The sequence below is a fragment of the Phytophthora infestans genome, genomic scaffold, assembly GCF_000142945.1.
Source record: "Phytophthora infestans T30-4 supercont1.25 genomic scaffold, whole genome shotgun sequence".
NCBI classification, from domain to species: Eukaryota; Oomycota; class Peronosporomycetes; order Peronosporales; family Peronosporaceae; genus Phytophthora; species Phytophthora infestans.
The window spans coordinates 132,897-201,617 of NW_003303734.1; the positions used below are offsets into that span (position 1 = coordinate 132,897).

Here is a 68,721-nt window from a genome sequence, read left to right on the forward strand (position 1 = left end):
GGATCCGGATCCACCTCTCTTCCGTCGACACATTTCCTCCCAGGACTCCATTGATCCGCGGATCTTGGTTCATTCAGCAGCGTCTTCGTCGATCCGACCTCCGACGACGCCTCTTCCCCTGGCTCGATCTTCACTTGAGCATCTTCTTGGGACTCACGGTGAAATCCCGAGTCACCAAAAGATCTCTTTGGGAAGAAAAAGCAAAATCGCCTATCGGGCAGTGGTGCTCGTTCCCAGCAGAACAAACGGTTCGTGGATAACACATGAATGTCTGCCGAGACTGTTTAGCTTGGTATGGCCCTTAATCCATTTTTGCATTGTAGTCTTGATGAAGAGCGAGAGTTGTTGGACAAAGAGGCACTCAAGATCCGACAAGCGCGACTCCAAAAGTACTATGAAACCTGCTACCAAGAGTACGGATCAGTATTTTTTAAAAATAAGTTTTATTTATTAACTGTTATGTTGCAATATGTAGATGGGAGCAAGAGCTGCGAGCTCGAGGTCTAGCGCTTGTACGTGATCGAGACTAGATTACTTAAGGGGGAAACCATCAACGAGAATTTGACTTTCAAGATGATATTTTATTATTAACCGTATCATCAGCTTCGCTGTCCTTGCATCATACGACACCTTCATCCTCCGGTACGCGTTCCTCAGCAATATCTGTAGACTTGCAATTTTCTTCAGATAAGCCTTCAGAGTCCACTGCAGACGGAATGACGACATAGTGTGATGGGACTGTTTCGGACGGGTATACTAGCAGCAAGTACAGCAGCAGCGTCATATATAACCCAGCCACGACGACCAGACCAATCCAAGCTGCCGTTGATAACTTTTCCGGGAGGTTCTTGAGGAGAATATCGTAGACGAGCGTGTAATTCACGCCACAAAGCAACGCCGTGCCCACGACAAGTAGAGCTCCAATCCACCTATTATTTACAAAAAGTGGCCCCATCAGCCTCGTGCTTGATGTAAATGCGAGCAACGGCAGAAGTGCGAAAGGCAACTGAACACTCTGGGGTACATTAAGGAGCTCGTTAAAGCGGTCGCTCTGGAATTGTCGATCTTGACTGATAAGCGCCACGAGAATCGCTGGGATCAATGCCACTCCTCGCGTAAGCGCCACACGCTTCCAAGCTGCAATCCGAAAAAAATCCCTCCATGACGAACTGACCAGCGTAAGTACCAGTCATGGTCGAAGCCTGACCTGACGCAAGTAAGCCAATGGCCCACACTACCTTCGCATACCCACCAAGTGCTTCACGTACTGCCTCGCCAGCCTGTGCTAGACCAATTTCTTGGCAATATCCAGCTGTCGGCCCCGACCCAAAGGATACCGTATCAAACCTATCTCCACGTCCATCCACGTAGCACGGTGTGCATGTTGTCACTGTATTGATAATGTCCGCGGTCATATCCTCATTAAACACACTCTCGCCACCAAAGACACAGATATTGCCCGTAAAAGCATCGTAAATCGTACTCCCCGAGCTCAACGCTGCCTTTGCTGGAATACACGACGTCTGGATATCTCTCCCATACAAACTCGAAATAGGATTACTACTGAGCGCATAACACTGGCGGCTGAAGAAGCTGCTGGCAAAGGCACAAACCACCGCCGCGTTGATTAAGAAGCTGACGAACAGCGCCATGCTGCTTCCAATCCGAAATATTAGTTGGCTTCCTTTACTTTTGTCGGAGATCTCGTATTAGTTGTCCTCTCTTGGACCAATGCTGAGTGAAGAAAAATATTATGTGGCATGATGATGGCCCCCAGCATCGCTACCGCCTGCATGGTGTTCTGTTTGTCATTCTGGACTCTACTATCCCATATATCTCTATTCGTCTGGATCACTCATGGTGAAGTCGCGAAGAAGCAGACGCACATGGTGGCGATGAGCAGCAAGAAGAACATCTCGAGATATCGAGTTTTAAAGTCTCCCGCTCGTTGTAGGGCCAGGAATGTGAAGGTATCGAGTCCTGTAAGCAGACAACCGAGCCATAGAGGTAACCCAAATAGAAGCTTGAAGGCTACAGCCGATCCCAGTACCTCCTGGATGTCGCTGCCGATGATGGCGAGCTCCGTCATGATCCAGAGTCCGAAAGAGACGAGTGGTGGATACTCGGAGCGACATAATTGAGCCAAGTGACGACCGGTACAGGCCCCCAATCTGGCAGCTAAGATCTGGTAGAGGCCTCCGAACATGGCGCTGAGTAGAACAACGTAGAGCAATTGGTAGCGTGTGTAGGCCACTTTGTAGATCTGCTTCGAGGTTTCCAGGGTCCAAGTAGGCCATACTCATGAGCCAACCGGGGCCAGTGTACGACCAGAAGACGGACCAGGAGAAGCGTGGGCGATGTGGGTTTGCAGAGGGGTCGGTAGAGCCAGGAGGTAGAGCCTCGAGCGCGTGCTCGGAGCTGGCCATCATGACACTAATTGGGTTATGGCAAAGACTGTGGTTGAAGCTGTGATCTTCTAAACAGGAATGTTATATTTCTATAAAGGTATAGTACTGATACAGTACATGTACAATACCTTTATGTCGTGATAAGATGTGGGTTTTTTATTAAACGGAAAAAGGTAACCTTCGCTTTAGTAATACGATAGCCATTGATTACACTAAATAGTCATATCGTGTCATGAACCAATCGACATAAGACAGCCGATGTCATTGGCCGAGTGCGGGTGCAAGTGTCCAACGCAATGAAAGCATAGGCTGGGTTCATTCAAGAGTATTTGCGAAAGGTGCTAAAAACACTTGGACGTACAACTCCCTGAAATTTATATCAGAGCTAGCATCCTGAAAATTTATTTAATAAAACCTGGTAATATATTAGCTCAGCGAATTATCAAAACAAAAAGGCTCAATTCAAAATAGGTGTTTCAAAATATATCATTTAGGGCGTCTCCATCGCGGGAGCAAAATGCTGCTGTGGCAGAAAACTAAAAATAAATTACCGCGGTCTCGCTCCACCGCGGGAGCAGAATAGCTCCAGCAGCAAATGAGCAGCTTTCGCGGGAGCAAGACGAGCCGATTTGCTCTGACTTTTGCTCCCCAGCAGCAAAAAGATTGTCCCAATGAAGTGTCGTAGATAAACTATGAAAATTTTCGGATTTCTGTGCACTTCGTCCAGACAATATTCGCGCCTCTCAAATATTTGCATTGCGGCACACGAAGACTATGACGTCCAAGCCTGGCACGCGTGGGCCAAACTGGATAAGTGGTGAAGATCAAGCACTCGCAATGCATCCGTAGGCAAGCATTCTCATCGCCACCGTGCACTTTTGCAGAGAAGACATACCCTTGTTCCCTAATGCGTCTTGTAGCTGGCGAAAATGATAATCTCTGGCGACAACAGCATTCATGATGCGAATGAAGAGCGATCGTCGCATTCGATACCGACGCCGGAAGTACTTTGCAGAGAAGCGTGGATTCTCTGCGAAGTACAGTTTCCACAGCTTGTTGTGAGCCTCGTCAAAGTCAGGCTGGATGTTCGCAGCTTTTCCTGGCACAGAGCCTCCCCGCTTGCGCTTTATTGGCGCTATCCGCTGCGCGAGAGTAAGAAGCATCAATACATATAGTATAACGTACAGAACAAGCGTTAACACTATAGTGGATAAGTAAGGGCGGACACGAGCTCACCTCGTCTTCCCCGTCACTAGCGCATCTCTCCAGCTCCTCATCACCCGACTCCATGGCGGATGGGGGGGGGGGCAGATTGAATCTTGAGCCGAAGAGGCGCCAATTTGCTTCTGCGCGGTGGAACTCAGCGTTTTTGCTACCGGCAGCAACTGGTCACATATAGGTTATATTACACGTTTGCTGCTAGATTTGCTGCCACGCGGTGGAGATGGCCTTAGGACCTAAAAAATTGATAAACTTATAAATTTCATTCGTGTTGTTTAAAGGCCGATGCTACAGTCCATGCGTCGACTCAGTTTATTTTCCATGTAATACTCCATGTAATGTCCATGTGTCGAAATAAATTACTTACCACTGTTTTTAAAATCCATAGTGAATGGAAGTTGTTAGACCTTCGCAAACGAAAGTCCTCTGACATCTCTCGTACATACCGGTATACAGAAGTCAGGAGGTCAACCATACGCATGAACATTAGGCGGGTCGATTCCAGTTTCAATAGAAATGAGATTGTATTAGTTGCATTATGGCTTGCTACCGTGAAGCACGAAGTGAAGGATGCGGAAGCGTAACAGCGTTAGACCAATCGGAGTTACGTCCAGCGACACACTCTTGTCTACATATAGCCAAAACCTCAACATTACGTAGAATCCGCAGTTGTATCCGTCTGTCTGGATCGGTCCATTGACGAACACAACTTTGAAGTCGTCGCTGAGCGTAGTAGCCAGATCCCACGACATGCGGTCCAGTACGTCCTTGTACGTCTTCAGATTCATTGAGTCGTAGTACAGGACATTGTTCTGCTTGCCATCCACGATCATTGCACACCAATGCATGTTCCCAAAATTTACAGGAATGAGCAGTACATCCGCTTCAGTGAGTAGTTCCTGAACCTTTGTCTTCATTTTTTCACTCATAGCTTTCTTCTTCTTTGACGCCGAGGCTGCCTCGACACCGACGATGCGAACGCCGGTGCCCGCCCTGTACAATCTCGCGCAAAAAGCCAAAATCAGCGCATCATTAGCCCATTGGGGCGGCTTGAGACGGTACAGCATCGCGTAGTGGTAATCGTTGCCGTCAATTGGGATGATATCTTGGGGATAGGCGCGAGCAATGGCCTCTGCCATGCTCTGAAGTGTCGATTGTTGTGCTGCTGGTATGGCGCTGGCTGCATCCTGTGTTAACCATTTGGTAAACGCCATTCCATCATCACGCGAACGCTTCACGTTTGCTAAGTATGCCATGGCCTCAATCTGTTCGCGTGAAAATGTTCCGATACCCGCGATGTAGACACACTCGATCTCCGGGTTTTGTCCGTTGCTGTCCATGATTTTTCCAGGTATTGTAGATGTTTCTTCGTCTTTTTGTGTAGTTTGACTCTGGGTGAGTACATCGATGGCTGTTTCATTGGTGTTGCTCACAGGCAGCACGGCAACGCACTTGTCCAACAGTTTGGGTGGAAGTAGGTAGAACGCGTTTTCATTCAGCACAGGCGCACTCTCTCTAGTGTACTTGGGTTTCTTGCTACCCGCGTTGTTGTACTTGGTTTGGAGTGGTAGAACACGACGTAGAGTGTCTTGAAGTGGAGGCTTCTCAAGTTGAAGACTGCGCGCAAGTTGTATTAATGTCACCTCTCCAAGACATCTTCTATGGGCTTCTGACTCGTTAAACAACGCTCGTTTCTTCTTGTCGTCTGCTTCTCTCTCCTTTCTGTTCAACCGGGGCCTACCAGACTTCGCAGCTTTGGGGTTCAGACGGATGCGCAATCCACTATCAGTATTTTTCTCTTCGTTGTCATCAGGAGTGGTCTCAAGCGCAAGCTGCTCCATTTCGGGCTTGGTTCCGGTTCGATTTCGGCTGGTTGTCACTGGAGAGGTCACTTCATCTGTTTCTGTTTCTTCTCTCGTGACTGGAACCTTCGTTTTTTCAACCTTTACACGTTTGCGCTGCCTAATGTTCCTCCATTGTTGCACGACGAAGTCTAAATGCTCACGGTACTCGTCGTCATCAGAGATATCGGCTAGCTCACTGCATATAGCCTGGAACGCGCTGACTGCCTCCTTTGTACTTAACATTAGCGTCAAGCACCTTGTGTTTCGCCTCCCCTGGTTTAAACTCATTAAGCACAAAAGGCCGCGGAGTCATCGGTTGTTCAGCAGGATGTAACCATCTAAATGAATGACATGTCAGACCCTCAGTACAACATCAATATTGGATATTACATGGACAACTCACGGCTTATACGTGGATAAATTGTGAGTTAACCCACCGTTCATCGATGCAACTCAGCGGTATTACGCTTCCTGGGGCGTTACTCCACTTCCGAAACGCGATCGCGTGTTGACAAGGCAGACGCATTGCAGAAGCAAACGAGCAAGTGCAGCTCCACGTTTTCAAATCCACAGCATGCGTCTTGTGTTTACCCGTCACCTCCACGAAGCCTGGATTTGACTTTAAGTCGAAATTGAACTTGTCGACCTTCGAACATGCCATTACGTACTCCTTCTCCACGTGTGTTGCTACGAAATGCGTCGTAAAGCGCAAAACTTGGCACATCTCCTCGTCGTAGTTGCGGTTGACACGTAACCCGATCCTAGTCTTGTCGAACACGTATTCACTGGAAGTCCTGGCATCAGCACCCACAAGGGCCTTCACGGTGTCCGTCATGGTCATGTTGGAGTTACCCCGTCCTTAAAATGCCCAAACCAATTCTCTAAATGGTTGTTCGTGTCGACGCGCAAATGTGCAAACCGTGAGGCGCTAGTACATGACCCACATCTCCGTACAAGTGTTCCCAGTTTTCATCCCATGGAGTTGTAAAATGCCCATATATCCCAGTCCCTAGTGCAAAGTGCCTTCATGGAGGTCCAATTGGTCTCGTAGATCTCTGAAACTTAAGGCATATACCATGTTGTGGACTAATGCGTCGATGGCGTCGTGATCGTCCGACGAAAGTTTACCATATTCTGGCTTCCTGGACGCTGTGCGGAGATATTTGATGACGTGAAAGACGCAAATCAACACGCGCGACTTAGGGAAGTACCGACGCAACACGCGGATCTCATTCAGATCTTTGTCGACCATTATAACTTGAACCTTGTCGCCAATCTTATCGTCAATCCGAAATAGATGATCCAGCGCTCGGGACATCTGCCAATCGGCGTTTCGTTCGAGCAAAGACTGTTGTACAGGCTGCCCACGCCCATTGTCGTCTATCATCATGAAGGTACAAAGCTGGTAGTTGTAGCTAATACACATTACATGGACAAGAATCGCACAATACATGGGCATGACATTAAAATAAGCATGGACAATACATGGACAAATAATTACACAATACATGGGAGGACTTACCGATTCGTTTTGTGGGTACAGTCCACAAGCAAAAGCTCTGGAAACCTAGTAACCATGTCGCGCATATGTCTGGAAGTCATACTGATCACACCAGAGTGTCCCGCATCAGTTTCGTCCACCGTGACTACGTTACCGTCAATAGCTGCGAATTCCGCGAGAGTTGCGGCGCAAGCGTCGTCGTCATTCAACCCTCCTCTTATCTCTGCTTTAACACGTTGCACAATGTTGTCCACATCCTTCTTGACGAGGTCTGAAGAGGAGTCGGACGATCCACCCTGTATTTACAAATAGATAACGCACGGTTAGAAACACGTTCACAGAGACCACAAACAGCAAGATAACGCACCTCAGACGTCGCGGAAGCGGGTAGACTGAGCGACATGGCCGGCGATTGCAGCAACGGTTGATCTCGTGACGTAGGCTGCGGCGTGCAGGTAACGGAGCGGCGGCGGCAGCAATGCTCGAAGGGGGGCGAGTTTGGGTTTGAAAAGCAAATGAAAGGCTGGTGTGATTGGTACAACTACCGGTATACAGTATTGTACCGGTATTAACTACATAGATCACATCGTGGACAATACACGGATGAGAGTTGGACAATAATTGCACTTAACGACTGGGTTGTTTTTATAAATTACCGAATGAAAATATTTTACATCATGGACATTACATGGAGTATTACATGGAAAATAAGCGGATTTGACGCATGGACTGTAGCATTTCCGTTGTTTAAACCATCCACCACTGCTAAATACGGTAATATATATGCGCCATGGTGTTGCGAAAAATGAACGGCATCTCTGACGAATCCGAGAATGGCGGCGCTGCTATTGGACTCGCCACCGATCGCGAAAGGATCGGAATGGCAGATGGCAAAGAAGGCAAGATCACAACCATATCGCGCGAGAGGAGAGATGATACCGCTATGACTGGCGAAAGTGGAATGGCATTAACACTGACGGGAAAACACCACCCGTCCGAACTGACGAAGTAAATGAGCTCCTGACACTGATGTGTGGCATAACCGGAAAGCTCAGCCGACTTGAAGAGTCGCAAACCAAGTTGGAACGAAGGTCCGCGTCGAGTGACATCAAGGACACAACATAAAGATGTCCATGAGCCCGTCTGACTCAAGATTATTTGCATCAAGGCTCGGCCGGGGAGCAAAAATTCACATTGACTCGCTTGATGACTCTCCAGACACCACCCGCTGCCACGCCGCGGAGACCAGCACCGCCACCGAGCTACTTTGATTATCAACCTCGCGGTAAGAATATGCTGCTTTCCGACCGTCAGAGACTATTCCCGGGAGCACAAGCCGGACAGCGACCTGTACTTGGAATTGTGGTCCAACGACCAAAAGAGGCTGATTTGCGAGGATGAGGAGGTGGTATTTCAGCGCAGAAACAAGTAAGTATGATTGTGCAGTATCCAGATGCGCGACATAAATGCTCGCAATGTGTCCATTCGACGAAAAAGCGCTCTACGTCACGTAGAGCTCTTTTTGGTACTACGTGGGCCTACGGCCCGGGTTCTTCAAATGGGGACGTCGTTTCAAGATAGAAATTAACATTGCTCAATCTGCGTGTGGTTTTCTGTGGCTCGACGACGTCAGGAACGACCGGCTGGAGCGCTGCCTCTTAGCAATGACCAGGGCTCCCGATTATGGCATGGTCTTTTCAATTATTCCTTATGAAATCATAAAATTATTTATTTCTTCGATTACCTGGATGTTATTAATAATTTATTTGCTTAAGGAATCATCCGACATAATTTATGAGCAAAACTTCTTTATCATTATGTACCTCTCACAACCAACCATGACTTGTCACTACATGTACTGTACTTAAACTCTCTGCTACCAGCACTTCTCTAAGCCAGCTATACGACACAGCTTGCTCACGTCCTCACTTTTTAATTTGAGCAACTCGATCAAAGCCCCTCGCTATTAATAAGCTACTATGGTCCTTGCCACGCTCCCCCGCAACGCCACCTTCACGCCAGCCCAGGTTACTGTGTGCGTGTCTTGGGAGGGAGCCAAAGTCTAACGAGGGCCGATAAGGCAGTGCTGCAGCCCTTCCGCTGCGTGGAAGAAATAGAAGAACCTGCACACACTGCAGCAAAGCGAAGGAAAGTGGAGACGAAGGCTCATTCGTGGCGAGTCTACAAAAACGTCGCCGCTGAGCAGCAGTTCAGCCGCGGTACAACCTGCTGAGCTGCATTCCACCTACTTCTAACCTTGTTGAGAGGTTCTTTAGCGTCACCAGGACGACGTACGGGCAAGAGCGCCACAGCTTGCAGCCAATTACATTAGAAATGGTGCTGTTCTTACGCCAAAATGGTGAGTATTGGTCAGCTCAGACTGTCGACGAGGCCATTAACATGGTGTTGGTTTGCTTTACATTATGCTCTTATTTATTGTTTGTGCGCAGTACATGACATAATGTATGCGATGACACTAGCTGCCCAATGCCATTATTTATGATTAAAAAGGGTTCCCATTAAATAACAATGCCATAATCGGGAGCCCTGGCAATGACTGAGTGCTACTATCACTAGCCAGGCGAGCTGTGGTGGGCGTAGCTCCCGATCCTGCCGTACATCATGGAGCGAATGCTTGAACCGCTCAAGACGAACATTACTCCAGCCCAAGCGATGCGATTATTCACTGTGGCGAAGAACGTCTGGTGTAGCTGGTCCGAAAGTAGCATGTACCTCATTCGAGTTTTGATGTGTGCGGCTGAATTGCGGACTACCAGCTACTGAATAATACTGTTCAGTACGCCGTCGAGAAGTTTGTCGTCCTCATGGCGAAGGTGGACGCCAGCAGAGCGGTTTACCTCGCGCAGGCGGAAGTGCTGGTCCAGTTGGTGCAATCGTGGGAGCTCGACGCGCCACAACACAGGAAATGGGGCAGAGTGCTCGTCGCGGTCGTATCTGACGCACCGAGGGAAGAGAGAAGGCTGAGCCATGAGTGCGGCGCCGTCGGACATCTGCCGGCTAATTGCTCCGATCGCGAGCATAACTTTATGTTGACCGTGAACGAATCGACGAGTGCGTTGGAGGAGACTTGGATCCTAGCCAGTGGGTCCAGCAGGTACCCAGTAGTGGTTGGACGAGGAAGCTTATTGCGAGGACATGCTGGAGCAACCGACCAGAGTGGCGCTGGTTGAGATCAAGAAGGGCTCATTAGGGCTCCGTGTGAAGGTGTGTGGTGCAGGATATATACCTCTGGACTCCCCAACGAAGAAGTCCAGACGCCCCAACGAAGTTCCTTCACGCTGATTGGCTAACAAATTCATGACTCGGTGAGGTCATTTACAGTCAAGCAGGTGCTGCACTACGAGGATCTCGCACCTCGTCGGGATGCAGCGCGCCATCACGTGGTGAGTCTTTAAAGTTTATGTGCTAGTGAAGATGCCGAAGAGGTGCTGAAAACTAAAATGCTTTTGCTCGCACGCTACAGGTAAACTGATGCAAAACGAAATCTCGCGAGGTATGAAGCATAACTAAAGCGTGTAAGTTGTCATTTAGATTCTGCTAGCCACTCGGAGTGATCTTGCTAACTACTCGTGATAGATGCGTGCTAGAATTAAAGTTCTTCAGCTTCCTGTGTTAGATGAACAGCGCCGCGGCTGACTAACGGTGGAATCCCAAGCACATACACGCCCGGGGAGATGGAGTCTTCTCCCTCTTCTTCTTGCTCGGTGTACGTGCAAGTAGTTATATTGTGCCCATCTAGCCCACACCGACTGCAATGATATGTGGGCCGCTGCTGTGGCTGTGCTGCAGATAGCTGAGACTTATAAAACACCTGTATAAAAGGCGTGTCGTCATGCTCGTTTAATTGAGACGGTCGCATCTCGTTCGGTGTATCCAGCATTGCTTTAGATCGAGATGGACCAGACTCCTCGCCCCTGCTACGGATCCGTTTTTCGCCGTGCTGAATGTCTGCATTCCGCTTTTTGCGGGCCCCTCCAGCTTGACGATAAATTGGAGCTGGGAGAACAGTAGGTCCTGCGCTTAAAATATTGTCGACTGGTAAGTTGATGTTCATCTCGGCTAGAGCTGCGTGGATTGTTCTAACCAAATATGCCTGATGAAAATATTCGTAGGTGCGATATAAAGGCACTGCCCCAGAGTTTTGCCGCTCTAATTCGATCAAGACAGCTTGTACGTGACGGCAGGGTATGTGAAGCTGCTCCCACACTCTGCACGACTCGCACTTACCGAAACTCATATCTACTTTGTACATCTTTGTTGCAGATGCTACGTCTGATCGGTCAAATGGGTTGAAGACGTAAAGCTCCGACAGCTTCGCGTGAACGACGGTGAGCTCTGTAACGAGTTTCTCTTCCTTATTAAAAAGTGTCATCGCATGAGGTGTGAGACCGTGATTTGATTTGATCCATTTTCGTGCTATTGCAAACAGTTTGTTGAGGGTATCGAGAGCGCGTAAGCAGTATGCACGCAGTGACCGAAACACCAGATTATTACGAGTGCGATTCCATAACAGTCCGTTGTTGTCGCCTTCCACGCCGCTAGTAGACCGAACGCCAAACAACGGTGTAGCGGTGCCATATACAGGTGCGTTTGTCCAGTTTTGTTCTAGCCAATTGAGTTCATCAGCACTCAACGTACTGTTACCAATTACAGTCCAATTGATCGGATGTATGCTACGCAGGTACGACCAAACATGCTCCTCTTTCCGTTGCCCGCCTGAACCACTAACAACACCGGTAGGAAATGCTTTTTCTATGGCAGCAACGTTTTGCTCGAATGCTCGAACAGTGGTGGACTTTTGCAATTGCATGATGAGTTTGTTGACACTGTCTTTAGTAACCTGCACAGATTTAAACTTGTCGACAGTATTGAAGCGGATATGAACCGCGCAGAACTTTAGATTTACCCGCAGACCCACGCGAGCCAGAACAGCTTGTGCAGACAGTTGCTTACCTCGATCTACGAACGTAGGTCGATCATGCATAGCGATTCCAGCAGCAATACAGTTTGAGAAAAACCAGACGAAGTTGTCAATGGTTTCTTTGTGAATAAAAGCAGCTGCTACTGAAATATTCTTCTTGTTACCGTCTTTGCCAACTAAGGTAACACAAATTCCATTGTAGCGGGGGTGCTTGATGTGAGTGCCATCGCACTCCCAAACAGGAAGTAGTGAATCTTGAATGCGAACCACAAAGAAAGCTGCGAAAAAATCTACCAAAACTATCTAATTGGCAGCACACTCTCGATCCTGGATTTTGGGACGCGAACAATTCCATGTAAGCTGGTAGCGCTTGGAATTCATTAATATCATCACTCTCCATGTTCTTCAATGCGTCACTAATTACACGATGTAGCACGGAATGTTTCCTAGATACGTCCACACCTTCCACCTGCTTCAAATTATTAATAATTCGCGCTTTGGAGGTATTGTGACCCTCAACAATGCCAGCACGGAAAGCAGGCATGCGGGCAATTTGGTCTCCAGTCGGGTTGGCGGTACTGGGGCAGCACTGCATGTGGGTCAAATCCATCTTCGAAATATACCAGCTATTGTCCGGGACGTGGCTCAGCGAAGTCTCAGGTCTCTTACGGGTACTCTTCGGGTCCTTCCTAATGCGTTTGCGTGCGAGCGATACAAACCACTTACATTCTAGTGCCGTGCACGCCCATCGCCTGTAGTTGCCGTTGTTTTTCGCGAGGCGTACACTCTTGTTGGAATTAGATGCAAAAGCAGATACAAATTTCCCACCCACATCTGCAGACGGAAAAATGGCATGTAGAACAACCTCCGAATACCCATAATCACCGACTAAGTCAATTGGCATGCCGGCAGCTTGTTGTCAGGGAACGTTTTTGCTCGACTGCTTTCTTGCCAGAGTAGCACCTTCGTTCCACCCTAAAAATAACAGTGAAACCTATGGAAATCTAGCCAATCAGCGTGAAGGAACTTCGTTGGGGCGTCTGGGCTTCTTCGTTGGGAGTCCAGAGGTATATATCCTCGGCGCGGTGGGGCGGCGCCAGGAACCCGTGTCGGGTGCGATTATGGCGATGCTGTCGGAAGGAGTGGACGCACCGGCGGCACAGTCACAAGTCGTGTAGCACGGAACGTTAGTGAAGTTCCATCGGACCTTGGGGCACTTAAACTATGACGTGGTAGAAGGATTTACCGGGGATTTGAGCGCGGGAATCGTGCTCACGGACCACAAGCACGTATACTGTCTTACCTGAGCCGAGGGGAAGCAAACTAAGCAAAGACAACAAAGAATAGACCCGGGAGAGAAAGCGCCGATAGACTGCATAGCCGGGGTGCTATGGACCTTAAAGGTACAATGAAACCGAGGCAATAGTTTGGTTTCTTTGTTGACCTTTATTCACTCGCGATTGGCTGGATTAAGATCTAGCTCGCTGAGTTGCAGAGTACTAGATTGCGGTAGGGTTGAAGAAAACAACTTAGTTTCAGTAACAGCTGGGATGGGCATTCACCTTCTTTTGCAAAATACTACCGTTTGTACCATTTTGGTAAGGACAGGGTTAAAGCCTTAGTAGCTTAGTTAAATACGGTTTTGGGGTCAAAATGTGTATTTCTGAAAATGAAGCCCAGTGCGAACACGTCACTATCCGAACATTGGACGCACGACATCAACTACAATTAACTTACTAGGTGCTATCTCGCTCACATTCCTGCTGACGCATGATGCGACTACGCGGATCACAAGCGCTGTGAAGTCGGTAGGCGCATAGATGAAAGTACATCAAATGAAGAGCTGACGCATAGGTCGTCCATTGCGGGGACTCGGCGGCAGATTATTCAGTCGCACTTTCTGCACTCTTGAGTCGGCAAGGTGAGCCGTGAAGGCGAAGTATCGCACAACATTTTTGACGACTGGAAGGGTCAGGAGGGCCAACCGCATGGCATCCTGCAAGAATTCATCGTGCTGTAAAGTGATCAACGTCGCAGCAGCGGCAGTATGCTGCTGATGGTTATTAGGCACCAGCATTATATGCCCGAAGCGGCCTCCTGCCAGTGGAGGCTCGAGTCTGTAGATGACATCGTCTATAAAGGAGCGGGCCGTGATTAGTGGCGTTCGCAGCCATGGAGGCGCTTGCGCCGCGCTCAAGCCGTTTGTTGCAGCTACAAACGTGCTCACGTTGTCCTCTTGTTTATCCAACAGGAATGCCGGATCGTCGTCATCGATCTGGATTGACGACAAGTTTTCCTCAATCTACCACAATACAGCCGTCATCAATATCGTGAGCCTCGTACTGACAATCCAAAAGCATATCATACACACCACTCACCAAGGAAAAACTTTTTTCTATGAGCAGAAAGGCTATTTTATATTAAGGGGAATCAATTATACTCAAGGGGCTTCTTTGTATTATCGACAGATGCTTTCTATGAAATTAAATTATTTGCGCTCTATTGTTTTATATTGTCAGCTAGGAGCTGACAATGTTTGCAGTAATAAGGTCGTTACATGTGGTTTTGTATTGCTGACCATAATAAGCTGACGTTATTTTCAGTGAAAGAGCAGGTATTGCTCTGTGCGTTGGATTGACGACATTGACCAGACGGGAGTTTCTGTTACAGACGGGGTTTTCTGTTATAGAGGATATAGCGCTCTATGTAGTGCACTATCTATTGTAATCTGACGTTATTTTCGGTATTAGAGTAGGTAGCGCTCTATTCCAGGCGATAAACTAAGAAAATTTTAAATCTAGAAAAAATAAGCCTCGTACGGAGTTTTCTAAGCATTCCCACATAACTCAATTTTTAAGTTGTCTTTGATGCGCCCGCTCAAGCGTCTTGGGGTCTCTTTAGACTGTGCAGCACTCGCTATTGACCGGCCTAGGGCCGAGCTAGAAGCCGCAGAGCGCATGCTCGCCGTCAAGACGTCATGATATTCAGATGGGCTCCGTTCGGCATCCCGTGATCTTTTTTTGCCCTCGGAATCTGAGTCCGAATTCGATTGGAAGACGGAAGGGACATCGACTCCGGTCAAGGTCATAAGAAATGTTTGACAGCACTTCAATTTCGATATAGGAATTCGCCAGATCGGTGTGCGATTTACCCTAGTGTCAAGCAGCTGAAGAGTCGATCACAGAGACTACAAAGACGTGAAGCTTTTTCAATCACAAAATACGCCGACGTGATGGAGTGGGCCTCTCCGAGAATGTGCACAACGCTGGAGCAATTTCACCAGCACCTCGAGTATGATTTGGGCACGGATGCATTGTGGTTTGTCAGCAGTCATTCAACTTTCAGCACGAGCTACTTGTACTGTATTGCTTTACAGATCCTCTAGAGAATGGAGAGGTTTCTGTCGGGATTCTCATCACGTCCAGACGATTGTTCAGAACTGCTTCTAGGCAAGTACTGGCCAACGTTTGATCGACAGATCATCGAAAGAGCTTGGTGTGACGGATGATACTTATACGATTCATTTTAGCGGATGGACACAAGTTCCGTTCGGTGCATTACACGGTACTGAACAAGTATCAACAGAACTTCTACCCAATGGCGTTCATGTTCACTCGGACGGAAAGAGCCTCCACGTATGCATGGCTTTTTACTGTCTGCAGGGCCAAATGTGATTAAGTTTTTGGGAGAACTTTGAAGCTTAACTACGGATCAATGGATCGCTCTGCCGCTATTGCAAGAGCCTTTAGCCAAGTCTGGCCTGGCATTAAACATCTGAACTGCTGGCCACATTGGTATCGCAATGCCAGAGGCAAAAATGTTTTTTTTTGTCTACAAGTAGGCGCTACCAAGAAATCATTCAGCTGATACTAGATTACCTCAGCGAAGCGCTTGCTTAGCCAGTTCGAGGTTTTATTCGAGCTAGTGGTCAAGGAATGGGAGACGCTAGGTAAATCCGAGTACGCATGTGGCTTAGAGATGAATACCCTACAGACCCCTGGGATTTGTGGTTCTATACTGCAAGTGACACTGCTGGAGTGCTACCAAACCAAAATCCGATTGAATCCCATAATTGCACAATCAAGCCCACGGTAGTAAGTCATCTTCGAGCAGCGATGGGGTACGTTCTGGCTGGAACTTTGCCTAAAATCTTCGTCGAATGTGCGATGGACATCGGCTCTGAGCCTATCAGGCATAATGCGACTGGACCAGTAAGCGCACAAGATTTGCTGATGGCGGTGGCACTATGCGAAGAGCACAATCATTACCCTACGCACAGACAAAAGTCCACACGGGCAATTAACAGCATCCAAGGACGTTTTTTAACGCCGAGCAATACATCGTACGCAATGACGACCGACGGCCTCAACCCTAACGGCAATCGAACCAAAACCTACAAAGTCTTGCTCAGAGGTAAGATCAAGCAAAACGAGAAGGTGGAAAGCTTCCAGCTGCGCTATTTTTCGATTCACGTCGTGGATTTTTAGAGGATATTCCGTTCGACCACGATTAAGACAGCCCTTCCTGGAGCAACGACGAGATCCAAATAATTCGCCGTAAGCTCAAGTGCGACTGTAAGCAGCTTTACCAGACCGGCTGGCTCTGCGCTCACGATTTGGCAGGTCTATATCTCGTAGACTCCGTAGACCTACAGGTTATGCTACGAAACCAACCTGCTCGGAAGAGACCTGGACGGTCTCAGAAAAAGACAAGATGCTGGATCGTGACAGGCCTCGAAAGTCGCAGTATGCTATATACTTGCTAATCAAGTGGTCGCCACTAGTGCTGTCGACTGGAGCATTCTAATTGGCCGATCATATAACTAACGACGAAGGCAGTAAGCGATACTGGAGCATCGAATTTGAGGAATGAGTGGAGCTCAGCGCCTTTGGGTTGAAAAACTGACAAGAGCGATTAGCTACTCGTACCAGATGGGACACAACAGTGTACCCAGCTAGAATCGTACTACGTTACAGGCCAGCAGCTGCATGTATAATGCATATTTAGTCTAGAAACATCAAGCAGAAAACTATATAATCACCCAAAAAAACAGAAAACCGTGCATGGAAACACTCGCATTCCTGCCTACTGTAGCTGCATACAATTAAGCCCCTCAACATACAATAAATCCTCTGACTTATAAAAAAGCCAACATGTCATAAACAGAAGCCGAAATGACATGACATAGAAAATAGCCAAAAATATCATAAAAAAATTCGCCCCCCACTCACCAATGGAATTGCCGCACATAAGGAAAAGACGTCGCGCAGCCTCTCGTCGAATAAGTCAACCGACGTTGACGCGTGCGATGGCGGATCGGACTTCTTCATTCGCTTGCGCTTGTGCTCCTCTCCGCTGGTCGTCTGCCGTATTCTGGCAATGCACCGAGCAACGGGGACCTTCATACTACGCTTTGCTTTCTCCTGTCATTTTCTCAGATTGAAGTGTGGTTTCTTACATTCTCACATGATGTGTACCACATCATAAAGGTCATCACTCACGCATCTGGTACAAACAAAAAAAGCATGCCCAAATAGAAGGCCGTTTGAACCACCATCTGGTACCGGTACAAACAAATAATCTTTTTATTATCAAAAGTCGCATACGGTACTAGTCGAGATTAGAGTCTAATCATTTTACTTAATGTACAGTTCTTATTTTATATCACAGTGTAGTCGAGATCAGACTGTACTGTACGTCAACATCAGACTTCCGAAATTCCTTTCTCAAAGGGCTCACTGATTACTAAATGACAATAGAGGAGGCAGTGATTTGAAATACAGGAACATAGGAGGTACAGACATTAAAGTTCAATTTATCGGTACACCAAATTCATTCTACCATATACAGTACCTGTATCGACAGCATTAGACTCAGTAGCCTCACCTACTGCATGTAGCACAACATCTGAAGGCGTCAAGGCTCTCGTACTTTAATAGTTAGTTTATCACCAGAGATTCAAGCTCCGAATTGTACAAGTACTGTACGAAAACACATTTCACGATGTTCACATTTTATAGCACCACGTTTTTGGTGGTGCTGAAAAGGCAGCTACAGTACCTCCACTCACATGATGCAAGTCTCGTAGCTAGCCGGATAAGTGACATCCAGTTTCATCTTGTTCACTAAGGATACCACTTTTTAACATCAAGGTTTGTGATTGTAGCTTCACTAAGGATACCACTTTTTAACATCAGGGTTTGTGATTGTAGCTGTATCTGGTTGCTTACAAACACCAAGTGAAGGAATAATTTGCCAGAGTCCCAGAATCTGAAGAGCCGGTAGATCAGCGTTTCTGCAAGTGTGCCCTTTGAGAAACGATTATCGTGATCTTGAATTTCTGTGGTTTCATTTGCTAACACATATTTCTTGAGATTGTGCCCTTTGAGATAGGAATGTCAGTATACCGGTATTTATTATATATATGACTTGACACTACTGTACAGTAATTAGTCAGCATCTTCATCATCTGACTATACCCGTATTACAGGATTAATAAGTTGACTCGAGAGCAGACTACTTTACAGTAATGGGTCAACATTAGACTATTCCAGTATTTACAGTAATAAGAAGCTGACTCGAGATCAGATTAAAGCGGTATTTTAAGCATTAATAAGTCGAATCGAGATCAGACCAGATATAAGTAATACAGTATTACAGAGGAGGAGAAAACTACGAAGCACCGAACTTCGGAGCATCGGGACATAAAACAAACAATAGAGAAGTCACTAGCACATAAAATTTGCAAACACGACGTCGCCGAGCGACCGTTCATTCATCAAAGGCAAACATGGAGGGGGTGGTCTCCATGCGAGCGCATAAAGGCTTTTATAACTGAATAACAACGCTGTCGCCACCCGCCGTATCGTCTCAAGGGAAACGTTTCACTACAGAGGAGCTCAATGGATCCCTCGAGCGCGTAAATGGCTGCGGGATCTCCAAGAAAAATCTCGAAGACAGAAGTGGCTAGGCTCGTCACAGTCAGATCGTGATCTTGGTTGAAGATAGATATACCTGCTTTTCAATTAAAAGCGTTTATACGGCTTCATTACATAAGCGTAACACTTCTGCAACTTTTAAAATTTGTAGAAGTGTTACACTAATGTAAACTTCAATGCTTTCCAAACTGGAATGGTTCTGCAGCGTGTCTTAGGTTTACATAATAGCAACACCGCTGGAAAGTTCGCATTTTTACGAGCTATAACAGTGTTTAAAAGTAACTCTTATACAGAATTGGTTGAAAATATATATACCTGCTTATCAATTGAACGATTATGCGGTTTAATTACAGAAGCGTAACACTTCTACAACTTTTAAAAAAATGTAGAAGTGTTAAGTATACCGGCTGTGCTTAGCTGGATACAACTGTACCGGTATTAGTGATGGGACGTAAACAGTGTTAGCGTCAAGGTTTCGAGGTTCCCGCTCCCGTCCGAAAGTTCCCGCTAGCGTTTTCTGTGACGTAAAGTTGGCATCCAAAACGAATTCATTGATATAGGTCTTATCATGTTTTGCAAGATCAATGGTACTCTTGTGTCGCAGCTAACTTGTTATCGTGCTGCAGGTCTGGTTATCCTGTCGTCACCGGCATGCTGCATATAAGACAGTGGGCATGCTGAACTTCCGTGACGATGAACATCTTTTACAGCCTAAACTACTGGCCGCAGCCGGATGGCACTGTGGCCATACACAGCTCGACAAGAACTGCGACATCACGAGTCAGCCGATCCTGCCAGCTACCTGAAGTACTATCACACCGGTGACGACGAAGCCTGGGTCGACGGAAGAATGCCCAGCACTGACTTCCCCACGTGGGTCCTACATTTTTGCCAAACTGAAAAGCTTACTGACAGATGGAGCGGTCAAGACTCTGGGTACGGAGTACAGCGTAACGGAGCGTACGTCCGCTTCCGACTCCTACTCATTCGCCTTCCAGACACAAAGTACAACGACCGGCTCTATAGTTTGTTGCAGATGCACAACTCATCAGTGTGCGTGCTCATTGCGCGATAAGCCAGCGGATGCAACGGTGTGGATAAGCGCTTGGGGGTTGAGGCCTTCCTAAACGGCTTCGCCAAGACCGCGGGGCTCACCAAGACTTCAAAGTTTGGCTCCTGCGTGTCCACAAAACCTGACCGTATCACGTAGTACGTTTTGGATTCGTGTGAGACCTTGGGCGACGAGGATCCCGACAACAGATCGGCAAGAAGCTGTCCGATGCTTCTAGTGCCTGGACATGTCTGCTATCGGCCCTGTGGGCTGTATAGTGTGCAAAGCGCGAAAGACGCGGAAGCTCGTGTATCTACATCTAAACCAACGGGAGTGGATCAAAACGTGAAAGGGCTACGGATTGAAGTGACATATCATACACATTGCCACCGGTAGGCTCTTATCGCTATTATTCGCAAGAGCCGAACGGCCCAAAACGGCAAAATTACTAATCGTGATGTTCTGCTGTGCTGTTACGCAGTCTATAAACCTTAAAATTAGATTCCGCCTCATTTGATCCCTCCTCCACCGAGTTGCTATAAAGAAAAATCAGATCTCTGACGTTGGAGCCCGTTAGCCTGTTTCGCCGAGCTGTGATAACATTACCTGTCCACGAAAAGCAGCGTTCCGATGACACTGAAGTTGCAACAATGCCGAAGAAGTTCCTGGCAACTGGTGCCAGGAGCGGATAATCGCCGTAACTTTGTCTCCACACACTAGTCCGTTTTCCAGCTTCTTCTTCGTTTTTTTGTTTCTTTTCCGCCTTCTTCTTTTGCTTTTCGATCAATGCCATCTTATGCGCATTTTCAAGATATTTATTAACCTCCGCGTTCACCTGTTGTCGCACCGTTAATGCCTCATGTGTGCGAGGCTCTGCTGAACTTCGATTTCCTCCAAGTAGCTCATTCATAAACTCTTCTTCTTCGTCGCTCTCCTCATCCAGGCTCGTACTGGAGTCCACGTCGTCAATATCAGCCCCTGTCGAGTACATCGCCTCACTCACCAAAAACGCTTTCCCCTCTGCCATTTCGTCTGCGCTAAACGGATCTCCATGTGCGAACTACGGATCCAGCAAGCAGCAGTACTTTACATCGTTACGTAGCTCACAAAATCGCTTTCGGAGCAGAAACAGAAAGCGACGGCGAACGAGATACATTTTTTTCAGGACTGCCTTATAGTAAAGCTCGCCCTTATGAGCTGGGGAAACATTGGCGAACACATCTTGTTGGTCAGTCGCTCATCAATTAATCGCACACACGGAGGAACCATTGTTATCGTTGGGTAGGTTTCTCCTGATAGCACCTTCGCTACCAACTCAAAGATCACGAGAAGCCTGTCGTGACACTGCAGGTAACACCACATTTCTCCTGTAGGTCGAGTAATTTTTGCATCACTAAATTCCTCCCTCCCTTTCGCTGTCACTAAGAACTCGAGAAAAGCTTGATTTGTTGGCCGAAGCTCGAGAAGACGGCAAATCATATCGTGAGTACTATTCCAGCATGTGGCCTCATCTGAAATCGCAGCAAGAGGAGCCGGTACATCCTGTAATGATTTTTATTTGTTTTTTCCCTTGGTGCTTTTGTTTCAAGTAGTGAACAATCTTGCGAAAGCTTGGTACATGCTTTCTTGTGACGGCTACAGCTTGGCTCATATCGGCCAGAGCCTGAGAAGATGCACGCACACTAAGACAGCCGTTAACGAGACCCTTATCCAAAGAATCATCAGCTTCTACTATCACCGGCTCTGAAGGCAGTGCTTCAAATGCAGCAGCATTACCCACCGCTTCTTCTTACGAAGCTAGCAGATCGCTCTCCATGAAGGCAATAGCTTCCAGCTCAACAGCTGGCTTCTCAACCCAATGATCATTATTCTCATCTAGCTCAGCAATATCATCTTCCTCATCATCGACCACATCCGTCACTTCGATGCGTGTTTTGGCAAGATCCCCCGATACGACCAGGTGCAACGTGTGCGCCAGTCCATCACAGGCGGTTACTACATTCGATTCATTATCACGCACAAATTTGGCAACCCGAGAGAGATCAAGGCCCCATTTGTGCACAAGCTCACGAATGTTTTGCTACCAATTCTATCCCCACTGTGCTTGCCTCGAAAGCTAACCACCTCCAGCGTATAGCTCCGCAATTCAAAGTCGGCCGTTACAAAATGAATAGTAAGCGACATATAACTATCTGTTGTACATGACGTCCACAAATCCGTGGTGAACGAGTAAAACGCTGCGTGCTCGGCAATATCTTCTTTTACAAGTAACCTCATAGGTGTAGGATAATGCGTCCTAAGACACGTCCTAAAGTGTCCTATTTGTCCCAAATTTTACAGGGAGATTTTGGAGATGTGTCCTAAAAAGCGACTAATCCTTCGCTACAGAATATTATAATTTGTGTCCTCCATATTGTCCTAAAACTCAAATATTAACTTTCTTCTGGACCTTCTACTTAAAATTACATAAGCGCTACTTAATACACACATTAGCGTTACTTACTGTCCTAAGGCACACTACCAACCATTTATCAATCTCCACCACGGCAGCTAAGCACCATGGACCATCGCGGCTACTCCTTCTGCATCAAGCGCTCGTGTCCTGAAACAAGCACGGTTCACTACGTCTGCAAGCGGTTCCGCAAAGGATGCAAGGCTAAGATAACTGTCCGATCAGGTGCAGTTGTAGCAGACGGGGTTCTACATACGTGCGACGAGTCGGTGCCACAAGTCATTGATGTGCGCAGCGAAATGCGCCTAGAGCTACAGCGACGCAGCGTCAGCAACATGGCTACCCCTCCACCAGTTGTCTGGCAAGAGGTGTACGACGGGATCAAGCGCCGCCATGCTGCCGCTATATCCAGCGTATCGAGGATATCAAACACCTCCGCCAGAAAGCCCCTCAGCATGCCCCACCAGCGACACTGGAGATTCCTGAAGACTACAAAAGGTTTGAGTAGATGCAGATAGAACCTACTAATACAATATTCCCATGTGTAATTGCTCTTGTGAATTATAGATGAATAATTGAATTATATTGATAAGACAGTAGAAAACTAGTAACGCTGTCCTAATAGGACAGTGCATGTTGGGTTTGATGTTGTCCTAATAGGACAGTAGTCTGAGTTGCTGTGTGTCCTAATAGGACATAATAAGTGTCGAGTTGTTGAGTGTCCTATTAGGACACACGGAGCCTGGCTTGTTTCGTCCTAAAGCACATTGTGGTGTCCTAAATATTGGATCGTTTATGAACCGATTGCTATTTTTTATCCCAGGTTTTAGGACAATAGGACACTTCAGCGAAATGCGCCTAGAGCTACAGCGACGCAGCGTCAGCAACATGGCTACCCCTCCACCAGTTGTCTGGCAAGAGGTGTACGACGGGATCAAGCGCCGCCATGCTGCCGACGACGCCACGCTCACTATCATTCCATGCGCACCTGCCGTCTCTATAGTGAAGCAGACACGCAAGGAGTGTACGGGCGGTGATGTGTACGAGGCCATACTTTCTCAATCAGTACGCTGTGTAAGCGACAAGGACCCCGGGTCCTTTCTACAGTTTAGTGTGGCGTACCCCACACAGACGACCACCGGAATCCATCGCATGATCGGTTTTGGGCACCCTGATTTGGGTCTGATACTGCGGTATCCGAAGATTACCCTTTTCATAGACGGCACCTTTTCGGTGGTACCCAAACCTTTCAACCAATGCTTGATTGTGATGGCGTTTGAGCCTGCCGTCAATCTCTACGTACCCATTTGCTACGTTTTGGCTCAAGGTAAGTCGCAAGATATGTACTGGCGGGTGCTAAATGAGCTCATCATTTTGAGCAACAGACAGTTGGAGCCTGAAAACGTCACGTGTGACTTCGAAGTGGCGTTAATTAACGCAGTTTTGGAGCAGTTTCCCCGTGCCAACCTCGTAGGGTGCCTGTTTCACTGGAAACAGGCACTACGCCGAAAAATGGTCGATCTACGCATTCCAGACTGCCAAATAAAGAGCGCGCTCAGTCCCGGAAAACTTGACACGCTTGCTGTCATCCCTGTGGACCAAATTTCAAAAAAGGAAAGGACTATTTTATTTTGATCATACCTATTTACAACTTGAATCTGACCTTTTTTATGCTAATATTTTTTGGATCTCACTTTTTTGCACTTTATTAGGGTGTTAGATACGTTCGCAGTATTGTCGACGAAACTGGAGCAAAGACAAAGTGGAATGCATTCTGGAAGTATTTTTTGAAGACTTGGATGGAAAGGTATGACGTTACGACGTGGAATGTTCAGGAGATGATGCGTGTTGGGGTTGATGTGATCAACCGTACCAACAATCCATTGGAGAAGTACAATCGTGACTTTGCGTCCCGAATGGGTGTACATCCTGGCCTTTTAGCCTTTATTGAAGGCACCAAGCGTGAGGCTGCACGCTATATCCAGCGTATCGAGGATATCAAACACCTCCGCCAGAAAGCCCCTCAGCATGCCCCACCAGCGACACTGGAGATTCCTGAAGACTACAAAAGGTTTGAGTAGATGCAGATAGAACCTACTAATACAATATTCCCATGTGTAAATGCTCTTGTGAATTATAGATGAATAATTGAATTATATTGATAAGACAGTAGAAAACTAGTAACGCTGTCCTAATAGGACAGTGCATGTTGGGTTTGATGTTGTCCTAATAGGACAGTAGTCTGAGTTGCTGTGTGTCCTAATAGGACATAATAAGTGTCGAGTTGTTGAGTGTCCTATTAGGACACACGGAGCCTGGCTTGTTTCGTCCTAAAGCACATTGTGGTGTCCTAAATATTGGATCGTTTATGAACCGATTGCTATTTTTTATCCCAGGTTTTAGGACAATAGGACACTTCAGCGAAATGCGCCTAGAGCTACAGCGACGCAGCGTCAGCAACATGGCTACCCCTCCACCAGTTGTCTGGCAAGAGGTGTACGACGGGATCAAGCGCCGCCATGCTGCCGACGACGCCACGCTCACTATCATTCCATGCGCACCTGCCGTCTCTATAGTGAAGCAGACACGCAAGGAGTGTACGGGCGGTGATGTGTACGAGGCCATACTTTCTCAATCAGTACGCTGTGTAAGCGACAAGGACCCCGGGTCCTTTCTACAGTTTAGTGTGGCGTACCCCACACAGACGACCACCGGAATCCATCGCATGATCGGTTTTGGGCACCCTGATTTGGGTCTGATACTGCGGTATCCGAAGATTACCCTTTTCATAGACGGCACCTTTTCGGTGGTACCCAAACCTTTCAACCAATGCTTGATTGTGATGGCGTTTGAGCCTGCCGTCAATCTCTACGTACCCATTTGCTACGTTTTGGCTCAAGGTAAGTCGCAAGATATGTACTGGCGGGTGCTAAATGAGCTCATCATTTTGAGCAACAGACAGTTGGAGCCTGAAAACGTCACGTGTGACTTCGAAGTGGCGTTAATTAACGCAGTTTTGGAGCAGTTTCCCCGTGCCAACCTCGTAGGGTGCCTGTTTCACTGGAAACAGGCACTACGCCGAAAAATGGTCGATCTACGCATTCCAGACTGCCAAATAAAGAGCGCGCTCAGTCCCGGAAAACTTGACACGCTTGCTGTCATCCCTGTGGACCAAATTTCAAAAAAGGAAAGGACTATTTTATTTTGATCATACCTATTTACAACTTGAATCTGACCTTTTTTATGCTAATATTTTTTGGATCTCACTTTTTTGCACTTTATTAGGGTGTTAGATACGTTCGCAGTATTGTCGACGAAACTGGAGCAAAGACAAAGTGGAATGCATTCTGGAAGTATTTTTTGAAGACTTGGATGGAAAGGTATGACGTTACGACGTGGAATGTTCAGGAGATGATGCGTGTTGGGGTTGATGTGATCAACCGTACCAACAATCCATTGGAGAAGTACAATCGTGACTTTGCGTCCCGAATGGGTGTACATCCTGGCCTTTTAGCCTTTATTGAAGGCACCAAGCGTGAGGCTGCACGCTATATCCAGCGTATCGAGGATATCAAACACCTCCGCCAGAAAGCCCCTCAGCATGCCCCACCAGCGACACTGGAGATTCCTGAAGACTACAAAAGGTTTGAGTAGATGCAGATAGAACCTACTAATACAATATTCCCATGTGTAAATGCTCTTGTGAATTATAGATGAATAATTGAATTATATTGATAAGACAGTAGAAAACTAGTAACGCTGTCCTAATAGGACAGTGCATGTTGGGTTTGATGTTGTCCTAATAGGACAGTAGTCTGAGTTGCTGTGTGTCCTAATAGGACATAATAAGTGTCGAGTTGTTGAGTGTCCTATTAGGACACACGGAGCCTGGCTTGTTTCGTCCTAAAGCACATTGTGGTGTCCTAAATATTGGATCGTTTATGAACCGATTGCTAGTTTTTTATCCCAGGTTTTAGGACAATAGGACACTTTAGGACACCTAGTAGGACGCATTCTCTCCTACCACCTCATATATTGAGAGTGACCCTGCATACGCTCCGTAATTGTGCGACGGGAAGGTATCTCGTAAATACCGTTGATGGTTTGAATCAAGGTCTCAAAAAATCGAAGTTCTTTGTCTTCCGCGACGCTCAATGGACGCAGTCGCTTGGCAATCTAGTCAAAAAAGGCTCGTGTAGCCATTTCTTCTTCTGCTCGGTCGACCCGCTTTGTTCGTTTGGTAGGAGAGAAAATCACTGCACCAGATGTCCGCTTACTTGTACCAGCCAGCGCGTTATTAACCCTTCTTGCAGCCTCCGCTTGCCCTATCCTGACAAGCTCTTCTGGGTGATTTTGGTTCATGTGCTTTCGGACGCTAGCACTACTGCCAGCTCTAAAGTTAAACATGATTCTGCATTTCAGGCAATATGCCAGTTCTGCATCCTATAATGCTCACTTTGCTTTCCCAGCGGGCAACTGAGCACTTGGAGCCACGAGCATTATAAACGTCCAGTACTCTTCCTTGTGTACGCGAGGCAGCTTGAAAAGAGGAGGGGGAGGCGACGGAGAAGGCGGGGTTGACGGTGTGTTATCTTCCATGGTGACACACTCAGCAACACAGCGTACGGATAACACTTGACGACAGATTGAAGTCGTGTTCACCAGCACTGGAACGTAGAAATTCTCTCGTAGTAGGATGTCTTGACAGTACGCTCTCGAGCCCTAGATCAGATAGAGAAACTGCGATCGACGCGGCGGGGGAGATGAGATTCGCCCAGGACGGTGGACTCGACGAAAGCACTGTTCACAGTGTCGTACAGGCTGCTGAAATTGAGTACTGAAGTCAGAAGGAGTACTTGTACGCAATACTTCAAGTGGCGGCATCAAACACTCGCCTCGTGTCCGTCAGCCGCTGGCTTTTGTTTTAATCAAAACGAAGGGATTTGTTTAAATCACGTGATGATGTCTTGATAACGTTAACTTCACGTAAGGGGTATTTCGGACCGGACCTATTTACATTTTTTACGCCCCCATCACTAACCGGTATGCATCGGTCAAGACAAGACAAGACGTATACAGTATGCTGACATCAGCTACGTAATACAGTTCCCTACTGATTATCAGTAGTCGAGCATGTACTTTACTGACCTCTTAAATCTTATAAGACTAACAGAATGTCAGATTACTAAAACCAATAGTCGATACTGAAAAAACTATTAGTCTAAATAGTACTGTATAGTAATATATACTAAGCGCTAAAAGGAATAAGTCAGGCTTACTCACCCAATAGCGATCACGCGGGCCCAAAGGAAGTATTATCTCAAAAATCGTGAGAGGGGATTAGAAAATCAAAGGAAGTACAGTACTACATACCGTTTTCGCGCCCCTGGACCTTTAATAAATTTCCGAATGTGATGATCCTGAATCCAAATCAACAACCATTCGTATGCTAGAGTCTGATTTATTTGCAAATCCTATATGGTCCACCCCGGCGAAAACAGGGTGCAGAACTGTACGATAACGAACATCGGGAAAAAACAAGCACTTATTAAAAATGGTACCAAATCAGTGATCTAAAAAAATTTGAATTTGAAGTAAGTTAAAAAAATTTATAGTAAGTAATCTGATACATGATCTTGTTTATATAGTAAGATTTTCTGGAACTATATTGCCGACGATATAAAGCGATCATGTTTGCCTATGTAGCTTGAAGGAACTAAGCGGCTACGCCTTAGGCCTGTTAAATGAGGTTAAGCTACTGCGTGAAGGTACGTGGACACACTGGTAAAATGGTGTATATAGGAAGCCAAACCCATCCCTTGGAAACCGCGGTGGAGCGAGACCGCGGTAATTTATTTTTAGTTTTCTGCCACAGCAGCATTTTGCTCCCGCGATGGAGACGCCCTAAATGATATATTTTGAAACACCTATTTTGAATTGAGCCTTTTTGTTTTGATAATTCGCTGAGCTAATATATTACCAGGTTTTATTAAATAAATTTTCAGGATGCTAGCTCTGATATAAATTTCAGGGAGTTGTACGTCCAAGTGTTTTTAGCACCTTTCGCAAATACTCTTGAATGAACCCAGCCTATGCTTTCATTGCGTTGGACACTTGCACCCGCACTCGGCCAATGACATCGGCTGTCTTATGTCGATTGGTTCATGACACGATATGACTATTTAGTGTAATCAATGGCTATCGTATTACTAAAGCGAAGGTTACCTTTTTCCGTTTAATAAAAAAACCACATCTTATCACGACATAAAGGTATTGTACATCAGTACTATACCTTTATAGAAATAAAACATTCCTGTTTAGAAGATCAAAGCTTCAACCACAGTCTTTGCCATAACCCAATCAGAGTCATGATGGCCAGCTCCGAGCACGCGCTCGAGGCTCTACCTCCTGGCTCCACCGACCCCTCTGCAAACCCACATCGCCCACGCTTCTCCTGGTCCGTCTTCTGGTCGTACACTGGCCCCGGTTGGCTCATGAGCATGGCCTACTTGGACCCTGGAAACCTCGAAGCAGATCTACAAAGTGGGGCCTACACACGCTACCAATTGCTCTACGTTGTTCTACTCAGCGCCATGTTCGGAGGCCTCTACCAGATCTTAGCTGCCAGATTGGGGGCCTGTACCGGTCGTCACTTGGCTCAATTATGTCGCTCCGAGTATCCACCACTCGTCTCTTTCGGACTCTGGATCATGACGGAGCTCGCCATCATCGGCAGCGACATCCAGGAGGTACTGGGATCGGCTGTAGCCTTCAAGCTTCTATTTGGGTTACCTCTATGGCTCGGTTGTCTGCTTACAGGACTCGATACCTTCACCTTCCTGGCCCTACACCGAGCGGGAGACTTCAAAACTCGATATATCGAGATGTTCTTCTTGCTGCTCATCGCCACCATGTGCGTCTGCTTCTTCGCCGACTTCACCATGAGTGATCCAGACGGAATAGAGATTATAAATGGGATAGTAGAGCCCAGAATGGACAAACAGAACACCATGCAGGCGGTAGCGATGCTGGGGGCCATCATCATGCCACATAATATTTTTCTTCACTCAGCATTGGTCCAAGAGAGGACAATTAATACGAGATCTCCGACAAAAGTAAAGGAAGCCAACTACTATTTCGGATTGGAAGCAGCATGGCGCTGTTCGTCAGCTTCTTAATCAACGCGGCGGTGGTTTGTGCCTTTGCCAGCAGCTTCTTCAGCAGCCAGTGTTATGCGCTCAGTAGTAATCCTATTTCGAGTTTGTATGGGAGAGATATCCAGACGTCGTGTATTCCAGCAAAGGCAGCGTTGAGCTCGGGGAGTACGATTTACGATGCTTTCACGGGCAATGTCTGTGTGTTTGGTGGCGAGAGTGTGTTTAAAGGGGATATGACCGCGGATATTATCAATACAGTGACAAAATGCACACCGTGTTACGTGGATGGACGTGGAGATAGGTTTGATACGGTATCGTTTGGGCTGGGGCCGACAGCTGGATATTGCCAAGAGATTGGTCTAGCACAGGCTGGCGAGGCAGTACGTGAAGCACTTGGTGGGTATGCGAAGGTAGTGTGGGCCATTGGCTTACTTGCGTCAGGTCAGGCTTCGACCATGACTGGTACTTACGCTGGTCAGTTCGTCATGGAGGGATTTTTGGATATCCGGATTGCAGCTTGGAAGCGTGTGGCGCTTACGCGAGGAGTGGCATTGATCCCAGCGATTCTCGTGGCGCTTATCAGTCAAGATCGACAATTCCAGAGCGACCGCTTTAACGAGCTCCTTAATGTACTCCAGAGTGTTCAGTTGCTTTTCGCACTTCTGCCGTTGCTCGCATTTACCACAAGCACGAGGCTGATGGGGCTACTTTTTGTAAATAATAGGTGGATTGGAGCTCTACTCGTCGTGGGCACGGCGTTGCTTTGTGGCGTGAATTACACGCTCGTCTACGATATTCTCATCAAGAACCTCCCGGAAAAGTTATCAACGGCAGCTTGGATTGGTCTGGTCGTCGTGGCTGGGTTATATATGACGCTGCTGCTGTACTTGCTGCTAGTATACCCGTCCGAAACAGTCCCATCACACTATGTCGTCATTCCGTCTGCAGTGGACTCTGAAGGCTTATCTGAAGAAAATTGCAAGTCTACAGATATTGCTGAGGAACGCGTACCGGAGGATGAAGGTGTCGTATGATGCAAGGACAGCGAAGCTGATGATACGGTTAATAATAAAATATCATCTTGAAAGTCAAATTCTCGTTGATGGTTTCCCCCTTAAGTAATCTAGTCTCGATCACGTACAAGCGCTAGACCTCGAGCTCGCAGCTCTTGCTCCCATCTACATATTGCAACATAACAGTAAGCAAAATACATTTAAAAAATACTGATACGTACTCTTGGTAGCAGGTTTCATAGTACTTTTGGAGTCGCGCTTGTCGGATCTTGAGTACCTCTTTGTCCAACAACTCTCGCTCTTCATTAAGACTACAATGCAAAAAAGTATTAAAGGCCATATATTAAACTAAATAGCCTCGGCAGACATTCATGTATTATCCACGAACCGTTTGTTCTGCTGGGTACGAGCACCACTGCCCGATAGGCGATTTTGCTTTTCTTCCCAAAGAGCTCTACTCGCGTTAGTTTCGTTGTTATAGGTGTATTTCCGTGCCTGGTGTAGCTCTTCCTCGCGAGCGATAAAGCGTGTGACGTTCAGTCCCGACGGCTTCTTCACTGCATGGGGTCGGTCGATCGCTCGAGATGGAATTCCAGCAGGACGGTTGCGGTCCACGGGCATGACTCGTCTTCAATAGTTGCCTTCTAGATGCTAATTTTTAGTGCTGTGTCTGTCTACGCGGCATTGCCAAAAATAGCATCTAGAAGTTTCAGCTTTAAGTTACATTTTGGTGAAGCACTAAAGCTCTGGATTTTTATTGAGAACGATGCTCACCAGGTCATTCGCTACGTATTTGGATACCATTCACTTGTCTCCAGCTTGAGGCTAGTACTTGCTGCTGCTGAATGGGCAAGTGAACTTCATTGGTGTCTTACCGATTACACTTTTATTTGTCACCATCAAAAACGACCCTTATCAATAACGCGACACTGATGCGAAGTGGAGACCGAAGCTTTCAACAAGACAATGTGTTGAAGACAGTCAGAACCATGTGAGTAAAAATGATTATGTTGCTCGGGTGGTAGATCTACTTATTCACAGAACCAACGAAACTCTACTTGAAATGCTCTGCGAAATAGTAGTGAAGTTGCAATAAGAGCTTCTACAAGTTTCGTATTTGTGAAGTGCGTATAATATTAAAGTAGTACACAGCTTGTCTCTGTATCAACGCACCATGCTCTTCATTGGTGCCGTTAGTGATTCTACATTTACAGTGCTATTTCTTACTACAGTACATGTATTACTATTAAAGTACTACTGTGGTACTCGATTTTTTCGGCGCAAAGTCATCAAGTGTAGAGTAAAGCATGCAGGGTTAGTCGGTTCCGTAAATCTCATTCAAATTCTGCTCAGCGCATGGTATCGTCGATCACTGTTCATGTCTAAGTGTCATAGGGTGGAATAATACGTCCTTAAATGTTTCGTACTTAACGTTGTTTTTAGGACAAAAAGTAACAGCTAGGACGCCGTCCCGGCTAATCCGCTCGAATGCTGGGGGGGGGGGGTTGTGGAAGTTGTGGTAGCGCACCACAAGCGAAGCAATATCGAAAGGATTTTTGTGAAACTGTAGGATTGCCCACGCGACATCACGCTTTCTATAACCCATACTCTTCCAAACTGCGAATGCCTTGAAGAGCTCGTCGTCGTTGCTTACTGTTGCGAATTATACTGATCTACACTATGGCACTTGAAGTTTGTATTGTGTGTGACAATGGGTACAGTGAGGCGAGGGGGCTCAGTTGAGAATTTGCAGTTGAGAATTTGCTGCTAATATACCCAGTGGCTAAAGGTGGCTTTTGCCGCCCAGTGTGTGTCTGTTCTTCCTACTCTGCGTGTGCGTCGAGGAGGGATTTACAGTTCTCAACTGGTTATGAGCCCAACGGCCGCAACGTGGAAGACGACACTTAATTAGTCGTAATGAGCACTGCTAGTAAAGATGGAGAAGAGTAGAATAAGATGAAGACGGCAAAAGAGGATAAGATCATGCACCAGCCGTTTAATGGAGAGAGCTTTGAGGTTTGGATGATGAGCAGCGACCAAGAAAAGAATGAGAAGGACATGAAGAACGATGAGATGGGAGACGACAGGGAGATGCAGCAGAAGAATAGAGAGGCGTTGCGAAGCTGGTTGTTGGGCAGTGAGGTACTTGTGTATGTGGGTGTAAGAGTGTACCAGCGGGCTACGATGTGGTTGAACGCACTGAGTAGAACAACAGTGAGTAAGCAAGCGTGATGGCCTCGAGTGGAGTGCCTAACAGCCTCTAGACGAAGAGCTTTTCGTGTTTGGCTTGGGCTCATGTTGTGGGAGTTGCTAGCGGACCACAAAGAGATGTGGTTGAACGCGTTAAGCAGTGAGAAGGCACAAAAAAAGAGTCTCAACTCAAATGCCAATTGAAGTGAGATGAGGCATAGTGAGCTGGTGAGGCCAATTTTTGCGATTTGAGAGTTTTGATGAGATTGAGAAAGAGTGTTGAGCTGGTGGGGCTGCGTGAGTTGTGCTGAAGATGTTGCCGGCAACAACGAAGACTGGGGATAATACAACAGCGAGTATATGGCAGACAAGATGGAACTGTAAAGAAGTTGAGAAGAGAGATGGTTGGTGCATATCCCATGATGATGAGGCATATTGAGCTGTGAAGCCAATGGTGCGTGTTGAGAGAGATGGTCGAACTGGTGGGGCCATAATAAGCGTGAGTGGATGAAAAGAGAGAAATGTCAGCAGGCCACCTACATGGGGGTTGAACGTGCTGTACATGTTGAGAGTGGTGCTGACTTATTATGAATACCTCAAACTAAGTTCCTAACAGCCTTGGTAAGAAGCGTTTTCCGAGCTGTTGAGCTGAGCCAAAGAAAGAGAGAATGATTGAGGGTTGTATTGATGAAGGTCACGAAGTCTCAGAGTGTGAGGTGATAGTTGTGGATCAGTAGGTGGGGCTATTGCGAATTATTCTGATCTACACTATGGCACTTGAAGCTTGTATTGTGTGAGACAATGGGCACAGTGAGAAGGATTGGAGCGAGGGGGCTCAGTTGAGAATTTGCAGTTGAGAATTTGCTGCTAATATACCCAGTGGCTAAAGGTGGCTTTTGCCGCTCAGTGTGTGTCTGTTCTTCCTACTCTGTGTGTGCGTCTAGGAGGGATTTACAGCTCTCAACTCTTACCATGGCTTTATACCTGTCGGCATTGCGTGCCACTCCCTTTCGATTTTCTTGGCGGCAGTCAAATTAACACCTCGAGGAAGTTTGAAAAAGTCGTTTGCTCTCTCTTGGTTGTCATAGTCATCCTTATGCGAGCGAAGGAATCTGATGTCGTTCGTGTTTTTACCAAGGGGTGGGGTCACGTCGATAGGCGACCTCAGTTTTGTCACTCGGTCGGTTTTAGCTGCTGCAACTGCGTTGGTACCTGTAAAGATGATAATAACAGCCCCAAGAAAAACAGTAAGCTGGCGCATACTGCGTTTTCACTTGTGCGTCTTGAAAGTACAGGTACTATGAAGATTACCGAATGAAACGATTATTAGGACATCAATTCATACATTTCACAGGTCACGAAGTGTCACAGTGACAGTTACTCACAGGGTAATCATCCTGGCCACAGATATTACAGTCCGTAATCACTTTGGTCAGGTTGTCCCCCAGAGTGGTTAACGCTCCATTTTGGTGGTGCAACACTCCGTGCCAGGTTAGATCGGCCACCAACGTTGGTGGCCCTGACTCGTCCAATTTTAAATAAGGTAAGTTATTCATACAAATATCGTTTGAGTGTGCGTGGGTCAATTTTAAGGCAGAGACTATTGCCACAAGGGGAAGAATGGGTGTTATGAGACTGCAAATCTCCAAAAGTGGAGGACTTGGCGTGAATTCTATCACCCTCCTAAACGCAAACCAGGGCTTCCTGGGCATTAACCCTATAGGGCCGAGCGAGGTTTAGCCATGCTTGGTCCTGGGTTTAGGACCGCGTGCTTCGCACACGGATCTTAAGCCGCAGGCATGGCCGAGCGAGTCGACTTTCACCCCCTCCTCCCTATTTCGTACTTTATGGGGAAAACCCGTCGGCTTACAAATCCCAAGTAGCTCATATTGTGGTAATAGTCAAGCTCCCTGAGACATACTTCAAAGTACTACGTACAGCGAGGTATTTCGCTAGATACTATCCTTACCGTACGTTATACTTGACTTTAGTAAGGACATGGTGCCAGATTTAATAATGCGCAGTCGCTGTTTGCTGGCCTTGCAAATTGCAGCGCATTTAACTGCGACACACTGAAAGGCTGGGACCAGGGATGGCATATCCCTAGTTCTGCTGAGAATTGAGTGGCATTTGAGCTTTATTGTACCAGTATCTTTGCAGTAGTCGCATAGAAGCTGTGAAGAAGTCCTGCTTTCTCTTGCTTAAAGTAATTAGGTTATCGGTATCAAATCGGTGAATACCGATTCGCTGAGAATTGGTCACCGGGAATTGAGAATCAGACGAGACTGAGAACAAACTCAAAAACCCGCCGTTGCAACAGAGAAATCCGCCACACTATAAAACACGCCATCAAAAGCTGAAGTTCGGTATTCAAGTCAAATATTTTAATCAGTAGCATTGCTGAATTTACTGAATACATCTAAGCTTTATCCAATAGTTTGCTCTTTCCATTGACTGGATCCTTCACAGCAGAGGCATTTTCGCTCGTCATTTGCAAAATGACGCCTCAGTGCTCATACCTAGTATTCAAAAAGCGAGAAGCTATCGCTAAAGCCAAAGAACTCGGTGTTTTACCAGCCGCGAAGCAGCTAAATATACCCCGTCGCACGTTGCGCGACAGGGTAGACAATAAAGAAAGCATCGATAGCTTTAGCAGTTACCACACAAGCAAGACTTTGAAAGGACAAGGAGCTAAGGGCATTATACCTTTTACACATGACCTGATTACGTTTATGAAAGATGTACGGCGCGAGGAGGAATTAAGAGAGCCATATGGTTGCCGGGTTTGAGTTATCCTATCGTCTAATGTCCATTTATGTTTTTTACTAGTATTTATGTACAGGGCTCATGATTCAATACATGAAAGTACAATAACCACATTGGTTGCACTAGTATATTGCTACTAAAGATAGCCTTAAACAAGCTTTGAGCGCTCTAATGAGGCTCTGCCAGCGATTTACAGCACGGTTATATTTTCACTTTAAATTTTAATATTGACTAAATTAACTCTCCTAAAACATTTTTTAGCTACGGGTTAACTACGCAGAAGCCTCAACACACTAAGAAGAATGAAGATGCGATGGTGGAAACGCACTGGCAGTTTGCTCTAAAGAGTTGGGATGAGTTTGAATCATTTCCACTGAGCGCTATCTACAATGTTGACGAGACCGCAGTCTATTTTGACATGCCACCTCTCAAAATTTGGGCTGAGCGAGAAAGGAAAGGATCGGCCGGCGTAAAACGCACGCAGAAGCACTCGGACCGACTGACGGCATGCTCGTGCTGATGGTAAGATAGTTTTTACGCTGTACTGTACAAATCTGAATCAATTTAAATTTTAGCTTATTTATTTTTTGTTAGGTAAAAGACTTCCCATTCTTTTTATAATTCGCGCGATGCCCGGCGGTTCAGTCGAAAGAGACGAGTTGCCGACGTATTCAGCTGAGCATATCTACACAGTTCAAGAAAATGGGTAGATGGACCCAAGCGTTTGGTCGGTTAATATCTGCGAGCTGCTACGTTACGAAATTGACGCCCCATCAGTTCTTATTCTGGACAGCTTTGATTGTCATGTATCAAAAAAAAGGCATTGATGTAGTGGCTGAAGCGACGTCAACTTTGGTTTGTCAGCTACCCGTCAACAGTACTGCTGTCTGTCAACCCTTGGACGTCGGGGTCATGGGGTCTCTCAAGAAAAAAAAATAACGGCTCTCTGGGTGGCCGAGACCCGCAAACCAAAAAAGGAAGGGAAGTGTGCTAAATGCGGGCTGGTTGAAGGCTGCGCGTGCAAAAAGAAGTTCGAGTGCCAAGGAGAGTGTGTGTGCTGCTCTAAGTTGCGGGCTTGGAGACGATTGCATCTGTTGGGATCAGTGTCAGTGCTTGTTCGGTGGTGAATGGCTATGCAACGAGGAGTGCGTGTGTATTATCAACGAAATCGATGAGATGCCACAACACGTTGCCATTGACGTGACAACGCAGGAGGAGCAGAGGAAGGCCGCCGGGAAGCGTAGATGGCTACACCAAACAACTGCAGTCGAAAAGAGACGCTCTACCATTGCGAGAACGATAAAGGCTTGGGATGATTTGAAGACGGATGTCATAGTAAAAAGTTTTAAAAAAGTAATACCACAAAATCCCATTGTAAAACTCTAATATAAAATCTTCTTCTTACTAATCTTATGAAAAGAGTTTGTGTTCTGTACCGAAGCTCTGGGTTTTAGCCAATTAGACGAATGGGTGGATTTTTTGTCTCTGATGGTTATATGGAGGATGTTATTCAGATAGGGGCGGATTTCTCCGTCGTTGTCTGTAACCCTGCTGGGATAGCTCAAATCTCGTTAGTTTCCTGAAGCCGATAACTGAAGTCAGTTTGGTAGCTGAAAGATGCGGTATCGGTATCGGTATTTTCGAAGCGAATTTTCATGAAACCTCCCTTAGTACTTCTAAGCACTAGAAAATGACCAAGAATAGTGAGCTGGAATCCTCTCAAGAAATCCCGAAAATTTTATTGCTTTTACCTCGATAGACACCTCCGGGGCCACCCCAGTGATGGTCTTTGAAGGAGAAGAGGAATCTCGCGGGCAGCCATCCATAATCGGAGAAGTACTAATTAGTGATGCAAGAAAATACAGCTCCAGAGATTGAAATGTTCACAGAAGCAGATGTGTGGCTGTCAACATTGGACGTTAATCTACTTTACACGAGATGCTGCGCCGTGGTGAATACCAGGCCAGTACGTGGAGTTTTGTCGACATGTTTCATAGCCGCGAGTTTGTCAAGCGTTTGTAAGGTAATATTTTCAATTTCATTGTGCTAGCACTCCCTTCGCGGAGCTAAATACTTTTTTTGTCAAGCTCTGACAAACCTTTAGCGCTAAAAAATGACCAGGTTACGACCATCAACATCTGCCTGGCCATTATCTAACAGCATTTCAACGCGCGCACTCCGTTGCCGACTCTACGTTTGATCAATACAACCGAGCTTTCAACAAGTGCAAAGGATGGACTGCGCGACGATGACTTTCTTCATGGCTTCATGACATGACTCTCAATCACATGGTGAAGCACATATCGGATTTCGTTTTACATGGATTTCAGTGTGGCTTTGAAGTCGGCGGCTCCATCCGTAGCGACTCCATCATGGCGATGCTCCTAGCGTTCGTCATTTCTTTGCCGCCTCCGATGTGAGTTCCCGATTGAGCACCCGCACATCCGCATGCTTCATAAAGGAATTAGCCGTCTCGACACGCCCCGACGCCGCAAGGAACCCGTGTCAATCCACCTCTTAGAAGCATGCTTTCGATCCCTGGCCATGCAATATACCCGTGACCAAGCCCTGTGTGGGGGGGGGGGGGTAGTGTGCCTGGCATTCTTCTTTCTTTTGAGACGATCAGAGATCGTTGCCATCCAAGGTGGATCTTCCAAGTGGTTCGCGCTACGAGCTCAAGACATCGTTGTTGTAGATACTGCTGGACAGCCGACTCAGCGTTTGTCACAGGCTCAGGATGTTTGGATTCGCGTGATCGGGTCCAAGACCAATCAAGGTGGGGCTCCAGCGACAAGGATACTATGTCGCTCTGGCCACCAGTTTATGTGCCCCGTGTTCGGAGCTCTCATCCTTTATCAAGCTAGGATGAATCTACCTACAAACATCCCAGCCGCTGTGTATGGGGACAACTAGCCTGCGTATCGACCGAAGACGTGTCCGAAGCTATCAAAGGCACTGCCGCTCGCACTGGCCAAGACCCCCGCCGGTTCAGATCTCCTTCTCTACGCGCCGGGGGAGCCACGCACATGTACCGATCTGACACATATGCACTTACAATCCAGTTCCTCGGCCGCTGGGTTTCCGACGCGTACAAGGACTACACCAGGATCTGTAAGGAGTGCTTTCAGCGAACATGGTGGCAGGTCCACCAGGGGATTTGACGCTACATTAGTGGAGCCAATATACATGGCCCCTTTGGGGGCACCGCTCTCCTCGTCATTTTTCGGATCGAGCTGATGGCCATTACATAAGCTCTCATTAATGTATTTGTTCGTTTGACCCCCAAGGATTGTAAAAAACAATATACATCAATTGTAAGCAGAGTCGAAAATTAAATATCGTTAGGACATCGCTCTTTTAGTAAAATAAATAACTGAAACAATAAATTACTTGGTTTCAATAGTGTGCCTGGCATTCTTCTTTCTTTTGAGACGATCAGAGATCGTTGCCATCCAAGGTGGATCCTCCAAGTGGTTCGCGCTACGAGCTCAAGACATCGTTGTTGTAGATACTGCTGGACAGCCGACTCAGCGTTTGTCACAGGCTCAGGCTGTTTGGATTCGCCTGATCGGGTCCTAGACCAATCAAGGTGGGGCTCCAGCGACAAGGATACTATGTCGCTCTGGCCACCAGTTTATGTGCCCCGTGTTCGGAGCTCTCATTCTTTATCAAGCTAGGATGAATCTATCTGCAAACATCCCAGCCGCTGTGTACATCTTACACTGGGGACAACCAGCCTGCGTATCGACCGAAGACGTGTCCGAAGCTATCAAAGACACTGCCGCTCGCACTGGCCAAGACCCCCGCCGGTTCAGATCTCCTTCTCTACGCGCCGGGGGAGCCACGCACATGTACCGATCTGACACATATGCACTTACAATCCAGTTCCTCGGCCGCTGGGTTTCCGACGCGTACAAGAACTACACCAGGATCTGTAAGGAGTGCTTTCAGCGAACATGGTGGCAGGTCCACCAGGGGATTTGACGCTACATTAGTGGAGCCAATATGCATGGCCACTTTGGGGCACCGCTCTCCTCGTCCCTTTTCGGATCGAGCTGATGGCCATTACATAAGCTCTCATTAATGTATTTGTTCGTTTGACCCCCAAGGATTGTAAAAAACAATATACATTAATTGGAAGCAGAGTCAAAAATTAAATATCGTTAGGACTTCGCTCTTTAAGTAAAATAAATAACTGATAAAATAAATTACTTGTTTTCAATAGTGTGCCTGGCCCCCTTCATTGTTTTGAGACGATCAGAGATCGTTGCCATACAAAGGTGGATCCTACAAGTGGTTCGCGCTACGAGCTCAAGACATCGTTGTTGTAGATACTGCTGGACAGGCCGACTCAGCGTTTGTCACAGGCTCAGGCTGTTTGGATTCGCCTGATCGGGTCCCAAGACCAATCAAGGTGGGGCTCCAGCGACAAGGATACTTTGTCGCTCTGGCCACCAGTTTATGTGCCCCGTGTTCGGAGCTCTTATCATCCATCAAGCTAGGATGAATCTACCTGCAAACATCCCAGCCGCTGTGTACATCTCACACTGGGGACAACCAGCCTGCGTATCGACCGAAGACATGTCCGAAGCTATCAAAGGCACTGCCGCTCGCACTGGCCAAGACCCCCGCCGGTTCAGATCTCCTTCTCGACGCGCCGGTGGAGCCACGCACATGTACCGATCTGACACATATGCACTTACAATCCAGTTCCTCGGCCGCTGGGTTTCCGACGCGTACAAGAACTACACCAGGATCTGTAAGGAGTGCTTTCAGCGAACATGGTGGCAGGTCCACCTGGGGATTTGACGCTACCTTAGTGGAGCCAATATGCATGGCCACCTTGGGGGCACCGCTCTCCTCGTCCCTTTTCGGATCGAGCTGATGGCCATTACATAAGCTCTCATTAATGTATTTGTTCGTTTGACCCCCAAGATTGTAAAAAACATATACATCAATTGGAAGCAGAGTCAAAAATTAAATATCGTTAGGACATCGCTCTTTTAGTAAAATAAATAACTGAAACAATAAATTACTTGTTTCAATAGTGTGCCTGGCATTCTTCTTTCTTTTGAGACGATCAGAGATCGTTGCCATCCAAGGTGGATCCTCCAAGTGGTTCGCGCTACGAGCTCAAGACATCGTTGTTGTAGATACTGCTGGACAGCCGACTCAGCGTTTGTCACAGGCTCAGGCTGTTTGGATTCGCCTGATCGGGTCCAAGACCAATCAAGGTGGGGCTCCAGCGACAAGGATACTTTGTCGCTCTGGCCACCAGTTTATGTGCCCCGTGTTCGGAGCTCTCATCCTCCATCAAGCTAGGATGAATCTACCTGCAAACATCCCAGCCGCTGTGTACATCTCACACTGGGGACAACCAGCCTGCGTATCGACCGAAGACGTGTCCGAAGCTATCAAAGGCACTGCCGCTCGCACTGGCCAAGACCCCCGCCGGTTCAGATCTCCTTCTCTACGCGCCGAGGGAGCCACGCACATGTACCGATATGACACATATGCACTTACAATCCAGTTCCTCGGCCGCTGGGTTTCCGACGCGTACAAGAACTACACCAGGATCTGTAAGGAGTGCTTTCAGCGAACATGGTGGCAGGTCCACCAGGGGATTTGACGCTACATTAGTGGAGCCAATATGCATGGCCACTTTGGGGGCACCGCTCTGCTCGTCCCTTTTCGGATCGAGCTGATGGCCATTACATAAGCTCTCATTAATGTATTTGTTCGTTTGGCCCCCAAGGATTGTAAAAAACAATATACATCAATTGGTAGCAGAGTCGAAAATTAAATATCGTTAGGACATCGCTCTTTTAGTAAAATGTATAACTGAAACAATAAATTACTTGTTTTCAATAGTGTGCCTGGCATTCTTCTTTCTTTTGAGACGATCAGAGATCGTTGCCATCCAAGGTGGATCTTCCAAGTGGTTCGCGCTACGAGCTCAAGACATCGTTGTTGTAGATACTGCTGGACAGCCGACTCAGCGTTTGTCACAGGCTCAGGCAGTTTGGAATCGTCTGATCGGGTCCAAGACCAATCAAGGTGGGGCTCCAGCGCAAGGATACTTTGTCGCTCTGGCCACCAGTTTATGTGCCCCGTGCTCGGAGCTTCTCATCCTCCATCAAGCTAGGATGAATCTACCTGCAAACATCCCAGCCGCTGTGTACATCTCACACTGGGGACAACCAGCCTGCGTATCGACCGAAGACATGTCCGAAGCTATCAAAGGCACTGCCGCTCGCACTGGCCAAGACCCCCGCCGGTTCAGATCTCCTTCTCGACGCGCCGGTGGAGCCACGCACATGTACCGATCTGACACATATGCACTTACAATCCAGTTCCTCGGCCGCTGGGTTTCCGACGCGTACAAGAACTACACCAGGATCTGTAAGGAGTGCTTTCAGCGAACATGGTGGCAGGTCCACCAGAGGATTTGACGCTACATTAGTGGAGCCAATATGCATGGCCACTTTGGGGGCACCGCTCTCCTCGTCCCTTTTCGGATCGAGCTGATGGCCATTACATAAGCTCTCATTAATGTATTTGTTCGTTTGACCCCCCAAGGATTGTAAAAAAACAATATACATCAATTTGGAAGTAGAGTCCAAAAATTAAATATCGTTAGGACATCGCTCTTTTTAGTAGAAATAAAATAAACTGAAACAAAAAAATTACTTGGTTTTCAATAGTGTCCCTTGGCATTCCTTCTTTACTTTGAAGAACGATCGGAGAATCGTCCGCTTCAAAGGAGGTCTCCTTCCAAGTGGTTCGCGTCTACGAGCTCACGACATCGGTTGGTTGTAGATTACCGCTGGCAAGCGGCTCAGCGTTTGTCACAAGCTTCAAGCCTGTTTGATTTCGCCCGGATCGGGTCCAAGACCAATCAAGGTGGGGGGCCCCAGCGACAAGGGATTACGGCCGTCGCTCTTGGCCACCCAGATTTATGTGCCCCCGTGTTCGGGAGCTTCTCATCCCTTTATCAAGCTAGGAATGAATCTACCCTGCAAACCATCCCAGCCGCTGTGTACATTCTCACACTGGGGACAAACCAGCCTGCATATCGACAGAAGACGTGTCCCGAAGCTATCAAAGGCACTGCCGCTCGCACTGGCCAAGACCCCCGCCGGTTCAGATCTCCTTCTCTACGCGCCGGGGGAGCCACGCACATGTACCGATCTGACACATATGCACTTACAATCCAGTTCCTCGGCCGCTGATTTACCGACGCGTACAAGAACTACACCAGGATCTGTAAGGAGTGCTTTCAGCGAACATGGTGGCAGGTCCACCTGCGGATTTGACGCTACATTAGTGGAGCCAATATGCATGGCCACTTTGGGGGCACCGCTCTCCTCGTCCCTTTTCGGATCGAGCTGATGGCCATTACATAAGCTCTCATTAACGTATTTGTTCGTTTGACCCCCAAGGACTGTAAAAAACAATATACATCAATTGGAAGCAGAGTCGAAAATTAAATATCGTTAGGACATCGCTCTTTTAGTAAAATAAATAACTGAAACAATAAATTACTTGTTTTCAATAGTGTGCCTGGCATTCTTCTTTCTTTTGAGACGATCAGAGATCGTTGCCATCCAAGGTGGATCCTCCAAGTGGTTCGCGCTACGAGCTCAAGACATCGTTGTTGTAGATACTGCTGGACAGCCGACTCAGCGTTTGTCACAGGCTCAGGCTGTTTGGATTCGCCTGATCGGGTCCAAGACCAATCAAGGTGGGGCTCCAGCGACAAGGATACTTTGTCGCTTTGGCCACCAGTCTATGTGCCCCGTGTTCGGAGCTCTCATCCTCCATCAAGCTAGGATGAATCTACCTGCAAACATCCCAGCCGCTGTGTACATCTCACACTGGGGACAACCAGCCTGCGTATCGACCGAAGACGTGTCCGAAGCTATCAAAGGCACTGCCGCTCGCACTGGCCAAGACCCCCGCCGGTTCAGATCTCCTTCTCTACGCGCCGAGGGAGCCACGCACATGTACCGATCTGACACATATGCACTTACAATCCAGTTCCTCGGCCGCTGGGTTTCCGACGCGTACAAGAACTACACCAGGATCTGTAAGGAGTGCTTTCAGCGAACATAGTGGCAGGTCCACCAAGGGATTTGACGCTACATTAGTGGAGCCAATATGCATGGCCACTTTGGGGGCACCGCTCTCCTCGTCCCTTTTCGGATCGAGCTGATGGCCATTACATAAGCTCTCATTAACGTATTTGTTCGTTTGACCCCCAAGGACTGTAAAAAACAATATACATCAATTGGAAGCAGCGTCAAAAATTAAATATCGTTAGGACATCGCTCTTTTAGTAAAATAAATAACTGAAACAATAAATTACTTGTTTTCAATAGTGTGCCTGGCATTCTTCTTTCTTTTGAGACGATCAGAGATCGTTGCCATCCAAGGTGGATCCTTCAAGTGGTTCGCGCTACGAGCTCAAGACATCGTTGTTGTAGATACTGCTGGACAGCCGACTCAGCGTTTGTCACAGGCTCAGGCTGTTTGGATTCGCCTGATCGGGTCCAAGACCAATCAAGGTGGGGCTCCAGCGACAAGGATACTATGTCGCTCTGGCCACCAGTTTATGTGCCCCGTGTTCGGAGCTCTCATCCTCCATCAAGCTAGGATGAATCTACCTGCAAACATCCCAGCCGCTGTGTACATCTCACACTGGGGACAACCAGCCTGCGTATCGACCGAAGACGTGTCCGAAGCTATCAAAGACACTGCCGCTCGCACTGGCCAAGACCCCCGCCGGTTCAGATCTCCTTCTCTACGCGCCGGTGGAGCCACGCACATGTACCGATCTGACACATATGCACTTACAATCCAGTTCCTCGGCCGCTGGGTTTCCGACGCGTACAAGAACTACACCAGGATCTGTAAGGAGTGCTTTCAGCGAACATGGTGGCAGGTCCACCAGGGGATTTGACGCTAAATTAGTGGAGCCAATATGCATGGCCACTTTGGGGGCACCGCTCTGCTCGTCCCTTTTCGGATCGAGCTGATGGCCATTACATAAGCTCTTACTAATGTATTTGTTCGTTTGACCCCCAAGGATTGTAAAAAACAATATACATCAATTGGAAGCAGAGACGAAAAATAAATATCGTTAGGACATCGCTCTTTTAGTAAAATAAATAACTGAAACAATAAATTACTTGTTTTCAATAGTGTGCCTGGCATTCTTCTTTCTTTTGAGACGATCAGAGATCGTTGCCATCCAAGGTGGATCCTTCAAGTGGTTCGCGCTACGAGCTCAAGACATCGTTGTTGTAGATACTGCTGGACAGCCGACTCAGCGTTTGTCACAGGCTCAGGCTGTTTGGATTCGCCTGATCGGCTCCAAGACCAATCTAGGTGGGGCTCCAGCGACAAGGATACTTTGTCGCTCTGGCCACCAGTTTATGTGCCCCGTGTTCGGAGCTCTCATCCTCCATCAAGCTAGGGATGAATCTACCTGCAAACATCCCAGCCGCTGTGTACATCTCACACTGGGGACAAACCAGCCTGCGTATCGACCGAAGACGTGTCCGAAGCTATCAAAGGCACTGCCGCTCGCACTGGCCAAGACCCCCGCCGGTTCAGATCTCCTTCTCTACGCGCCGGTGGAGCCACGCACATGTACCGATCTGACACATATGCACTTACAATCCAGTTCCTCGGCCGCTGGGTTTCCGACGCGTACAAGGCCTACACCAGGATCTGTAAGGAGTGCTTTCAGCGAACATGGTGGCAGGTCCACCAGGGGATTTGACGCTACATTAGTGGAGCCAATATGCATGGCCACTTTGGGGGCACCGCTCTGCTCGTCCCTTTTCGGATCGAGCTGATGGCCATTACATAAGCTCTCATTAATGTATTTGCTCGTTTGACCCCCAAGGATTGTAAAAAACAATATACATCAATTGGAAGCAGAGGCGAAAATTAAATATCGTCAGGACATCGCTCTTTTAGTAAAATAAATAACTGAAACAATAAATTACTTGTTTTCAATAGTGTGCCTGGCATTCTTCTTTCTTTTGAGACGATCAGAGATCGTTGCCATCCGAGGTGGATCCTCCAAGTGGTTCGCGCTACGATCTCAAGACATCGTTGTTGTAGATACTGCTGGACAGACGACTCAGCGGTTGTCACAGGCTCAGGCTGTTTGTGATTCGCCCTGATCGGGGTCCAAGAACCAATCAAGGTGGGGGCTCCAGCGACAAGGGATACGACGTCGCTCTGGCCCACCAGTTTTATGTGCCCCCGTGTACAGAGCTCTTATCCTCCATCAAGCTAGGATGAATCTACCTGCAAACATCCCAGCCGCTGTGTACATCTCCCACTGAGGACAACCAGCCTGCGTATCGACCGAAGACGTGTCCGAAGCTATCAAAGGCACTGCCGCTCGCACTGGCCAAGACCCCCGCCGGTTCAGATCTCCTTCTCTACGCGCCGGTGGAGCCACGCACATGTACCGATCTGACACATATGCACTTACAATCCAGTTCCTCGGCCGCTGGGTTTCCGACGCGTACAAGAACTACACCAGGATCTGTAAGGAGTGCTTTCAGCGAACATGGTGGCAGGTCCACCAGGGGATTTGACGCTACATTAGTGGAGCCAATATGCATGGCCACTTTGGGGGGCACCGCTCTCCTCGTCCCTTTTCGGATCGAGCTGATGGCCATTACATAAGCTCTCATTAATGTATTTGTTCGTTTGACCCCCAAGGATTGTAAAAAACAATATACATCAATTGGAAGCAGAGTCGAAAAATAAATATCGTCAGGACATCGCTCTTTTAGTAAAATAAATAACTGAAACAATAAATGACTTGTTTTCAATAGTGAGCCTGGCATTCTTCTTTCTTTTGAGACGATCAGAGATCGTTGCCATCCAAGGTGGATCCTCCAAGTGGTTCGCGCTACGAGCTCAAGACATCGTTGTTGTAGATACTGCTGGACAGCCGACTCAGCCTTTGTCACAGGCTCAGGCTGTTTGGATTCGCCTGATCGGGTCCAAGACCAATCAAGGTGGGGCTCCAGCGCAAGGATACTTTGTCGCTCTGGCCACCAGTTTATGTGCCCCGTGTTCGGAGCTCTTATCATCCATCAAGCTAGGATGAATCTACCTGCAAACATCCCAGCCGCTGTGTACATCTTACACTGGGGACAACCAGCCTGCGTATCGACCGAAGACGTGTCCGAAGCTATCAAAGGCACTGCCGCTCGCACTGGCCAAGACCCCCGCCGGTTCAGATCTCCTTCTCGACGCGCCGGTGGAGCCACGCACATGTACCGATCTGACACATATGCACTTACAATCCAGTTCCTCGGCCGCTGGGTTTCCGACGCGTACAAGAACTACACCAGGATCTGTAAGGAGTGCTTTCAGCGAACATGGTGGCAGGTCCACCAGGGGATTTGACGCTACATTAGTGGAGCCAATATGCATGGCCACTTTGGGGGCACCGCTCTCCTCGTCCCTTTTCGGATCGAGCTGATGGCCATTACATAAACTCTTACTAATGTATTTGTTCGTTTGACCCCCAAGGATTGTAAAAACCAATATACATCAATTGGAAGCAGAGACGAAAAATAAATATCGTTAGGACATCGCTCTTTTAGTAAAATAAATAACCAAAACAATAAATTACTTGTTTTCAATAGTGTGCCTGGCATTCTTCTTTCTTTTGAGACGATCAGAGATCGTTGCCATCCAAGGTGGATCCTCCAAGTGGTTCGCGCTACGAGCTCAAGACATTGTTGTAGATACTGCTGGACAGCCGACTCAGCGTTTGTCACAGGCTCAGGCTGTTTGGATTCGCCTGATCGGGTCCAAGACCAATCAAGGTGGGGCTCCAGCGACAAGGATACTTTGTCGCTCTGGCCACCAGTTTATGTGCCCCGTGTTCGGAGCTCTCATCCTCCATCAAGCTAGGATGAATTTACCTGCAAACATCCCAGCCGCTGTGTACATCTCACACTGGGGACAAAGAGCCTGCGTATCGACCGAAGACGTGTCCGAAGCTATCAAAGGCACTGCCGCTCGCACTGGCCAAGACCCCCGCCGGCTCAGATCTCCTTCTCTACGCGCCGGTGGAGCCACGCACATGTACCGATCTGACACATATGCACTTACAATCCAGTTCCTCGGCCGCTGGGTTTCCGACGCGTACAAGAACTACACCAGGATCTGTAAGGAGTGCTTTCAGCGAACATGGTGGCAGGTCCACCAGGGGATTTGACGCTACATTAGTGGAGCCAATATGCATGGCCACTTTGGGGGGCACCGCTCTCCTCGTCCCTTTTCGGATCGAGCTGATGGCCATTACATAAGCTCTCATTAATGTATTTGTTCGTTTGACCCCCAAGGACTGTAAAAAACAATATACATCAATTGGAAGCAGAGACGAAAAATAAATATCGTTAGGACATCGCTCTTTTAGAAAAATAAATAACCAAAACAATAAATTACTTGTTTTCAATAGTGTGCCTGGCATTTTTCTTTCTTTTGAGACGATCAGAGATCGTTGCCATCCAAGGTGGATCCTTCAAGTGGTTCGCGCTACGAGCTCAAGACATCGTTGTTGTAGATACTGCTGGACAGCCGACTCAGCGTTTGTCACAGGCTCAGGCTGTTTGGATTCGCCTGATCGGGTCCAAGACCAATCTAGGTGGGGCTCCAGCGACAAGGATACTTTGTCGCTCTGGCCACCAGTCTATGTGCCCCGTGTTCGGAGCTCTCATCCTCCATCAAGCTAGGATGAATCTACCTGCAAACATCCCAGCCGCTGTGTACATCTCACACTGGGGACAACCAGCCTGCGTATCGACCGAAGACGTGTCCGAAGCTATCAAAGGCACTGCCGCTCGCACTGGCCAAGACCCCCGCCGGTTCAGATCTCCTTCTCTACGCGCCGGGGGAGCCACGCACATGTACCGATCTGACACATATGCACTTACAATCCAGTTCCTCGGCCGCTGGGTTTCCGACGCGTACAAGAACTACACCAGGATCTGTAAGGAGTGCTTTCAGCAACCATGGTGGCAGGTCCACCAGGGGTTTTGACGCTACATTAGTGGAGCCAATATGCATGGCCACTTTGGGGGCACCGCTCTGCTCGTCCCTTTTCGGATCGAGCTGATGGCCATTACATAAGCTCTCATTAATGTATTTGTTCGTTTGACCCCCAAGGATTGTAAAAAACAATATACATCAATTGGAAGCAGAGACGAAAAATAAATATCGTTAGGACATCGCTCTTTTAGTAAAATAAATAACTGAAACAATAAATTACTTGTTTTCAATAGTGTGCCTGGCATTTTTCTTTCTTTTGAGACGATCAGAGATCGTTGCCATCCAAGGTGGATCCTCCAAGTGGTTCGCGCTACGAGCTCAAGACATCGTTGTTGTAGATACTGCTGGACAGCCGACTCAGCGTTTGTCACAGGCTCAGGCTGTTTGGATTCGCCTGATCGGGTCCAAGACCAATCAAGGTGGGGCTCCAGCGACAAGGATACTTTGTCGCTCTGGCCACCAGATTATGTGCCCCGTGTTCGGAGCTCTCATCCTCCATCAAGCTAGGATGAATCTACCTGCAAACATCCCAGCCGCTGTGTACATCTCACACTGGGGACAACCAGCCTGCGTATCGACCGAAGACGTGTCCGAAGCTATCAAAGGCACTGCCGCTCGCACTGGCCAAGACCCCCGCCGGTTCAGATCTCCTTCTCTACGCGCCGGTGGAGCCACGCACATGTACCGATCTGACACATATGCACTTACAATCCAGTTCCTCGGCCGCTGGGTTTCCGACGCGTACAAGAACTACACCAGGATCTGTAAGGAGTGCTTTCAGCGAACATGGTGGCAGGTCCACCAGGGGATTTGACGCTACATTAGTGGAGCCAATATGCATGGGCCACTTTGGGGGCACCGCTCTCCTCGTCCCTTTTCGGATCGAGCTGATGGCCATTACATAAACTCTCATTAATGTATTTGTTCGGTTGATCTCCCAAGACTGTAGAAAACAATATACATCAGTTGGAAGCAGAGTCGAAAATTAAATATCGTTTGGACATCGCTCTTTTAGTAAAATAATTAACTGAAACAATAAATTACTTGTTTTCAATAGTGTGCCTGGCATTCTTCTTTCTTTTGAGACGATCAGAGATCGTTGCCATCCAAGGTGGATCCTCCAAGTGGTTCGCGCTACGAGCTCAAGACATCGTTGTTGTCGATACTGCTGGACAGCCGACTCAGCGTTTGTCACAGGCTCAGGCTGTTTGGATTCGCCTGATCGGGTCCAAGACCAACCGTTTATGTGCCCCGTGTTCGGAGCTCTCATCCTCCATCAAGCTAGGATTAATCTACCTGCAAGCATCCCAGCCGCTGTGTAGATCTCACACTGGGGACAACCAGCCTGCGTATCGACCGAAGACGTGTCCGAAGCTATCAAAGGCACTGCCGCTCGCACTGGCCAAGACCCCCGCCGGTTCAGATCTCCTTCTCTACGCGCCGGGGGAGCCACGCACATGTACCGATCTGACACATATGCACTTACAATCCAGTTCCTCGGCCGCTGGGTTTCCGACGCGTACAAGAACTACACCAGGATCTGTAAGGAGTGCTTTCAGCGAACATGGTGGCAGGTCCACCAGGGGATTTGACGCTACATTAGTGGAGCCAATATGCATGGCCACTTTGGGGGGCACCGCTCTCCTCGTCCCTTTTCGGATCGAGCTGATGGCCATTACATAAGCTCTCATTAATGTATTTGTTCGTTTGACCCCCAAGGATTGTAAAAAACAATATACATCAATTGGAAGCAGAGTCGAAAAATAAATATCGTTAGGACATCGCTCTTTTAGAAAAATAAATAACTGAAACAATAAATTACTTGTTTTCAATAGTGTGCCTGGCATTCTTCTTTCTTTTGAGACGATCAGAGATCGTTGCCATCCAAGGTGGATCCTCCAAGTGGTTCGCGCTACGAGCTCAAGACATCGTTGTTGTAGATACTGCTGAACAGCCGACTCAGCGTTTGTCACAGGCTCAGGCTGTTTGGATTCGCCTGATCGGGTCCAAGACCAATCAAGGTGGGGCTCCAGCGACAAGGATACGACGTCGCTCTGGCCACCAGTTTATGTGCCCCGTGTTCGGAGCTCTCATCCTCCATCAAGCTAGGATTAATCTACCTGCAAGCATCCCAGCCGCTGTGTAGATCTCACACTGGGGACAACCAGCCTGCGTATCGACCGAAGACGTGTCCGAAGCTATCAAAGGCACTGCCGCTCGCACTGGCCAAGACCCCCGCCGGTTCAGATCTCCTTCTCTACGCGCCGGTGGAGCCACGCACATGTACCGATATGACACATATGCACTTACAATCCAGTTCCTCGGCCGCTGGGTTTCCGACGCGTACAAGAACTACACCAGGATCTGTAAGGAGTGCTTTCAGCGAACATGGTGGCAGGTCCACCAGGGGATTTGACGCTACATTAGTGGAGCCAATATGCATGGCCACTTTGGGGGCACCGCTCTCCTCGTCCCTTTTCGGATCGAGCTGATGGCCATTACATAAGCTCTCCTTAATGTATTTGTTCGTTTGACCCCCAAGGATTGTAAAAAACAATATACATCAATTGGAAGCAGAGTCAAAAATTAAATATCGTTAGGACATCGCTCTTTTAGTAAAATAAATAACCAAACAATAAATTACTTGTTTTCAATAGTGTGCCTGGCATTCTTCTTTCTTTTGAGACGATCAGAGATCGTTGCCATCCAAGGTGGATCCTCCAAGTGGTTCGCGCTACGAGCTCAAGACATCGTTGTTGTAGATACTGCTGGACAGCCGACTCAGCGTTTGTCACAGGCTCAGGCTGTTTGGATTCGCCTGATCGGGTCCAAGACCAATCAAGGTGGGGCTCCAGCGACAAGGATACTATGTCGCTCTGGCCACCAGTTTATGTGCCCCGTGTACGGAGCTCTCATCCTCCACCAAGCTAGGATGAATCTACCTGCAAACATCCCAGCCGCTGTGTACATCTCACACTGGGGACAACCAGCCTGCGTATCGACCGAAGACGTGTCCGAAGCTATCAAAGGCACTGCCGCTCGCACTGGCCAAGACCCCCGCCGGTTCAGATCTCCTTCTCTACGCGCCGGGGGAGCCACGCACATGTACCGATCTGACACATATGCACTTACAATCCAGTTCCTCGGCCGCTGGGTTTCCGACGCGTACAAGAACTACACCAGGATCTGTAAGGAGTGCTTTCAGCGAACATGGTGGCAGGTCCACCAGGGGATTTGACGCTACATTAGTGGAGCCAATATGCATGGCCACTTTGGAGGCACCGCTCTCCTCGTCCCTTTTCGGATCGAGCTGATGGCCATTACATAAGCTCTCATTAATGTATTTGCTCGTTTGACCCCCAAGGATTGTAAAAAACAATATACATCAATTGGAAGCAGAGTCAAAAATTAAATATCGTTAGGACATCGCTCTTTTAGTAAAATAAATAACTGAAACAATAAATTACTTGTTTTCAATAGTGTGCCTGGCATTCTTCTTTCTTTTGAGACGATCAGAGATCGTTGCCATCCAAGGTGGATCCTCCAAGTGGTTCGCGCTACGAGCTCAAGACATCGTTGTTGTAGATACTGCTGGACAGCCGACTCAGCGTTTGTCACAGGCTCAGGCTGTTTGGATTCGCCTGATCGGGTCCAAGACCAATCAAGGTGGGGCTCCAGCGACAAGGATACTTTGTCGCTCTGGCCACCAGTTTATGTGCCCCGTGTTCGGAGCTCTCATCCTCCATCAAGCTAGGATGAATCTACCTGCAAACATCCCAGCCGCTGTGTACATCTTACACTGGGGACAACCAGCCTGCGTATCGACCGAAGACGTGTCCGAAGCTATCAAAGGCACTGCCGCTCGCACTGGCCAAGACCCCCGCCGGTTCAGATCTCCTTCTCTACGCGCCGGTGGAGCCACGCACATGTACCGATCTGACACATATGCACTTACAATCCAGTTCCTCGGCCGCTGGGTTTCCGACGCGTACAAGAACTACACCAGGATCTGTAAGGAGTGCTTTCAGCGAACATGGTGGCAGGTCCACCAGGGGATTTGACGCTACATTAGTGGAGCCAATATGCATGGCCACTTTGGGGGCACCGCTCTCCTCGTCCCTTTTCGGATCGAGCTGATGGCCATTACATAAGCTCTCATTAATGTATTTGTTCGTTTGACCCCCAAGGATTGTAAAAAACAATATACATCAATTGGAAGCAGAGTCGAAAATTAAATATCGTTAGGACATCGCTCTTTTAGTAAAATAAATAACTGAAACAATAAATTACTTGTTTTCAATAGTGTGCCTGGCATTCTTCTTTCTTTTGAGACGATCAGAGATCGTTGCCATCCAAGGTGGATCCTCCAAGTGGTTCGCGCTACGAGCTCAAGACATCGTTGTTGTTGATACTGCTGGACAGCCGACTCAGCGTTTGTCACTGGCTCAGGCTGTTTGGATTCGCCTGATCGGGTCCAAGACCAATCAAGGTGGGGCTCCAGCGACAAGGATACTTTGTCGCTCTGGCCACCAGTTTATGTGCCCCGTGTTCGGAGCTTCTCATCCTCCATCAAGCTAGGATGAATCTACCTGCAAACATCCCAGCCGCTGTGTACATCTCACACTGGGGACAACCAGCCTGCGTATCGACCGAAGACATGTCCGAAGCTATCAAAGGCACTGCCGCTCGCACTGGCCAAGACCCCCGCCGGTTCAGATCTCCTTCTCTACGCGCCGAGGGAGCCACGCACATGTACCGATCTGACACATATGCACTTACAATCCAGTTCCTCGTCCGCTGGGTTTCCGACGCGTACAAGAACTACACCAGGATCTGTAAGGAGTGCTTTCAGCGAACATGGTGGCAGGTCCACCAGGGGATTTGACGCTACATTAGTGGAGCCAATATGCATGGTCACTTTGGGGGCACCGCTCTGCTCGTCCCTTTTCGGATCGAGCTGATGGCCATTACATAAGCTCTCATTAATGTATTTGTTCGTTTGACCCCCAAGGATTGTAAAAAACAATATACATCAATTGGAAGCAGAGTCGAAAATTAAATATCGTTTGGACATCGCTCTTTTAGTAAAATAATTAACTGAAACAATAAATTACTTGTTTTCAATAGTGTGCCTGGCATTCTTCTTTCTTTTGAGACGATCAGAGATCGTTGCCATCCAAGGTGGATCCTCCAAGTGGTTCGCGCTACGAGCTCAAGACATCGTTGTTGTAGATACTGCTGAACAGCCGACTCAGCGTTTGTCACAGGCTCAGGCTGTTTGGATTCGCCTGATCGGGTCCAAGACCAATCAAGGTGGGGCTCCAGCGACAAGGATACGACGTCGCTCTGGCCACCAGTTTATGTGCCCCGTGTTCGGAGCTCTCATCCTCCATCAAGCTAGGATGAATCTACCTGCAAACATCCCAGCCGCTGTGTACATCTCACACTGGGGACAACCAGCCTGCGTATCGACCGAAGACGTGTCCGAAGCTATCAAAGGCACTGCCGCTCGCACTGGCCAAGACCCCCGCCGGTTCAGATCTCCTTCTCTACGCGCCGGGGGAGCCACGCACATGTACCGATCTGACACATATGCACTTACAATCCAGTTCCTCGGCCGCTGGGTTTCCGACGCGTACAAGAACTACACCAGGATCTGTAAGGAGTGCTTTCAGCGAACATGGTGGGCAGGTCCACCAGGGGATTTGACGCTACATTAGTGGAGCCAATATGCATGGCCACTTTGGGGGCACCGCTCTGCTCGTCCCTTTTCGGATCGAGCTGATGGCCATTACATAAGCTCTCATTAATGTATTTGTTCGTTTGACCCCCAAGGATTGTAAAAAACAATATACATCAATTGGAAGCAGAGTCGAAAATTAAATATCGTTTGGACATCGCTCTTTTAGTAAAATAATTAACTGAAACAATAAATTACTTGTTTTCAATAGTGTGCCTGGCATTCTTCTTTCTTTTGAGACGATCAGAGATCGTTGCCATCCAAGGTGGATCCTCCAAGTGGTTCGCGCTACGAGCTCAAGACATCGTTGTTGTAGATACTGCTGAACAGCCGACTCAGCGTTTGTCACAGGCTCAGGCTGTTTGGATTCGCCTGATCGGGTCCAAGACCAATCAAGGTGGGGCTCCAGCGACAAGGATACTTTGTCGCTCTGGCCACCAGTTTATGTGCCCCGTGTTTGGAGCTCTTATCCTCCACCAAGCTAGGATGAATCTACCTGCAAACATCCCAGCCGCTGTGTACATCTCACACTGGGGACAACCAGCCTGCGTATCGACCGAAGACGTGTCCGAAGCTATCAAAGGCACTGCCGCTCGCACTGGCCAAGCCCCCGCCGGTTCAGATCTCCTTCTCTACGCGCCGAGGGAGCCACGCACATGTACCGATCTGACACATATGCACTTACAATCCAGTTCCTCGGCCGCTGGGTTTCCGACGCGTACAAGAACTACACCAGGATCTGTAAGGAGTGCTTTCAGCAACCATGGTGGCAGGTCCACCAGGGGATTTGACGCTACATTAGTGGAGCCAATATGCATGGCCACTTTGGGGGCACCGCTCTGCTCGTCCCTTTTCGGATCGAGCTGATGGCCATTACATAAGCTCTCATTAATGTATTTGTTCGTTTGACCCCCAAGGACTGTAAAAAACAATATACATCAATTGGAAGCAGAGTCGAAAATTAAATATCGTTAGGACATCGCTCTTTTAGTAAAATAAATAACCAAAACAATAAATTACTTGTTTTCAATAATTGGTCGTCTTACGATTTTGTAAATGTCGGTTTTTGGTGGCATGCTGAGTACGGTTGGCAAGTTCTACGTCTGAACGTGAGTAAGAGACTATAAGGGTGGCTCCAACGGCATTCGCAGCGGTTACGGATAACATCACATAATTACATAGGTCAGGAAATAATATGAAAATAAAAAAGGCATTTCCACAGTTTAAACTTCAAAAATTATGTTTTTAGCGCTAAAAATATCATTGTTTTATTTTAATATTTATTTTTAGGAATCCCAGGCTTATCGTTAATGATGTTTCGATTCCAAAAGTCATTAAAATATTAAGATATACCAAACTGGAACTAGCCTCAAAGTAAAAAAAAACATTTTCTTCTTTAAATCAGCTTGCAGTTCTTCTACATGTAATGCACTTGAAGTATTGCTAAGCTCACTAATTAATGTCGATCATTTAACCCCTATGGAGCAGAACGTTAACAAAGTGCTTCCTCTGTCCGGAAATAAAGCCACATCAAATAAAAAAATTAAACTTAAGATAAAAAAAATTAATCTAGCGTTAGCTGATTGGTGATCAGAAACGTTGTAGCCGTCTTTTTTGTCGTGGGCATCCAATTATTATCAATCGGCGGCTCAAGGCGAAAAAAAACCTGCATGAATTCGATTCGCCATAGAAACGATTTTTTTTACGTAAGTACGCTTTTTCGTCGCATCTAATCGAGCAAATATTAATGTTTTTTTTTTAATTAATCAGGTGGCCTTATATTTTCGGACGTACTTAAGTGCGACATGACTAACAGAGTACATATGTGTACAATATTAATACTAAAGTACATGATATAAAATGATGCAAAGTATTAAATTAATATTTGCAGTATTAATACTATTAATACTGCAAAATCGAATGGTAAGCCCACATAATATTAATGAACGAAAGCAGGAAGCCTATCCCAAACAGCAAACTGCTAGTCGCTAGACTATATCGCCGACGTTTCATCGTTTTCCAACCCCCTCTATTACTTGGCCGAGTTAGTCAGACGCTTGGCCTCAAGCTTTGCCACCACCTCAGCCTCTAGACGCCGAATGTCCTCCATTGAAAGACCGTACCACTCATCCGTCTGGCATTGCGCCTGCCGAAGAGTATTGTGGAACAGCTGCCGCTGTTGGTCACGAATGATCTTCTCAGCCTTCAAAGTGCAACCACAATGTTAGAATTAGCTCAATTAAGATAATCTTAGGTTCATTTCTACCTTGCCCTGTACGCCCCAGTAGTCGAAGTTGATGCGTACAACCTTGTAGCAAGTCATAATGGGATCAACAGTCTTCATCCAGCCACGAGTCAGCGGTCCACGAGAAGTTTTTACGGACTTGTACTGGAAATATTTAAAAAAAATACACAATTTATAATACTCCGAGCAAATGAAAAACACCATCTAAGACTACAAACCGTGGATGGGTCGCGGTCTTCCTTAAGCTCTTGCTTGGCCATCTTCTCGGCAATATCCAAACTGTAACACAATGACCCAATTAGTCTACCACCTTCTACATTTCTCAACTGTCGCCGTCCACGTACACTTCGACCTTGCGCTGTTTGAGTTCGCTGCTGCTCATCCCAACCGCGTTTTCCGAGTCTCCGCGATCCGTCTTGTGCACCGATTCGATCGAGATGTAAAACTTGTGCTTGGCCAGGTAGCCGTTGACGATGACGGTCACGCAGTGTGGGTACGAATTCCACGCCTCCTCGATCAGCACCATGCTGTCCTCCGGGCAGCTACACATTCAACAACGCAACGGTCATCAACAGGCACAGCCTGCCGTACATTATGTAGCAGCACTTACAAGGCAGATACGAAGCCGGGGATCTTGGACTTGCAGTAGTAGTGCTTGCGTGTGTACTGGCCCTTGTTGCGCGGGACGGTCCAGCCCGAGATGCTCGACACGCCCATGTGGCCATCCGTGTTGTCGTATGGCTCATTAACCAAGATCTCCACGCCCTCTCCATCGCCCGTAAGCTGTTCGCTGGCGTTCACCACCATGTATAGCTGCGCCACTTGGAATTCCTCCACACTCATGTGCAGCGGAACGCGGAACTCGTGAATCAGCACCATCGTTTCTTTTATTCAGCAACTAGACGTCGATTAATGTTGCAGCAGACTGCGTTAGGAAGAGCAGACAGTAGTGAATGCGATGCACTAAATTACACGTTGAACGCAGCACTGTGTGGGCCAGGAAGCAGCAGCCAAGCAACGAGCGGGCAAGGGGGGACTTAACCGCTTGAAAGTGACGTAACGGGTTGCTTGGAGAAACAGTGTAAAATAGCATAAACCTGACATATCACATAGGCTCGACTTAGAATAAGATTTCTAAAGAAAACGTATTTAACAGAGAGGTTGACGGTACTTTCTAGTTGATGCTTCAAGAGCCTGACACGTCGTATACAGTCAGTTCAGCAATAAAGGGCCGCAGTGAGCATTGAGCATGGGCAACAGCGACAGCAAGAGCAAGTTCCGCGAGAGCGTGTACAAGCTCAACAATGAGGTGATCAGCAGCAAGAACCTCGAGTTCTGGGACAAGCTGTGGCGCATCCCGACGGTGGCGGAGGAGATCTTTACGCTCATCCAGCCGGACGACGTGCGCATGCTGCGTCACCAGCAGCCTGAGAATCTGGCCACGATGCTCAAGCAGGCAGTCTCTCAGATCGTACAGATCGTAGACACGCCTGTGCCCAAGTATTACCAGCAGGCAGTGAATTGTGTGCGTGTATTGACACGTCTAGTGCCCTTTATACTGGAGGAAGGCGGCGATGAGTTCGTCGAGAAGCTTTTCTGGAGTGTCGAAGGCGACGAAGGCGTTAAGTCCGGCGACGAAGAGGACGAGACTAAGGACGAAACAACCGGAGCGGAGCCACTGGCCAAGCAGATGATCCACGCTATAATGGGGCTGTTGTTCCTGCCAGAGTTCACAGTCTCCATCCACGCGTACAAAGGATACGGAGAGGAGCGACGTAGCGCTACACGTAGTGGGCAGAGTACAACCAGTGGGTCGTTAGTGTTCCCGAGTCTGCTGTGGCACTCAGGTGTGGGGTATCCGGACGCGAGCGTGGTCAACTCGTCCAACTACGACAGGAACAGGAAGGAGGTTCTGGCGCTGCTGTTGACGTGCTTTTCCGGTATTTTGTATCAAACAGCAGAGACCTGCAGTCAGTGGAAGGATAGATTCTTGGAGGTAGCTACAGCTCCCGATTGCCCCTTTGGACCGACGCTGTTCTACTCGCTGCTGAACATCGTGGTGTCCTATGACCCTGTGGGGTGGGGCGTGCCCTACGCCGGCTCCATTGTGTCGGATGATCGCGAACTATTGGTGGACTTGTCGCTGCAGGTGCTTCTAGTGCTGCTGGACTTTGGTCAGACGACTCAGACTAACGTGGCAGCGACCTCCAAGCCACAGCAGGGGAGCTCCACGCCTGCAGCAAAGCGCCGGTCTTCTTCTGTCACGTCACGATCGTCCAACCCGGTGTTTGACGGTGTATCGAACGTGTACCGTACCTTGCTGTCAGCACTGCAACGACCGGAAGATTTCCAGTTAATCTTCACGGGACTGTCACGTCTATTGAACAACTATCATCAGTCTATGAGCACTCTACTACCGAACTCGATCAAGCAGATTAAATGCCATCAAGAACTGCTCGTGCTGCTGTGGAAAATGCTGGACGAGAACTCAGAGTTCCTGCAGTATGTGCTCAAGAAGGCCGACGTGAACCAGCTGGTAGTGCCGCTGTTGTTCTTAATGTACGAGGGCAGACAAGAGCCGGCCAAGGTGGGGATGATCCACATTTGCACCTTCATCCTGCTGCTATTGAGCGGTGAGCGTGACTTTGGTGTGAACCTCAACAAACCCTTCAACAACCACCTGCCTCTGGACTTGCCGCCGTTCTCCGGCAACCACGCAGATCTGCTGATTGTGTGCTTGCACAAGATCATCGTCAGCGGCTACGAGAAGCTCAACTCGGTGTACAACTGCTTCCTGACAATCATCTGCAACATCTCGCCGTACTGCAAGAAGCTCAACATGGTCTCGGCGGTGCGTCTCCTGCGCTTGTTCAAGCTCTTCGCGCAGCCGAGATACCTGTTCGACAACGAAGCCAACCACCACCTCGTCTTCTTCCTGCTGGAGGCGTTCGACAACATCATCCAGTACCAGTACGAAGGCAACCAGCAGGTGGTGTACGCCATGATCCAGAACAAGAACGTCTTCTATCAGCTCAACGACCTGCAGCTCCCACCGATCCGAGCGTCAACGGAGAGCAAGAAGCCCGTCACGAAGGAGGGGGAAGAAGGAGCAGAGCAGGAGGAATCCCAAGAGTTCGTCCCTACCGTCGAGTGGCTCACTGCATGGAAGAAGAAACTGCCGCTTACAACGAGTCTGCGCTTGCTCCAGTACCTTATTCCACAGCTTGAAGAGGCCTGTCAGAAGGCTGGCGGGAGTCTGGATGAAGACGCGATGCTCTACTTCCTGCGCACGACCACGATGGTGGGTCTGCTGCCTGTGCCCCACCCGATCGTAATCCGGAAGTACCAGATCAACCAGTTCACGCACTTGTGGTTCACCACGTTCACGTGGGGCGTCATCTTCCTGCGCAACCAGATGCTGCCTCTCTTTGACGGCGGAGCGATCACTCTGTTCACCATCAGCGTCCTATAAGAAGAAAGGTAAACATGGTTGAGTCACGGGCGAAAGTCCTACAATGAAACATGCGAGTTCGATATATAAGCATAGGGAGGCTATTGATACATCATTGTCTGCAGGGTACGAGCCCGTCATCCGTTGAAGAGAATTCGAGGCACCCTGTGTAGACAGCTGTCTCCGTCATGGCATGGACAGGAAGTGCAGAAGGAACTTGTCCATCTTCTCCGCTCGCTGGGCGGCGTTTGCTTGGGCGACCTCGAACTCGTGCGCATCTCGACGTAGCCGTTCTTCGGGCGGTCCGCTCTTTGGAGGTATGAGAATGCCTGACTGGTTGGAGCCCACACTTGACACGGTGGAGGTTGTAGACGACTGCGAGTTGGGCTGCTTGTGCTCGTCGAGCGCCAAGACACGCCCCACGTTCGCGTCTTTGCCAGTGGTCCGTCTGCACGGCGACACGAGACACCGACCGAAGACGAACGCGAGCTTCTCGGGTGACAGTTTGTTGGTGGCGTTGTGTTTGATGACTTCTCGTAAGAACGCCACCAAGTAGACCACCACGTTGTAGCGCACTGGAGGCAACCCATCCAGCAACGCTCGACACCCTTGCGCCATGTTGCCGTTCGCACTTGCAACCGCGGCGGCCAAGGCTTCGTCTGGCACCACGCTCTGTCGTAACGCTTGAAGCCACCGCACGAGCAATTCTGCGGTCGAGTAGCCGCTGTGTTCCGGGAACGGAGAGCCCGTGTCCAGCGCTTCTCGGAGCTGTAGAATCTCCGCCTTACTCCCCGCTTCGACGAACAAATTCTTCTCGTGCATGTAGTTCTCGTAGATGTCGTTCACCATCCGCCACAGCTCCTTGGGCACTTTTTGAGAATCGCTCAGAGTCGTACAACTCGGCGGTCCATTGGACGATTGAGGCGACATCAGAGACTTGGCATCGACACCCGTGGCGCCTCCAACCCAAACGCTAAAGACCGAGGCTGCAGGAGAGCGAGCAGCTGTGAACTTGGCGTGTCGGATAGGCTCCGAACAGGACACGAGCTGCTCCAGAGAACTCCCGAAGCATGAGTTTGCGTACTGTCCGGACACCACCAAGAAGTAGTCCCGTCCATTCTCCACGCGTAAGATCATCGTGTCGTCGAGACTTTCCTCTCCGCTAGTGAGACCGTGAGCGACATTGACGTCAACGAGAGCTGTGATGCAGATCTCCATCTTCTCACGCGGTGGGATCATGCCGAACATGGGCGCAACATTCAGCCACGACTTGCACACAGCGACATCTTCCAGCTTCGGAATGAACCGGAAATGCGCCACGACGAGACCTGTGTTCTCGATAATCACCTTTTTCTTCTGCTCTACACCATATATGAGCTGCGAGAAGGAGAACACGCCGCTGCTAGCTGTGCTGCTGTCCTCCTGGAGTAGCCGGACCTTGGGCATATTCTCGTTCTCCCACTTGTCCAGCTGCATCATGATCTCCCGGATGACGTCGTTTTTCTTGGACTCGACTTGGTCTTTCACTTGAATGTCGAACAGAGCGTGGACTGGCTTGTGATCGGACAGATCCAACACCGGGACTGAGCTATAGCAACGTAGCTTTACATCTGTTGGGGTCTTTGCTCTCCACAGCACACGATCGCACCATGCCGGAGCACGTAGTTTCTTCTCAGGCCGCTTTTCATACTCTGACGTACCAGCCTGGAACTTGTACGTCGGAGGGAATGCCAGCGGACCTTCTTCAAACCCTCTCAACACTCTACCAGCTCGTCTCTCGTTCGTTAATTGATCGTGTTGCTGCAATTCATTCAGCGAGTGGCCACTTTCTGCAAGACGGAAGACTTCTTCAGTGGTCAACGAATCCTGGATACGATAGTTTAAGTCGCCGATCCAGAATACAAAGTCATGGTTCAGAATCGAAGGTTCACCACTCCAAAACCTGCCACTAAATATGTATCCATCTTCCATTAGAATACTACTACAGCTTTATACTCAACAGTTAAAGTATATCAGCGTACCTCAAGTCTTGTACCGGTGCAGTCGTTCCATCCTCGACACTCTCCTCGAACTGAATCTTACTCATAATATTGAGATAGTCAGCATTCCTCCCAGCTACATTTTCTCTGTGAGCAGCCAAGTGGGCGCATACAAAGCAGAGTGTACTGCTATAGAATTTGAGCCTCACAGCTGCTCCTCCTTTGTTGCCCATGACGCCCATGATTCCCACACCGGCGGTCGCTCCCTTGATCTCCTTCACATGGTCCCAGTGGTCGGTTCTAACGAACACTAGCAGTAGAATCCCTACCAGGTGCTTCTCTAACACCACTCTGTACTGTACTGAGGTGTCGGAGCTTCCAGCAGGGGCTCCAATATAGCGATTCAATGCTGTAAGCATGGCTTCTTCCCATGCTGAGCTGCGTTGCACCGTCATCGCACTATTCACCACCACGTTGACCGCATTTAGATCTACGATCTCCTGAAATCCTAAGGCTACAATATCTGGCGGTTCTCGTCGGCTTTCTGTCGTTGGAGGATGCAACCAATGGACGATCTTGGATGCTTCAGAGGGACCCAGTGGCTTCTTCGCGTTGACGTTCCAAGTGCCTGTGACGACGCGTGTAGGGCGGAACTCGGTGTACGAGGCTTGACGCTGCTGTAGCTGCTGCTGAATCCAGTCTTCGCGGATAATATCCATTACTACGGGGTTGTAGTACTTGCCGTTGGCCGACTGGGATGCTGCAGAGGACGCTGAGGAGCAGGACGAGCCGAGAGACTCGGCCTCGCAGTTGCTGCCACGACCCTGAGGACCGAGCGACGAGTTCATCGCGACGGGAGACGGTAGCACCGCCGCAGGGGACGGAAGACCACGCGCAGCCATGTAGGACGAATTTCTAATTCCTCTGCGCCTCTTGGGCGAGGAATGTCGTAACGCGTTTTGTATACATGTATAGCTGACAGTTGTAGCACTTTACATTTATTTCATCAAATCAGAGTGCCTTTAAATTACTTCTGATTAAAAAAAGTTTAGTGTAACCCCTGGGGTTACGTTCTCAGGAAGAATCCTATCGTAGCAGACAAAGAAGCATTAATATTTAGTGCTGCCTCTTGTGTCTGCGGCGATGGAGGGGCGAAACGGCAAGTGGGTGAACGTGGACTATACGAACCGCATTATGGAGGAGTCGGCGGCGCTGCCGCCGGGTGGATCAGCCGCAGCCTCCGCGACTAACAGCGGGCTGGACGACCTGACGCCATTTCTCCCAGCGTCCGATGGCCAATACGATCGCTCCATGTCGTCTCTGAACTCATCGTCGGCCTCTTCAGCCCGCGGCGAGCCTCCATCCAACATCCAGGTGACTGTCAGTGAGCCTGTGAAGCAAGGAGAGGGTATGAACGCCTACATTTCGTACAAGATTAGCACTACAACGACGCGTCCGCAGTTCTCCAAGAGCTCTTTCTCCGTTGTACGTCGCTACAGTGATTTTGTATGGATCCATGGCCACTTGAGTGCCTTGTACCCCGGGGTGGTAGTGCCTCCGTTGCCCGAGAAGCTGCTAGTAGGACGCTTCTCACCCGAATTCATTGAAAGCAGACGCAGAGCGCTACAGCTATTCCTACAGCGCTGCTGTCTACACCCTGAACTACAGCACAGTGAGCACCTCACCACCTTCTTGGAAGCCAGTGAGGATCAGCTACAGGCATTTCGTAAAGATCCACGTCATGCAGCGCCCAATGCCCAGCGGGGAGTGCTGTTCCAATGGCTAGACGACACAGTGAACACCATCTCGTCCACTTTAATCACACCTGCAACGAACTTGCCGAAGACCCCAGCGGACATTGAAGTGGAGGACATGATGGCTTACATTGAAGGGCTGGAACCAATAATGACAGGGCTGCATAAGCACGCCCATGGGCTCACAAAGCGCGCCCGGGAGATCGCAGACGGACTGTTTGAGTTTGGAGTATCATTTACGTTATTGGGCAAGTCGGAGGAGAACCCGTCGCTACAGGAAGGACTGAACCATATCGGACATTGCTCGGACAAGCTGTCGATCTTGGCTGCTGAACATGCCGAGCGTGAGGCGCTGCACTTTGAAGAGCCGATATTCGACTACATTCGTCTGGTTGGGGCTGTGAAGGCTGCTTTACAGAAGCGGAATGAAGTGAGATGTGCATATGGCGCTGCAGTGGCCAATCTGGAAGCCAAGGAAGCGGCGTTGTCGAAGTTGCTCAAGCATACGCGAGGTGGGTCTTCAGAGGAGAAGGTTCAAGTGGCTGAGAGCGAAGTACGCACGGCACAGCAACAAATGGAAGATGCGAAGCTGGAAGACGACATTGTCACGGAACGCGTGCTACGGGAAGTGGAGCGATTCAAACGTGAGAAGCTGGCAGACTTTAAGCATATTATCTTGGACTACATTCAGATGCAGATCGAGTACAGCAAAAAGGTCGAAGAAGAGTGGCAAAAAGTCATCCCACACCTCACCATGATCCATGTGGAGAATGGCGGGTCTCCGGTGTCGTCTATGAGTCCCGTTTCAGAAGCTACCAATGGGAGTTTCCAGGAGAGAGACGCACATTCAGCTTCTATTGGTCCGGTCATTCAGGAGGACTACATCCCGTCGAATGGAGATCTGGCGGATAGTCTGGCGGATCTAACGCTGATGGCAAACGACAGTGCTGATGAGGATCCATTCCAGCGCTCTCCGTACGGCTCTCGGCCTCTGGAAGACTCGAACCCGGACGTGTCACTATAGGAGAGGCCTGTGATGGAAGAGCCTCTTGTGTTTGACGATCGATTATATTTTAATGTAAGCAAGGAAACTTAACTGGTGTGTCTCTATTGTTCAGTTGCAGGTCGCTGGCGTCGTTGAGCAAGAGCAGCGGCGATCTGGTCGCGAGAAGGTAATATCCATCGAGCGTAGCTGTCCTGGTACCGAAGTTCTCCTGCTGCTTCCTTCCGGTTCTGGATAAACTCGGTACCATGATACAGTGTTACGCCAGCTAGAACTGTAAGAACAGTGCACAGTACCAGCATCACAATCTGGTTTCCTGATAGTCCTACCAGCTTCATAAGCGGAAGCGACTCGAACTTAGACGCTGCTACAGGACACGAAGGTTCGCCACTTGTTGCATTGGAGCCAACGGTGAGGTTCACCGGGTAGTCTGCGTACACGTACAGGTTACACGGACCATAGCTCCCCACGTGACTACCACGAGCTATGCGCATGTAGCCATCCTCTCCCCACATAGTACCCCACGTATTACGGATAACCCAGAATTTCTCACCTGCTTCAGTCTCACCAAAGCCTACGACCACCACAGCGTGGTTGACCTCGTCTCCATCACTAAGACAGTCTTTCGCATCGTAGATCCCGCCTGCATAATGACGGAAGCCACTTCCTGTAGCGTCAATGTTGGCAGTGACAGGTCCACTCGTCACAGCTTTGAGCAGCGCCTTCTCACTCGCTGCCACTAGCTTGTAGGCCGACCCATTCGACTTCCAAGCCACAGCCACTTGAGACGTTAGTGACGACGAACATTGAGGGTGCGTCTCGTTCGTTGCCATCACGTACGGATACGCACTTTCACATGAGATCCCGTGAGGCTGAGCGAGCTGTAGGTACATGTATGTGAGGAACGGCATGCCACCCGCACACCCTTCGGACGAGCTGGTCATGTTGTCCTCAAACTTACTCCGGATATGATCCAAATCTGCCGAGCAGCTCAACACTTGCTCCACACTCAACGGAGACGCCTGTACGTTATTCTCAATAGCATATCTCGACTCCACCGCTGCGACGCCGGCAAAGGCCCAGCAGCTTCCACACGTTCCCTGGTTTTTAATTGGCGTCATATACTTGCCACCATCCTTGGTAGTCCAGTCTAGCTCTATCGGCACCTCAATATCTTCTTCTTCATCGTCACTTTCACTCGATCCGTCGTCTATTTCAAAGCTAATGGTAACCTGTTTGCCTTTCTTGCGTCTATTCGGTTCTTTCTTCCTTTGCTTCCGTCTGGGTGAATCTCTGTCCGGTCTGGAGGTCAAAAATGCGCGATACTGTTCGTCGGTCAAGTCGCTGAGCTCGTTGTAGCCCATAAAGAAGCTCTTCTGGCCTGCTGCATGCTCAGCATTGGCCTCGTCCACCACTCGTTCAGTGTTGGCGAGAGCTTCAGCTCTCGTTTCGTCGGACGATCTTGTAGGCCCAAGAAGGGCTCGTCGGCGTGTACGCGTCTGTGCATGATGCAAACGCAGCTCATATCCCACTACTGTCTGCATATACACGGCGGTTGCGTTGTGTAGAGCGCCAAACAGTAAGCAAACGCGTAAAATGCGCATCTTTGGACAGTTGCGCAGTGAGTTCTGGGGGTTATGCGCGGGAATTGGAGCTGCCGAATGAGCGAGAAGAAGCTAAGCACTCGATACACAGTCCAAGAGGAGGACTCAGTGCAATAGAGAGCCCGAGTAGCAATGTTAAGCCTTCAGGAAGAGGCGGCGAGGTCGGTTCGGTGCTCCCGCGCATGCGGGTTGTTACTGGAAAGAAGTGGATACTTTCAATTGTGCCGGAATGATAATGGTAAACACGAAACCTTTTATCTTGAGCTGAGTGGCAGAAAGGAAATGATACGGTACAGTCATTACAATACACCCGAATAAATTGTTGATCAGCCGTTTTATCTGTGTAAAGAGGTAAAGTGGCAAGTGCCACATTTACTTCAACTTGTGGTGAGTTCGAGCGTCCAAGCGAATTTAAATGTACAGGCGTTGGTCGAATTCTAGTTTGTAGCCACTTTTGTGGGTGAAAAAAGCGAAGAGGGAATATTCGCGCTATACTCGACTTGAATCCGGACCCATTGTTCATTTGTGTTGAGGCAATGCTTGTATCTCGAGAAGAGGATGTCTAAATTTTATTCCTCGAGCTATTTTTATAGCCTACCTCTCCATTCGCGATATACAAGACGCATCCTTAGTGCTAACTGTGCTAAGTGCGTTCAACGCTGACTCGATTTCCAGGCTATCTGCAAAAACTTTAAAACTTGCTCGTGCCATCGGATGGCTACGAGGAATCGTAGCCTTAAGGACCTTCACTTCATTCCGAGCAGCGACAATATCAAATTTGAACACCCAGAAGTGTAAGAAATCTATGGCCGTGTTTGTGGCAGTCGTCTTCCACGAGGACGACTTGCGGAGTGCATTCAACACGTAAAGAGCGTTTAAAACCTCGACAATGAAGATAACATTTTCAGGCTTGAGATCGTTGTTCGTGTGTTGACGACTAACCCAGTTTTTTGCAATCAGCTGAATAATCGGTAATATGAAGATGAACATCACTTGATGAATGCCAGTGAGCCGTAAATGTAGATCCGATAGACAAAAGTGAGTACTACTTGGCAGTTAAAGACAGATAATTGTCGCTTGACGTCTTCCCATAACGTTGGGTCAGCTCTCCATCGAGGACCTGAAATGTAGACAAAACACGCAGTAATCAAGATGACGTCTATCGGTGCCACAACGAGCAAGCCGAACGGTAACGGGAAGACAGTCAGCGCACATAACATCACAATGAAGGCCACGGAAAGTGCCGACGCGAATAATGCGGAGCAGATCACTTGTCGAGAAGTCAGCTTAAGCTGAGGTGCGCTTCGACCCATTTGAACCAGCGCGTTTCCTTTTATAAAAGCCAGCACCAACCATGATCGGACGAAAAAAAACGTCTGTTGAGCACGCCTGATTCTGGAGAGCTGAGAGGTAGGACTTGCTTCAATAAGCTGAGGGCAATGGCGTCAACACTTGTACAGCTAGAAGTCGTAGAGCTGTCAAGTCTTTCTAATACACGTACAGGTTGTGGAGGCGGTCAACAGAAACCGGCCTTGGAATTCGACTTGAACAGACATCCATGCTGTCCAATAGCGTGCTGAGACTGTTTGATCATTGGTGAACGGATTGCAAGTTTTCGCCTTTTTTACAAGCTAGCTATCTTCGCCCAACAAACTATGGTTAAGGTATGTAGTCAAAAACCTTAATTTTGAGCATCTGGAGCACTAGCAGAGAACTTGCTTATCAGCCCTTTGTTAGTTTACAGTTAATCCTTTTGATGCAAATGCGAGAATATACTGTACCCAAGAACATCATCAAATTCAGATCAAAACAACCCCAAGTTAAGTTGTATCCTGGCGGCTCTTGGCATGGCGTTGGTATAAATGTTGATACTTAAAATGACAAAAACACTACTTTAAGGCTTAGAAATCATATGTGCTTCTTTTACTTTTTGACTCGTGAATCCCGATAGTTGTTGTATTCGTGAGCCACTGAAGTTTAATAAAAAACGCTCTTGTTCACCGCTGTATTCATTGTCTTGATCGGAAATCATCAAGTGAAACCCAATCCTGCAACTTGCTTGATAGATGTAGTGTACCATAGACATAGACATCAGAGCGAGTTGGAGTCGTCACAGCCCCTCCGATTCCGAGTTTGACGCTGTTGTGTAGTACACGAGACCGTGCGATGTCGAGTACCCGACAAAACACGTGTACTCGACGTCGACGTTCGAGACAGACATGTCACTTATCGGCTCGGTGCATTCTGGTTCGTGAAATAGTTGCAGCTCCAGCGACGAATTCGCGTTGACAACGGCAATAGCAGCGCCGTAAGGCGTGATGTCGGGTAGAACACGGCAATGACCATCTGCATAAAATGCGAGTGCAT

The 68,721-nt window shown here is 48.3% G+C and overlaps 10 protein-coding genes across 10 annotated transcripts; 5 read left to right on the forward strand and 5 right to left on the reverse strand.

The window, feature by feature from the left end:
- Positions 1-7,779: 7,779 nt before the first annotated feature.
- On the forward strand, positions 7,780-10,467 carry PITG_12907 (uncharacterized protein; the record flags this gene model as incomplete). Its single annotated transcript, XM_002900418.1, has 7 exons — positions 7,780-7,982; positions 8,193-8,382; positions 9,067-9,193; positions 9,349-9,383; positions 9,773-10,046; positions 10,317-10,378; positions 10,459-10,467. 7 exons carry the CDS (start codon positions 7,780-7,782, stop codon positions 10,465-10,467), a joined length of 900 nt encoding a protein of 299 aa, XP_002900464.1.
- Positions 10,468-14,039: 3,572 nt separating this feature from the next.
- Positions 14,040-16,403, forward strand: PITG_12908 (uncharacterized protein; the record flags this gene model as incomplete). The annotated part of the gene is made up of 6 exons (XM_002900419.1): positions 14,040-14,116; positions 14,520-14,540; positions 15,040-15,278; positions 15,446-15,551; positions 15,816-15,875; positions 16,328-16,403. The coding sequence occupies 6 exons, from the start codon at positions 14,040-14,042 to the stop codon at positions 16,401-16,403; spliced, it is 579 nt and encodes a 192-aa protein (XP_002900465.1).
- A 12,325-nt stretch (positions 16,404-28,728) lies between these two features.
- PITG_12910 (Metal Ion (Mn2 -iron) Transporter (Nramp) Family) lies at positions 28,729-30,548 on the forward strand (the record flags this gene model as incomplete). Its single annotated transcript, XM_002900420.1, has 3 exons — positions 28,729-29,522; positions 29,567-30,428; positions 30,531-30,548. 3 exons carry the CDS (start codon positions 28,729-28,731, stop codon positions 30,546-30,548), a joined length of 1,674 nt encoding a protein of 557 aa, XP_002900466.1.
- Positions 30,549-30,637: 89 nt separating this feature from the next.
- PITG_12911 (uncharacterized protein) lies at positions 30,638-31,148 on the reverse strand (the record flags this gene model as incomplete). The annotated part of the gene is made up of 3 exons (XM_002900421.1): positions 30,638-30,692; positions 30,749-30,838; positions 30,916-31,148. The coding sequence occupies 3 exons, from the start codon at positions 31,146-31,148 to the stop codon at positions 30,638-30,640; spliced, it is 378 nt and encodes a 125-aa protein (XP_002900467.1).
- Positions 31,149-33,684: 2,536 nt separating this feature from the next.
- On the reverse strand, positions 33,685-33,978 carry PITG_22986 (secreted RxLR effector peptide protein, putative; the record flags this gene model as incomplete). Its single annotated transcript, XM_002900422.1, has 1 exon — positions 33,685-33,978. One exon carries the CDS (start codon positions 33,976-33,978, stop codon positions 33,685-33,687), a length of 294 nt encoding a protein of 97 aa, XP_002900468.1.
- A 22,372-nt stretch (positions 33,979-56,350) lies between these two features.
- On the reverse strand, positions 56,351-57,600 carry PITG_12912 (phosphatidylinositol transfer protein beta isoform; the record flags this gene model as incomplete). Its single annotated transcript, XM_002900423.1, has 6 exons — positions 56,351-56,521; positions 56,585-56,707; positions 56,782-56,842; positions 56,908-57,105; positions 57,174-57,461; positions 57,536-57,600. 5 exons carry the CDS (start codon positions 57,440-57,442, stop codon positions 56,351-56,353), a joined length of 822 nt encoding a protein of 273 aa, XP_002900469.1.
- Positions 57,601-57,747: 147 nt separating this feature from the next.
- Positions 57,748-60,084, forward strand: PITG_12913 (uncharacterized protein; the record flags this gene model as incomplete). Its single annotated transcript, XM_002900424.1, has 1 exon — positions 57,748-60,084. One exon carries the CDS (start codon positions 57,813-57,815, stop codon positions 60,033-60,035), a length of 2,223 nt encoding a protein of 740 aa, XP_002900470.1.
- A 116-nt stretch (positions 60,085-60,200) lies between these two features.
- On the reverse strand, positions 60,201-62,895 carry PITG_12914 (inositol polyphosphate 5-phosphatase, putative; the record flags this gene model as incomplete). Its single annotated transcript, XM_002900425.1, has 3 exons — positions 60,201-60,883; positions 60,965-61,962; positions 62,036-62,895. The coding sequence occupies 3 exons, from the start codon at positions 62,893-62,895 to the stop codon at positions 60,201-60,203; spliced, it is 2,541 nt and encodes an 846-aa protein (XP_002900471.1).
- A 189-nt stretch (positions 62,896-63,084) lies between these two features.
- Positions 63,085-64,843, forward strand: PITG_12915 (sorting nexin, putative; the record flags this gene model as incomplete). Its single annotated transcript, XM_002900426.1, has 1 exon — positions 63,085-64,843. One exon carries the CDS (start codon positions 63,188-63,190, stop codon positions 64,769-64,771), a length of 1,584 nt encoding a protein of 527 aa, XP_002900472.1.
- An 11-nt stretch (positions 64,844-64,854) lies between these two features.
- Positions 64,855-66,294, reverse strand: PITG_12916 (cysteine protease family C01A, putative; the record flags this gene model as incomplete). The annotated part of the gene is made up of 1 exon (XM_002900427.1): positions 64,855-66,294. The coding sequence occupies one exon, from the start codon at positions 66,292-66,294 to the stop codon at positions 64,855-64,857; it is 1,440 nt and encodes a 479-aa protein (XP_002900473.1).
- Between the last annotated feature and the right edge of the window lie 2,427 nt (positions 66,295-68,721).